Raw genomic sequence first — 71,889 nt, 5'->3', positions numbered from 1 at the left:
TTTGGATTACTGAGAAAGAACAGTGAGAAAAGGGAGAGAGCATGTCAAGTGACAAACAACACAGGTTCGTTTTCTTAAACTTAAAAAATAGTGATTGCAAGGTTGTGTACAAAGCATTTATTGCCAAGACTTGAGAGATTTCATAGAACGCATGCATTTGGCTACAATTGTAAAAATTTATTTTTACGAAACCTATTCAAAGCACTATATCAAAAAAATTAGAGATTGGATTTTTTGCAGAAGCTTGAACATTCTAAAATGTAGAGTGCTTCATATGGTATATCAATTATCGCATCAGCCTTAACATGTCACAGTAATAGAACATACCTCAAGCATGAGTTGACAGAATCCATTTGTATCCAGTGATCTAAGATCTGTACTTTCATTTTCGTGAAAAATGCTGATGAATGTGTCAATCAAGCCTTCCACGAGAATGCCAAGTGTTTTATCCAAGAGAGGTTTAGCACCAGCAAAAACCTATGACAACAGTTCACATCAGCTGGACTACAATTGAGCAAATATAGTGAAAAGAATTATTTTCTTAATTAGTGCTGATCAGATATTTCTTAAATTTATTTGAAGAGCTAAGTTTAGCAAGGATCTTCTTGTGATTAAAACACTCAAAATCAAAACATAACATTCAGGTTATTTCACTCAAAGATTTCTGCATATATGGCCTCAATACCAATGCGAACAGAAATATAATACCATTAACACAAGGCCCACAAAAAAAGTATATGAAGACGATAAAGCTAATCTGAATACAATATTCCTTCTTCAAAATCCATTTGACATATTCCGAAGTCAAACCCTTCGTCAGGACAGTAGCCCTGATGTGTATGTAGATTCACTAATCTATTTCAAACTAGGAGGAGCATGTTTTTCTACACGGAGCAGCATCTAGCTGTAACTAGAAGAAAGTTTTTGGTAAATCAAATAAAACTCAGGCAGTTAATCAACTTGGAGCATTTCCTTTTTAGTGTTTTCACAGGCCTTGTCCAGAGTAAGAAGCATAATAAGGCAGTGTCATCTGATGCTAGCTATGAATCACAGATACGGACACAGACACCGGACACGACACGCCGACACCACTAGTAATTTGAGAAAATCACGTAATTCGGTGTAATTATGTGTGTCGGTGTCAGACACAACACATGTCCGACACCGGCACACGCCTAATCCGAAGAGCATATGTGCTTCATAGGATGCTAGTCTTTCGGTATTCATGGTTGGAGAAGAATGTTCAGGCCTTTAACGCAAACATCCGATTACAAGATTTACTTTTGAGACGCCGGTATTTTCATGGCTTTGAGGAGTTCTGATCATGACGTATGGCTTAAAAAAAAATCTCATGGCAGATATAAAAAAAAGGGTCTTGTTAACGAGTGCCCTAAGGGCACTCTTTAAGGATTCCTAATAAAGAAATTATTTTTTAAAAAAAGTCAAAAACTTCAATTTCCAATGCATTGATTTCATAAACTTTGACAAAAATTTACTATTTAAAGTTACTAAGCAATGCCCTAAGGCACTTGTTAACATTTCCCTAAAAAAAATCCTTCGCTAGGTTTTGAAACATGTCTAAGATGATATCTTATCACCAAGTCTAATGCTTTATATATCTTCTTCCTTCAAATAAAACTTATTTTTTGCATCTTAAAAAAAATGTGGGATTTGAATCCCTTATCACATGCAATTATTACCTCTGCATGAACGGCTACCAATGTGTGCAGCAACTCTACTGCTGCATCGCGGACACCCTAAAAGAAACCACGATAAAATAGAATTTCATATTAAAACATGATTTTCCAAAATCAAAGCAAAAATCATTTTAATCGGAAACAAATATAAAAAGTCAAATTTACAATAAACATTATTGTTGCTAGGTCCTCACTTTAACTGCGGGTGCTGCACCCCATTGAATGCCAGAATTCAACAGATAACTCGTTGCAGCAGATCTGATCAAGGTTGCCTGATGAGAAACCAAGATAGTGTCAATGTATCAGTGAAGGTGAGACTACAGAGCAGTTTTTGAACAAGAAATGTATACTTATTACTAATTAACAACCATTGTCCTTTCTGCTTCATAATAAACCGTATTTTTTATTATGGAGCACTGTTAGTCTGAATTCAAATAGTTTATGGAGACTACTGGTAAAAATCCAAGACCAACATAGAATAGAGATAAGGCCTTGAATGAGTTTATAGAGTGGCACCCCTCACCTTACAGTTTGGTTTTTTAAGGATGAGTTAGACCCAATATAAAAACCTAATATGTATCAGAGAAGCTTGTGACTATTATCCATCACTGTACAAAACCTTACATTGTTTTCTGTAGAATAATGCAACGCCTTGGTATTTAAGAAGTAAAAGACAATACCTATTATTCCAACTGATTGTTTTTCTATATACTGGTCATGAGAATTGTTAACTATAGAAGTCATTCCATACAATTATGAAATGCTTCTTTCCGAAAAATCAATAATTACAACGGTATTAACAAACAAAAAAGTGATAAGATTCTCTTATAATAGCTTCTATATCATCTACTTCTTTCCCAGTTAAAAGTATGGGAACAACAACATTTTTCTCATTACCTTTGCAAAAGTATATTGTTCAAGGACCTTCTCTTCGAGCCCTGAGAAACAAATCACAAGATCTTGTACATCACTGTTTCCTTCATCCTTCCCCCTGAATTAAAGGTTCCCAAGAATCAGAATGTTCTAGTAAATATGTGTGTGTGTGTTAATTAAAATATTTTAGCCTACTTAGTAGGTTAAAATATTTTGAAGTCAGGCACATAGGCAACAATAGAAGAGGATAAATTTAATCAGTTAAAAAATTACTGTACTTGAATTATTTGGATTGCTCAAGAGAAACTCTCTCGGCAATATCAATTTAATAGAGATAAATCATACCTAAATATACAAAAGACTCAGCACTAACCCATATTTATGTTAACTCGGCTTCTCAAAATCAACTTGTAAGATGAGAATTGCCCAAGTCTTATAAGCCCTACATAGGACATATCACTATATACTAGTGGATGTGGAACACTCAACACATCCCCTAACACTAGACAATTGAAGCATGGACTAATGTAAATGGAATAACAAAGATTTCAATAAACACCCTCAGACAAAGGCCCGGACATCTATAGCTTGGACAAATGTGGGTGGAAGAACAGAGATCTTGGCCCTATAACGGATCAAGAATAGACTCTAGTGCCAATTTGAATTTGGAAAGATCTAAAATTGGTTCTAGATGACTTGAGAAATTTTATCTGAGTGTGTTTATTTATAATAAAATATGCACAACCAAATCCTTTGATGATAGGTGTTGTGAGTCCCATATTGGATAAATGATATTACTTAAATAGTGGGTTATGAGTGGGAACAAATCACAAGATCTTGTACATCACTGTTTCCTTCATCCTTCCCCCTGAATTAAAGGTTCCCAAGAATCAGAATGTTCTAGTAAATATGTGTGTGTGTGTTCATTAAAATATTTTAGCCTACTTAGTAGGTTAAAATATTTTGAAGTCAGGCACATAGGCAACAATAGAAGAGGATAAATTTAATCAGTAAAAAAATTACTGTACTTGAATTATTTGGATTATCAATTTTATAGAGATAAATCATACCTAAATATACAAAAGACTCAGCACTAACCCATATTTATGTTAACTCGGCTTCTCAAAATCAACTTGTAAGATGAGAATTGCCCAAGTCTTATAAGCCCTACATAGGACATATCACTATTCACTAGTGGATGTGGAACACTCAACACATCCCCTGACACTAGACAATTGAAGCATGGACTAATGTAAATGGAATAACAAAGATTTCAATAAACACCCTCAGACAAAGGCCCGGACATCTATAGCTTGGACAAATGTGGGTGGAAGAACAGAGGATCAAGAATAGACTAGTGCCAATTTGAATTTGGAAAGATCTAAAATTGGTTCTAGATGACTTGAGAAATTGTATCTGAGTGTGTTTATTTATAATAAAATATGCACAACCAAATCCTTTGATGATAGGTTTTGTGAGTCCCATATTGGATAAATGATATTACTTAAATAGTGGGTTATGAGTGGGAACAACTCTCATGCATGGGAGCTAGCTTTTGGGGCTGAGTTAGGCCCAAACGAAAATTAAAAATATGATATCACAACCCATCCAGATCCGTTAGGCCACCCTTATTGACCATTTAGTCACGTTCCAGATGTTCAGTCCTAGGCGAGAGGTGGTGTGTTGATACTCCGAGAGTCCCACATTGAATAGTGATATAGCCTGAAATAGTCGTTAAAAGTGTGAGGTAACCTCACGCCATTAGCTAGCTTTTAGAGTTGAGTTAGGCCCAAACCTAAATTCTAAGACAGTATCAGAGTCTATCTTAAATTTGTTGCCCACCCATTATTAAGCCACCTGAATAACACTCCATATCTCCAGTCATGGTCGTGAGGGATGTGTATTGAGTCTCGCATTGGATAGTCATATGGCATGAAAAGTGATTATAAACAAAGGGCAACCCCCGCCTCCATTAGCTAACCTTAGGGGTTGAGTTAGAACCAAATCCAAATTCTAAGAATAGAGATAATATTGGACTAAAATAAGCTTTATATCTATCACATTATTTGCAACAAAATATTTTAAATATCTCAACACAAATATACCCTTACAAAGGAAAATATAATATGGGCTCCACAACATAAACATATATTTTAACAGCATACCTGGAATGCTGCCAGATATGCCGGTATTTGTCATACAGCTCATAAGAAAGTTCATCTTTGCAATATCCAATATTGCTTAGTACAATCAATAACTGTTGATGGGGATCAGTAACGCCTCCTCCAAGATCAGAAGGTGCATTTTCTTCTACTTCAAGTGTATATCCATTAGGGAAATGGGAACCTTCTCTGTGTGAGCTATGTTGGCCAAGTTCAATTCCAATACGCTCTAAATTACCTGACAGTCAACCGAAGAAGCCAATTTTGTAACTAGAAATTCGAGTGCAACACTACTTTGTTCTTTCAGCATCTTGCTTTTATTTCACTTTATTTCTTTATCTAGAAAAATATGGATAGGATCAACGATAGAGCTAACAAATTCAACATACCAGCAAAATCCAGGAAACAGTTTAAAAATGCAAGTCTGACAGATTCTTGAATTTCTTGAAGTTGGATGAATGTATCTTCTGATTTTGTTGCCTCACTCCTTAAGGATCGAAGCATCCTGAAGGAATCATTGTTAAAATATTAATACTGATTTTAGATATATAACACATACCAAGACTAGTGTATTGCGGGGGGGGGGGGAGGGGGGATTTTTATTGTTTTTTTTTCCTATTAAACGCATTACGATCATGACTGATAGAGATTGTAAACATCACACTGACATATGGAGAAATTTTAAACTTCACAGCGAAGATAGTATAGGGACAATAAATATCAGACAGTAAGAGGTAAACTTCGAAGAAAATTTGAAGCATGCTGCCAAATATGTACTGAAAAGGATTTCTTAAAAATTAAACAGATTTGATGCGAACAACATTTATTGTATCTTTGGCATCAAGTTATTTCCTTGGAAGATCATTTTGCTAGAAATTTTCTTTTATGTTTTTTGATAGGCACATGTTAGTAGTTAGAAATGTTAGTTTCCGGGGATCAAACCCGAGACCTCCTCCTTTGAACTCCTAATGTGTTTCCTAAAACTAATTTCATAAAATCTTCACTGACATGAATGCTGCCAGGGATATAAAATCATTTTGGCAGGGTGGTCTTTGATATGGTGCCAAAACCTCCATGCAAAAGTAGTTGGGAGTTCTATTCTTGCCACCCGGATTCTTCATGATTTAGTCAACTTAAACATAGGGGGGCCTGTGAATGTTCATGTATTGGCCCACATCCTAAAGACTTGGCTTTTAGAAAATATGATCTTTTAATAAATCTAAATGACTAAATCCAAGATTCTTCTGCCCAAAATTGTAAATATCCAAAGTTTGAGGTCACAGGAACTCTATGGCTTTTTGTATTCCCCAAGTACAAACTGTAATAACTAATTAATGACCAGACATATGGAGCATTAACATATTAAGAGGTGACATGATCATGAGCCAGGTTTTGAATATGAATACATAATTGTTAATTATAAAATCCATTTAATTTTCATTGAGCAAAAATCATATCAAATCATATATGATAATATTTAAACTTACAAATTGATCTGATCCATTGCGGAAGATACAGCTGAGCGGAATGTTAAAGGCAGGTAAGAGATTGCATATGGGGATTTGTTCCTTTCAAGAATTGAAACAATAACCCATGACACATCCTTCGACACCTCTTCAACTGATGCTCGCATCCAAGAGCAAAGCCTTAGAACATAAATCCTTATAATCTCTGGTTGCAGTGTTCGTAAAGCAGCAACTAGAACAAAAAGAAAGACAAACACTCAGAATATTAACAGATCACAATAACTTTCAGATTCAGATAATTGATACCTGCAACCGGAGGAGCTGCTTCCTTCATTTCCAAAGCTGCACATGCTTTAGATATATCTTCAATGGCATCACTCATGTAGGACCGGAGGACATTTGATTCCTCTAGATCATGAAATATGTTAGTAACCTGCAAAAATGGCAGATTATCAGGATTTGTAGGCAAAACCATGAACTACTTTCTATTTGTCAAATCAATCATGTTGCACAAAATACTTTCCTAAATTACTCTATTAGGATTTGGCATATAGCAATGTATTCAAAACCAATAGGAAAAAGGAGAAAACCATATTCCTGTCTGTTTGAGGGGTCAATCATTTTGCAATAAACTAGGAGTGATAGGCTTCCAAATAGTCGCGTCGAGAAAAGAAAAGAAAAAAAATTGGATTAGGATTTGGCATATACCATGAAGGCATTCCCGTGACCTTGAGTTTATGAAAATAGGCTTCCAAATATAACAACTAGGAGTGATAGAGTGGGACCAGGAGGCAGGGAGATAATGCTGGAAAAACTAGTCTGAATAAACTAGTTATCTTGGTTAAATTTAGAAGACTAACACGACTGATAGCACTTACAAAAAAAAATTGTTAGGCTCTGGACAATATGTTTATGTAAAATTGCAATGTTTGTTTGATTTTAATGTCAAGTCAAATACATTAATTGCTTCAATAGTCAAGACTCAAGTTCAGATAGATTAAACACGAAACTCAACAAACAATTCTGGCCCAAAAATAATCTCCAAATTCATATGATATCTAAAAATAGTGTGCTTTTAGTCCTTTTGAATAACTAAACGTGAAATTAAACTTTTAAGAAATAAAAAATGTAGAAGTTTAAATTGGGGATATATACACACACACCTACACACACACAAAAGGCCAAAGTTTTGGGGACAAAATATATTTAACCTAAATTAAAAAGCCAAAATACAATGCTATAATATAAAAAATAAATAAAGAGCCATGGTGATCACTATAAAGAGACTGCAATGTCGGAAAAATATATTGGGTTAAATATGTTTTTGGTCCCTATAAATATCTCAAATCTTGGTTTTAGTCCAAGTACCCACTTTTTAGCCCTGAAAAATACAAAACTCAAATGCTTTTAGTCCATAAAGGGACTAAAAGTATTCTGTTTTGTAATTTGTATGGACTAAAAAGTGGGTACAGGGACTAAAAAATGAAATTTGAGATATTTATAGGAACCAAAAACATATTTAACCCAAACATATTTTTACACCGGTAAAAAGGGGCATGTAAACACAATTACCTTGACTCCATACAGTGATATTGTGCTGCATATCATTGCGGAAACTTCATCAAGGGAATGGCTTGAGTATTTAACATCTCCAGCTTTTTCTTCAACTTTATTTGCAGAACTATTCGAATTTGAATCTGTGGGAACTTGAGAAGACTGGACAAGAAAAAGAAAGAATGATAATACAGCAGATGTAATTATTATGAAAAATTCAAGAAAATAAACAATGTTGAAATAAGAAATATAGAATGGTAAAATACAAAACAAGATGCTAAATGTGTTTCCAGAAGAATCCAATTGAGTCAAGATAGCAGAGGATATTTTTTTTTTAAGGGAGAGGAGAAGTTGAAAACATTAAATCATGCCTTAAATCAGAATCAAAATAAAATGTTATAAATAACTAATGTGCATAGACATACACTGAATTAAAAGTTGTTTGCAATACCTTAGCAAACTTTCCACTGAAAACGGAGAGTGCAACCTTCCAGAAGGCTGGTATATGATGGATGATTACAGCGGTCAATCTACGGATATACCTTCCTCTTAGACCATCCACCTCTTCACCAGTTAGATCTACTGAATGAGACTGGACCGCAGGATAGGAGTTGTTGATATCTGACTGACAATAGTTATAGAAAGGATATTAAAAAGAAAAAATTAAACATTTTTCAATATAGCTTAAAACCATTTTGCACCTACAGATTCGCTCAATTCTTCTTGAATCTGCTTCCATCTGGCATCAGAAAGAGCCTTTTCATGCAACTCGTTACGCAAATTTTCCATTCTGGCCTCGTGGTCTAATGTACACTGCTCAAGTAAGCCACGTATTCTCTGATTCTGTGAAGAAAACAACAGCCAGTAGACTCAACAATTTGGCTATCCCATGGAATGCAAAAATGACACTCGAAAAATTTGATGCTTAAAGGGCAAGTAACTAAAAATTTAAGAAATAATTAATGGGGAGTTGTACCAAAAAATATAAAAATTACAGATTAAAAAGGAAGAAGGTACAAATCAACATGGTTCTTAGTCTTTACAAAGGTCTATAATAGTACCAACAGCAAATAACTAACAGTAAATGGCATTTTTTTCCTTACTCTGATACTTTTTGGTATACACTAGTCAAACAACTTTAACAGTAAATATGAAAGCAAAATTACAAGTACTTAAAAACATGACATGCATAGGATTTTCCAACCTGTATATTCAAATAATGCCATACTGGGTCCGACTCTGGCTCCAAATCCAATAATAACCTCACTGTATTCTCAAGCTACATGAAGAACAAAAAAGTATTAGATTAACCCTCGTGCAGAAAAACTCCAAGACCACTGCAATAAATCTTTAACTTGATCACCATATCATCAACATATAAAAAAATATCGCATGTCCATGTTGCTGTCAGTGTAAATTTTACATGTAACCATGCAAACAACAAGAATATAGAGATAGTGAAATTCACAAATTATCTCCTATGTTCTCCAGAACACCACAATGTCACATTACTATATTGATAAGAACCAATGTAATACATAGCTTTCAATATTGATTCATATGTAGATATTCACCCATGCCAAAGCAGAGTGAGGGGGATAAAACAGTGGCGTGTCCAGATCATCTACTTCAATGAACTGAATAAATTTCATGCTAAAACAGAACGAGGGGAATAAAAGGGTAAAGCTTCAAGCAAAAAACAACTTCAACCACATCACTTCCCTTCATTTATGCCTTTCTTTTCAACCCATCAAACAGAAAGAAAGAAAAAATCATTTAAAAGTATAACTGCTTACAGTTGAAGTGTCGGTTCTCATACATTATTATGCATTAGTACATAGTAGATACAGATCAAGATGGGAAACAGTCATAGTAGCATCACTGGTCCCAACAAGCAAAGATACAACATAATTCAAGTAATTCCTGTCCAACATGACTAGCAAACTTAAGAGATTGATAACTCACATTTGTTATATCTATGTTCGGATCTTCCATAGACATGAAAAGCATAGACTTGAACTCATTCATTACTTTTTCGACCTCTTCAAGAACACGTTTCAGGATACCTACCTGAATCTAAAGAAATACAACAAGAATTAATTTTAATAAGTAAAAGCATGTGACAGCAAATTGGTACAATAACCAGAGAAAATCCACAAATATTATGTACCCTAATATATGCTTAAATGGAATCATTCTTGGGTGAATCTTGAGAACAAAAATTCAGGAGCATGTATACTAGAATTTCAAGAAACCTCTAAGATAAACTTGTTTTAACAATGATACAATAGAAACCTACAGAAAGATCGAAATGAATACAATAGGTTTATACATGAGAGGGAAGAGCAATTGACTTGGCCTTCTTGTACTCCCTGACAGCCAAATCATATTCACCCTTGCTAATGCTGCCACGGATAGTACTTGGTAGGTTGAAAAGTGTACGGAACCTCTGTAGCATTCCTTGGACAGTCCTAATTTTTTCTGCTTGAGCCTACCAACTCATAAGAAGCCATGAATAAACAACATATTCCAAAATCTAGAATAAAAGTCACAAGAAAATCTAGACTTCAGAATTCACCCACCTGGCGTTCGAATAAAGGCTTCAAGGCACGATTAGCCTGCGAACTAACTCCTTGAATAATATTAAACAAATGGGAAGTCCCAGACCCTTCAGGGTCATCCTCAATTCGTCTTAACTTTGACTCAATATCTGTAAATTAAGAAAGAAGAGCTTCCCATTAAAATAAAGGAGGCGAAAGCACCGTCGATCTTGAATTGTTTGCCTAAATGCAGGGAAAACTAATGAGAAAGAGAGTGTGAACTTGGGTATGACACTTAACAACAGTCACCCAAGAATAAAAGACTACTTCTGTATGGTTAAACTAGGGTTTGAATGCATGCAAAAATCAAGTCCATACCGTCGATTGTGGTTTTACAAGAGACAAAACAGTCAAAGTTGTCCTTAACCAACTGCTTTCTCTGCTCAGTACGACTTTTATAATCGGTTTTCAAAGCCAGCGCACCAGCCTCCAGGTCAGCAGCACTTGTATTACAGTGTATCCGTGATAAGAACAATTTTGCATCAAAGTTCTCCGAAAAATAAAGCAATTTCTCTGTATGGTTGCACCAAAGAAACTGTCATATCATCATCAACACTTGGGTAGAAACACATACATGCAAACCAGAAGAGCTTAAATAATAATAACAATGATAAAGGTGACACTTGTTTTCCAACCAATCTAGGAAATACTAATAGTTATTTGCTGCATGAACCAATTTCCAACACACTGAAATAGAACTCTCTTGAACCAGCCAAGAGCAAAACACCAAAGAGAAACCATAAACAAAATCTTATCCCATGAAATTGTAATTAAGGAAAGGGGTTATTTAAATCTATTAATGGCCTTCAGTTTTGTGACCACTTCCTTAATTTATCCCAGATGTAGGCTTTTTTGCACACGTTTATTGTAGGTTGATTGTTAGATTGAGTTCTGAGTTGTGGACTCGTTAGCCCCCAAGTTCAGACCTATACTCTTATTTAAGTGACATAATCAGTAATTAAAGAATCAGATGTTAGAGACCCTAGTCGTCATATTTTTTTATTCCACTTTCAGCAATAAATAATGCCTGAACCTGAGAACCCTAGGTGAGAAGCCTATGGTGTTTTTCCTCCACTATCTCCGTCTTTTGAACTCCGATTTCAAATAATTAAACATCCTATTTAGAAAAAGACTCTATTTTGTACAGGTAAAGCCAGTTACCAATAAATTTTTCGCATTCTAATTCAATTCTAGCATAACTGTCTGCAGGTGCAGTTAACCTTCCAAAAACAGAACCTTCACTTAATTTCACAAATACTAAGGTACAAAGAATTTTCATTTATATTAAATGCAGAACAATACCTCATATCTGTCATAGTTGACTGTAAGAGTGCTTCCTAGGCATTTTTTTCTCTTAATCAAATCTTGTCACAAAATACATGATTTGCTGAAACTATATTATTGCATTGTAAAATACAAGTAGCTTGTAGTGTAATTTGATCCATGTAGCCGACCCCACTTAGTGGGATAAGGCTTGGTTGTTGTTGTTGTTGTAAAATACAAGCACCATAAAGAAACTGACTTCAAATGTAAATATGCTACATAATAATTAACAAAAAATAGTTACCACGTAGGTTGCTATCAGCATCCTTGTCAGTCTTGGGAGAACTGTCTGAAGACTCGGTGATCAACTTTAGTGTTCTGTTGTCAATGATCCTGTCAAATACCAATACCAATAAACCACCAGGATTAATCCCTCGGAAGTAAACTGAAGTAATGTGGAAATGATGCCAGCTATAAGCCAAAAGAAAAAAGAGGAACATGGCAAACGCAATGAAAGACAAGCATAGAAATGAACTTTACCCCAAACCTAGTGGATCAACGCATTCCATGCCACGAGGGAATGACTGTAAGTAGGTAAGCCCCTTTTTAGCCAATGCAGAACTTTTTTTTTCAAATTTTGGAGCTATAAATTTTTGAGCCACAGGTGCTGTCCTTGTTTCCCTCATCTCACGAACCCTACGAGCAAGCTGTCAAAGAAGCCCAACTACATTAAATTAAACAGAATTCGATAAGTACTTTCATTTAATATGCGTAATATTCTAACGGAAGAAAACCAATATGAATAAAGCACTGATATTTTTAATCCTTCAAGCAAAAGAACTCTTAAAAACAAGTACTAACAAAAACTATGTAAAGCATAAATAGCATGAGTTGAGATCCCACATCGACTAGAGATATGGCTAAAGTACTCCTTACATGGCTTTGGGCAATCCTCACCTCTTCGAGCTAGCTTTTAGGGTTGAATTAGACTTAACCAATTTTTAAGGTAGTATCTAGATGTGTTACCAGGCCTGTATTTGTCGACGCTATAAGTCCTAGGCATGAGGGGTGTTGTTATTGCCGCCCGCATTTGTCCATGCTCCAAATGTCTCTTGGGCATGAGAGAATGAGTTCAGATTCAACATTGACTATAGATATCGTCAAAGTAGTTCTCAAAATGCTTGGACAATCCTCACCTCTGGGTATAGCTTGGGGTTAAGAGTTGAGATAGGCCTGATCCAGATTTTAAGAGCATGCCTAATGTCGCATATGAAAAGGGGGATGCTCAAGATTCATTTCCATCCTAGATTCCAAGAGTGCTCATAGTATATTAAAAAATGGAAAAGAACAAGCAAGGACAAGAAGAAAAAGGAATGACAGACAGAAATGAAAAACCAAATATATTGCAGAAATATGAGATGCCAATAAATCGAAATGCTTTCCACTCAGCACAAGTAGACAGCCTTGTAGAACTTATTAGGTAAAATTTCATCCTAGTTGGGATGAGTATAGTATAAGGATCTAAGATGTTGCTAATTAGTCAGCCCAAGGTCATTGAATATTAATAGTACTTGTTGAATTGGGTCTAACTCATCCTTAAAAAACCGGCTTGTGAGGTGAGGACTACCCCCACTTGTAAACACTTGTTCAGGCCATCTCTCATCCAATATGGGACTCTTTAACAGTACTCAACAGGTTTTTCTTTTTCCCACAGGATTGTTATCAGTACAAAAATTAAAAACAATGAGTTATTATTTGAATGGATGGAAAATAGCAAAATGCAAAAAAAAAAAAATACAATATTAAAATAGTCGTTAAAGAACAAGAAAGAATGAAATTAATATAGACTAGTTCTTAATATTGAAACAGTAATACTTATTCTTTAATAAAACTAAAATACAATCTTAACCACTATTAACTGTTCATCAATTTAGTTTTAGAACTATGACATTATGGTTACTGGATGTCCAAGACTAAAAATCAATTAGCATTTCATGCATTTGGAATAATTTTCAAAAAAATATATTTAGATAAAAGTGAACGTTAATACTTCCAGAACATAGCATTACATCCTATTGAAATTATAGGGTTTGGGTTTGCATGGTATAAACATACTAAAGAATAATATAAGATTAGATTGATTTGGTATGCCTAAATTAAAAGCACTATCCATCATTTCTACTGAGATTTAGATCAATCATACTAGTACAAGCCCAAGCTCGCCGTCGCAGTGAGACCTTCTAAAAAATGATGCTATAAAGCTCCGGCTATGTTCAAGGGTTCATGGCAACATTATCTTAGGTTTGCAAAAGGCTTATTTCATGGTTCAAACCAGTAGTCCATGGTCACATCGTAACAATTTCAACTGCTGCAACAAGCCTTCCCTTCGTAATACAATAAGACTACTACTAATGTTAATCGAATAAGGAAACAAATATAGAAACATATAAAGTCTGGAAGCATGTCCAAAGGACCAAATGGTTCTAAATGATATTTTAAAATTAAAACATTAAAATATACTCTAAAATTTCCTCTCAAGCTAAAACTTCCTAAACTTTAAGCTCATTTGTTGAAGACTAATGGGGACTCCAAAACTACAGCTTGGAAACACTAGAAGCATGAATTGAACACTGCTAGAAAGATAACTCAGTCAAAAAACCCAAATAATGCACAACCAATGAGGAATTGACACTGCCAAAGAGGCAGAGTGGAAGATGCAAGCAATCATTCACAGCAACATCCAATCAATCAAAATTCATAGCAAAACAAACAACACTTGGAAACTACAATACAAGATAACTCTGCAGCACAGACACTTCTTATTGAAGGCGTGTCCGTGTCCAATATGTGTCAGCGTCTGACACCAACACATGTGATCACATTCAATCATGCTATTTTTACCAATTATTACTTGTGTCGGTGTTGTCAGTGTCCGACACCAACGCATGTGATCACATTCAATTATGCCATTTTCACAAATGATTACTGGTCTCAACGTGTATAGCTATGTAAATAACAAACTATATATTCTAAACATACATACTCAGCAAAGTATCGGTAAGATGAAAACCCCAAACTAAATATTATATACATAATACATCAATTAAACATTATATTCACTAACTATTTCAACAATTAAGCGAAGAAAACAAATAGGATAAAGAAATTGAAGCGTATATGATGAAGAAACCCTAATCAGTAGCAATAACAACACACCTCAGCTTCATCAACATGCTTCCAACGACTAGGCTCCTCACCATCCCAAGTCCGATCCTCCTCCCTCGCCGGCGTTCTTCCACTCCCTCGATTCTTCGACGATGTAACCTGATCTTTAACATTATCCTCATCACCGCTAGAAATACTAAGCATCTCCACTTCGGAATCATCGTCATCATCAACAACTCTCCCTTTCGATTGAGGTTTCGCGGTGGCCGGAGGCGCTGACCGTTTCGGTTGAGACGAAGGCGGTTGAACGTAGTTAGCGACGGGTTTTCGAGGATTGGAAGAGGATTTTCCGTAGTTGAGATCTCGTTGTGATTGCTCCTTTAACGCCATCTGGAGAAGCTCGTCTTCATCGCTGTCGCTCGACATTTCTGAAACTCTTCTCTGCTTCGCCGGTGAATGTGAACGGAATGGAAGAGAGAAGAGGTTTTGTTGATTTTAGATCTGAGTTTTACTGTGATGTTTTTTTCTTTTTCTTCCGGGAGGAAGAAAGAAAGAATGTTCAATGGAGAATCTTCCAATTTCAATTATTTTTTGCTATGCTAAAGTTTCTTTGTTTTTTTTTTTTTTTTTCATATCATTATTACATTTTTTTATTTTATTTTAGTGTCATGATTACATTTTTTTTATTGTTAATGGAGAGTTTTTTTTTTTAGTTTAATTTTAATGCATCAAAAAGTTTTTGAGTCCACCCATCAATAGTTACTTTTATAGTTACTTGTCAAAATATAGTTACTTTTATATTCCTTCCTTAAAAAAAATATATAGTTACTTTTATATTGAAAACAAAAATCATGAACGACATTATAAAATTTAAAAGAATTGAAAGAAAAAAGAATACAAATAGTTACTGGAAAAGATAATAGCATTTTAATAAAAAAAAATTACAAAAAAATGTTTAAATTTATTTTGTATTTTTAATAATTAAATTTATTTTCTGCTTTTTTTTTTCAATATTCCGTTATTCAATTCCAAAAAGTTTATGTGTGGTAAAATCAAATGACAATGGGGTAAAATAAGATTTTTCAATGGTTTGTAAAAGTGAAGTTATAAATATAAGAGTATAAGATATAATTTTCAAAATTTTATCGAGCAAAACCAAATATAAATTACTCAATAGCTAATAGAAAACTGACTAATTAAGCTAGTTTCCTTTTAAGATTGATAAGAAAATCGTATATTTTTTTGGTTGTTTGGTAAGAGTTAAAGTTGAGTAGAATGTATGTGAGGTGAAATAAATAAGTATATTTGATTTTTTTTTAAAATTATATGTATATTTGATAAATTACAAACGTTAAAATTGGATGTTATGAGATATCGATTGTTCAAAAATTATAGTTTGAAAACATCATACGCTTGAATACATCAAAAGGTTACCGTAATGCATTAGTACAATTTTGTTGACATACTCATGTACAACTCACAAGTCTTCCTAAACAAAAAAGAAACTCATGTACAAGTCAAACCAAAAGAAATTGTACTTTTGTAGATATAAACTATCCTACATTTAAACCTATTTCAATCTTTTGTAATTGTTTCATTCCGTACAAACATTGTGTTTTGATGAGTGTCTTTTATAAAGGACATCTTGCTGGACTCATAAGTATGAGTGTTGTATATAAACTTTTGTTAGCCTTGATTCCTATACAATAGTAGACTGAGGTATACATAAACCATAACAAAAAAGAAAAACCATTTTAATATTTGCAATTGTTGCTATAAGTTATAACCCTTTATGAGTAGCCTCGGAGTGAGTTGGGTAAGTTGTTAAAAATGAAGGAAAGCTCCCTTTCTTTCTCTCCCCACAATAATTTTCTGGCTTACTCAAGCGTATGAAAATTGAATTTTGATACTTTTGGAACGTAGTAGTTTCTGATAAGGTGACCCTATTTAGTAAACTGTTGAAAACCTCAGCTATTGCAGCCTTTTTTCTTTTCTTTTTTTTAAACAAGCTACCGTAGCTTCTGAGTTATGGATCAACTTCTAAAGTTACATAAATATTATTTTTTTATTATTTTTTTTTAATAATTTTTATGTTTCCTCAAAAAGTTTTATGAAATTGGTGGTTAATAATTTATAGTCCCATGTAAAAATAACCTGCATACTCCAATCTGCATATCTACAAATGCTTTTAGGAATTTTACTTGAACCATCAAAGCCAAGTAGAAATGTACCAGTAACAAGTCCAAAAGAATTTAAGCAAGTCATGGCTTTTCCCAAAAGACTCCACTCCATGTCCTTCAAGATATTCAAAATAAGTAGAATAATTTCAAAATGACCAATGGATCTCACAGTTAGATTGATAGATACAAAGCGGGAAATGGATACAAAGGGAATTTATAGAATTCATACAAGCTACCGGACCACCAAGCCGAAAATGTGCAAAGAGTTTTCCTTCTCTCCCTCCAAATAAACCATCCCCGTGACAGATACTTTATTTTTGTTACACCCTCATTTATGCCAAATGTCCCCCTCTCAAAGACCGACTCATTCCTAGTGATCCATAATGACCAAATTACAGCCAACCAAATGAGATGTCTCAACCTCTTCCGTCTTTTTCCTCTAGCAAGAATGTGATGATGACTGAGTAAAGTGATCTACACTGCTATTTGCATAAGCGCCTTTGAATTCCATCCAGCCGTAGATTGAAGTCTGCACATTGTAAGCGAAAGGGCGTGAAAAGAGAATATGATCACTACTTTCTTCTGCAGCATAGCAGAACACGCAGGGATTATCGACATTATATGCTTAGACACCCCTTGCTTTCAGAGCACCCATCGTCATGATTATGTCCTGCAATACTCTTCCATCTAAAAACCGTGAATTTCAATGGAACCAAACCGCTCCACAGAAACTTTGAAAGCCCTCAACAATTCTGCAGAAACAGAATTATGCTCACAGTATCTCTGCAACAGTATATATGCAGACTTTACCGTGTACCCAACCATAGAATCGTGTCTCCAAAGTCCAAACCCATTTGTCCGAAAAATCTGCACTCTACAATAAAAACCTCTAGCTCAAGAAATTGATCCCTCCCCATGAGAACAAAGGCCATCTCCATTCTCAGCTCCACTCCCATCTCCCACCTGTTCGCGCTACTACTTCCGACACAGTTCCAGATCTGTTTCTTGCAACAGAAAAATGTCTTAGGAACGTCTCTTGCAATATGGAACTTCCAGCCATCTTTGAGACCAAAGCAAGGTTGTTTTCACCATTACCGATCCTTCTAAAAATTGAATTAGAGAACCAATTTGTTCAGGTCGGATGTGCAGTGACAATCAACTCCGGATCACGCCACCAAATTAAATCCTATTACTTAACTGCCAAGAAAAGCCTTTGATAGGTCAAGTGACTCAATGTATATATCAGGCAATTGTAACATGGACAACAAAACATTTCCCAAAACCTCATATACGTGCTATATGAACATAGCACTACATTAGTTCTGTTTGAGGGGCTTAGACAAAATAAATGCTATGGCTTCCCCCAAAAATGTCAATTTATGAGTACTTTGTTTTATAAAACCATGCATCATACCTCTTTACAAAGAAGAATTTTTACAAGATCATTCAATCAAAATGGCAACACACGCCTTCCACACAAAATAATTTCACAGTAAAGTCGTAAGTTGCTGAACTTTCACAATTCAAATTAACATTCATCGCATCAAAATGTTAGCTACCGTACATAATGACTCACTTGAAAATAGAAAAGTAAGATAATATATACATATATATACATCCTGAAGCGAGCATTACAAAAAAAACAAACACACCATCTTGAAGTTTGAACATATTGAAATTGAAGCAATTCACAGTGTTGGTGTATTTAAGACTACTAATTCAACCTTTTCAAGGTTTCTTGGCTTCCTTTATATCTCTGCCTTCTAACCAGCCAACCTGTCATATACAAAATAAGATATATTCGAATTAGAAACTTAGAAAATACTTCTTAAAAAAAAAACTTAGAAAATATAATATCATTAAGAATTTGGTTTTTAATTTGCAGTTTGTAGGAATTGAATTTTAAATTTCAACACAAAATGGATATTTAGTATAAGTAATTATATGGTGGGATAATTTGCAAGCAAGATCCTTCATTACATGAAGCACATATTTAAAATGCAAATCAGGATGTTTGAGAAGTAGAAAACAAAAATAAGATAGACAGTGGATACATTAATGTAACAATTATATTTCAACTAAAGAAACTAAGGTATGGGTGGTTCTACCTTCGTATCTTTATTTCGAATAATGGCGGTGGGAGAAGAAATGTCGAACTCAAAAGAAGTTAGTTCGGCTCTGAGCTTTAAAGCATTTTTAACCTCCATAATCTGAGCCTCAATATCCTTAAGATTCTTGTCAAAAACTTCAAAACGCTCATTCAATGCTTCCTCCTCAAATATCTCATCAGAAAAATCCGGTTGGTCCTGGAGCTCCAAGACAGTCATGTACCAATCAATCAAGTATTTCTCTTTAAACTCTAGTCGCGAGACAGTTCCTTTGGCACCACGATACTTATCATTGTCGTGCTCATGCAAGAATTGTGAGAATTCTACCAATTTGTCCAACCATTCTCCCTTAAAATAGCCTTTGAGTTTTGCAATCCAAAAATCAAAGCGTAGTAGACAATCATTGTGAATAGAGACGGGATTCTGTCGACGTAAAAGGTCGAGCAAAGAGTAAAGAGACAAGTATGCTATGGAACGGCGCAGACGCTTTTGACTAGAATTCCATGCAAATCCATGACTCCGAATACGCCTATTTTTGTAGTCTAAGGCGATGAAGTTGAAAACGGTTTGTTTCTCTTCTTCTTCAAGAGAGAAATCATGTAACTTCATTCTATATTCATCTATCTGGAGTTGGAGATTAGGGCAGATATTCTTCCTCTCAACTTCATTTTTCCTACTACCAACCATTGAATTCACTTAATTTATTTGAAAGTGAAGGACGCGGGGCACAGATGAGAATAATATTGTTAGGGTTCGGGAGTGCACTTATACGATTAGCCTTTTGATTTTCAAAAAGGAATTATCTGTTACAAAATAATCTTAATTAATTAGTTATTTTCTCGCTCTTCTAAATAGGAATTTTTGTTAACAAAAAACTAGGATGAAACTTTATTTTTGTTGGTCATTAAGTTAGACTAGAAGTTACATCGACACGACACCCTTTAAGTGATACACCCACACACCACTTCTCGGTTGGTAAAAGAAATATTAAAAAAAGAGACCTAGTGGCATGGAAATGGGAAAGAAACATATAAGATCAAAAATATAATAAAAATAAGAGTTAAATAAGTGAATGATCCTCTTTTTTTTTTTTTTTTTTTAAGTGAATGATCCTCCTAAATATACAAATATTTGATTTTAATACCTTTAAAATATTTTTTAGACTTTTAGTCCCTATAAAAATTATCATCTGTAATTAGTTCCCGCCGTTAACTCCTCTTTAACGATCCTGATGTGGCAATGCCACATGTGCATACTAAATGATGTGGCAATGCTACGTGGATTTTTAATTGTTTTTTATGTTTTTTTTATCAATAAAAAATATTTTATTCCTTAATTATAAAAAAAAATCAGTTTTATCTACTAACAATATATAAAAATCGTACTCCAGCAAAATTTTATAATTGTCCTTTTTAAAAATCATTATCTTCTTAATTTCATGTGTTTAATGGTCTTTTTGCAAAATTTAAAACAATTTGTTTCCTCTTTCTACTTATGTATGACACTCTTTTATGAGTTGCATGTGTTGGTGATTTGATGATGCAATGCATGTATTTTAATAATTGTTGATGATAGAAATTTTTATATGACAGATAAAATCAATACAATGAACCAAAATAAACGATAAAGGGATGTCGATGTAAGTACACTTTATTGGATTACGATTAATTTTTTTGTTGTTGAATAAATATGATTAAAGTTTTGGTTTATGTCCTCTTCTCTCCTTTTGTTCTTTTATTTTTCATTTATATATTTTTAGAGTGTTGCGGTTGGTTCACCATCTACATCTCTTTTTGCTTAAAAAAATGTAATTGTTCGTCTCTTATATTTTTAATGCATAATCAATGTTTATATTTCAGGCACAAATAAGAAATTAGATGAGCTTGAAATTAACAAAGATTTGTCTGCTGCACATAAGAGCATAATTATGGAGTCATCGTTTCGATATCGATTGGACATAAAGACCCACATAAAAATGAATGTAAATGCGTTGAGGGAATTATTGCATAGGTGGGATGCAAGGAGCTTTGGTTTCTTAATGGTATAATTTTTCTGTTGTTAGGTTGATTCATTTAAAGACGACCAATTTTAAACGCATGAAAAAATAATGGTTACGCCTTTGCAAAATTGTGGTTACATTGTTCATTTCTTTAGTTATATGTATTTTTTGGTATAAACCATATCAATTTATTAGTGAAAAATTAAAGATTACTACATTTATGTACTTTAGAATCTTAATTGCATTAGTTTGTTGTTGTGAGGTTCTAAAGACTACCTATTTTGAATATAGGAAAAAATAATGGTTACGCTTTTCAAAAATTGTGGCTACTTTATTCATTTCTTTGGTTATATTTAATTTCCTTATGTAAACAATATCAATTCAAGTCAATCTATTAGTGAAACATAGAAGGTTAATTACCACCTTCCATGTACTTTGGAATCTTTTTTTTACAGGAAAATACTTATAACATTTTCATTAATTAATATGTGCTCAATGCATTATAATGATTCAACCAAAACTTGGAAACTAAATGATAATGTGGCTGCCTTAGCTAATTCATAAGCAGCCTCATTTACTTGTTTCCTCACAAACTCTACACTTGAGTTTACTTAGTAAGACCTAAACAAAGATCTACAAGCCTGGATGATATTACCAAATTCAGTAGCATCATGTTTAGTGGATAAAAAGCTACCAACTACCCTCTTTGTATCAAGCTCAAAATCGATTGGACCAATATTAAGAACATGGACCCATTCCAAAGTAGATAAAAAAAACCAAGAGCTTCTCCTACAATAACTTCTCTCAAGGGATTGATCCACTCAGTTTTAGCTAGCACAAAAGATCCAGTATCATCCCTAATATAAACGCCTATTCCAACACTATTCAGATGCTTGGAAAAAGATGCATCAATGTTGAATTTATACCGATCTTTCAATTGGTTTTTTCCAAGTTAGATTATCCAGATTACCTTGTAAATTAGAAGGCGGTTGAGCAAGCAATTTAGATTTTCCAAGTTAGATTATCCTGATTATCTTCGAATTTTCCAAAACAAACATACATCTATTACTCAATGGTTGACATGGTGAAACTCAATTCTTGGTGGTGGCTTAAGGTGTTTAGACGCAATGACCTTATCGATTTCTATGCTTGGAAGACTAACCCTTTTGTTTATTTTGGTACTCCAGCTTGTAATGATGGTGGTTGGGCTCTGATTTTTTTTTTTCCTTTTTGCTTTTTTCTTGTTGTACTCTGAACGTTCTTGAGTTCCTAAAGGCACATCTTGTGCTTTGCTAGGACTCTCCCATTTTTGTATCTTTTAGTCTTTATATATATTATCTTCTGGCTTCGTAAAAAAAATAAAATTAGAACATTTAATATTGTGAATCAATTTAGATTTTTCTTGAATCAATTAACAAAAAGAAGAATTTCAGAAACCCATTGGATCAGCTTGTGAATGCATTTTTTTTTTTGAGGTAATAAGTGAATGCATGCATTATCAATGAAAAAAAATCATTAAAACGTTGGTGCGTCATATTATGGAAGTCTATGTCCTTCCGCTGGCTATAGACCCAACCAGCTTAGTTAAAATTATAATTTATTTATTTTTTGACAAAAGTTAAAATTATAATTTATTAAAGTTCAACAAACGGCAGGTTATTTAGCTGACATTAATATGAATACATTCTTGTTTTCCAAGTTGAACTTGGCAAGCAAATTTAACTTCTAGGACGCACAAGTAAGAGACCTATAATAATTTATATTTTTTTCAGTCCAGCATTTAGGTTTACTGTAATAATCATTTTTATGTGGGAGGTTTACTGTAACATAAACATATCATATTTACGTGGGAGGTTTACTGTAATTTACCAGAATTTAGGTTTACAAGAGACCTGTAACTTTTTTTTTTGACAAAGAGACCTGTAACTTCTATAGCGTCCTTGATTTTATTTTTATTTTTGTAGTTTTCTCAGCCTAATAAATGTTTTAATGGAGGCAAAATAATCATAATTAAATTTGCACCTCTCCTTGTGTTATTTGGTGATGAAGGAATGTTTGTCAGATCTCATCATCTGTAAGTACAATGCATAGTTTTTGTTATATATATAATTAATTAATATTATTTTCAATGGAAAGGTCATGGCGTCAACAATATATAGAGGAATCATATACACATAAATATAAGAAGATGGTTCTTTTAATCAGATAAGAATTCATTATGGTTCATGAATGTCAGAGGTTAATCTACCTTATCCCAACATTGTGATCTAATTTGTCTACTTTTTGTTAACACAAGCATTGACAAGTAACAATCTTCTGATACTTTATTTTTTCTTAGTGTTTTATAACATGGTTTCCTCTTAAGTAGCAAGGACTAAATATAATTTTGTACATGTTTTATGCCACGTTGCCACGTTTATTGAGCTGGAAGGAGAGTGATGGATTTGTAATTAAATTAAATACAATGAATTTGGAAAGTTGTATAGGAATAATCCAGGGTGTGGTTTAATTAGATGAGGTGTGTGTTTGTGATGAAAGGTTGTTGTATAGAGAGGTTTTGTTTGGTGTATATGATGTGAGAAGAAGAATTCATCATGTGAATGCATGTGCATTGAGTTGGAGAACATGCTCAAAGTAACAAACAACACACTTAGGTACACCTGTCTCTCTCCCATTCCATTGGAAGCCTCCTTTTAAAGTGTGTATTGTGGTCCCCACCTTCTAATCTTATTGATTTATCCATTAATACATATTACTAGGTAACACCTTATATAAATGTTCTCTCTTGGTCTATCATTTTGCAATACCCCTTTGGAACTTGAATTTTGAAATATTATTCATTTTCAATATTTTCTTTAGTTATGGGAATTTATTCACAACCTTCTTATGAAGTAAACAACAATTCATCATATTTATGGAGCAAAGTTTTGGATGCACAAACCAAGAAGGTGAAGGTAACAAAGAAAAGGGTGAAGAGAAGAACTTTAATGAAGAGAAGAAGAGGTTCATATGGAATTCAGAGACGTGTGAGAACATTGAAGAGACTTATACCAAATAGTGATGAATCTATTGGGTTGGATGGACTTTTTAGAGAGACAGCTAATTACATACTGTCTTTGCAAAATAGAGTGAGTGTTATGAAGGTTATGGTTGATGTATTGACAGGGTCTGATGAGTGATTCATTCATTTGTAAAGACTAAACATGGTTTTATAGTTACACAAAATATTGGTTTTGGTTATGTTTATTTTCATGTCATCTAGAGTTATAAAATTAGTTTTATGATTATTTTGTTTGTGTCAAAGGAGAACCAATATTATTGGTTTATTATTACAATTCTTTGTAATCACTTTTATATGTACCTGTATTTATCATTAATCACTCACTTGGGTACTTTATTTTTACAATCATGCTTCTAATCTTCTTTACATATTTCCTATGAACCTTGTTAATATGCTCTTCAAGGTTCTCATTCTAAACATAAGAAATATGCAGATTCATGTGCTGCTGGTGCTGGAAGCCGCCACATAGTAAATTTAAACATTTGTGGATGTGTAAATACCATTTATGATTTATTTGTAGAGTGAAATTATTATACGCAATTGCGATATATCTTTGTAAAGTGATCATGTTATTTGCAGCGACAGCAAAGTGATATTACCCAAGTTGAAAAAATTAAAAAGCTCAAACATCTTTTCTATATAGTTACAGATTCACCTCTCCTAACAAAATTAGGTGAATATATAGTTGGGACCTCTACCTCAAAATAATAAAATAATACTTGAGCATTCTCTATTTATAATATAGTATTTTTTTAGTGCTAACTCTTCGGTTAAAAAAAAAAAACATTGATCATCGGAAGTTCGATTAAAAGGTAAGAAAAATTTAACCAAAAATTATTCCATTAAAAATTAAATTTGGGTTCTCTCAAAACACTCGTCATAATAAGAGCTCATTAAATACTTAAGATTAATTACTTTTTTTTTTTTGAAAAATAAAAAATGGATTATATAAACAGCGACAATGATTCCTCTTTAGTACAATGTGTATTCAAGAGGTCATCCCAAAATTACAAGCTATTAAAGTATATAAACAAATAACATAGGTCAATCGATCCCCAACTGTAACGGGTCCGACCATCATTTTTAAATACCAAAAACAAAAATGACATTATTAGCTTTAAGCCACCACATAGAATTAAATTTAACATTTTCCAAAAATTTTGAACGTTATTTACTTAGTTACTGTCTATTTATAATAAGTTAAATTGAATCACTTGCTCAAAAAAAAAAAAGTTAAATTGAATCACAAATTAATACTATAAAAATGTTGTATATGTACGTTCAATCGCATTTTATTGTGATGCATGTCATGGTATAATATTTTTTTTTTTTAAATTATTTCTTCAAATATGTAAATGATGGAATATAATAGTTGTTTATGTAAAAAAAAGTTACAGTGTCAATTTATACTAACTAAAAACTCATGAAATAAATTAAGAAAAAAAAATAAGGAGAGAAAAATATTTATTTGACGGAATATTACGAAGGATAACTTAATATTAATTTGATTTAATTGATATATGAACTCTAGAGAACAAACTTATATCATAAAAAATATTTTATAATAACAGTAAGTTGAAAGAAAGCAATTTATATGTTGGAAGTATTTTATATTTTCACAAATATTACAAATATATTATTATATTAAATTGAATAAGAATATTTATTAAAGAAATCGTGAAAAGTAAAAAAATAAGTTTAGTAAAGGTATGTTGATTGAATATTTTTTGATAGTCGAAAGTTCAACCAGAAGATAAGTAAAATTAACATACGCAGAAGATAAATTAAATTTCTATTGAAATCTTATATTTTTAATAAATAATTAAATATTAAATAAAATTAAACCAAAATAAAAAATAAAAAAACTCAAACATGATATTTCTACAAGAAAACAAAAAATATGCGTTTGCCGGGAGTCGAACCCAGGTCTATTGCTTGGAAGGCAATTATCCTAACCGTTGGACTACAAACGCATTACTGTCGTAAGAATTCCCATTCCAAGTAGAAGACAACTTTCATGACTATTTGCTAATACTTATGGAAATGGCGGAACATGACAGTCATCGAGGAAAATTTCTAGAAACCGAAGAATCACACAAGTATCATCCAAAAGTTTACTAGTAATATTGAAGATTGTACTCGTAATCATTTTTAAATGGATACTCGACAGACTAAAACAATTTATATATGGGGCATGCAAAGAGTATGGAGATCATTCGGGTTGTGGAGGCCTCCTTCGGGATGCTAACATTAGATGGATAATATATTTTGTCCGCAAGATTGACGTTTGTGATGCTCTTTATGCAGAGATGTCAGGTATGTACATGGGTCTAGAGTTGAGGGACGACATTTCTCAGTTGTTCGTTGAAAGTAATTCAAAGTTGCTTATTGGCATGGTAACAAATAATTGCAAAATAAATGGAACAACCCCAATGTTTATTCGGTCAAAATATTTTAAATCGTAATTGGCGCATTCAGGTTCATCACACTTGGAGAGAAGACAATATAAGTGTTGATTGACTTGCTAACTTCAGCCTTACCATATTGAAATCTTGAAATTTACTCTTTCTGAGACCCCTCCTAATGAGCTCAATAGTCTCCTCTTTGATGACATCAATTTGACCTGTATGCTTAAAACTGTTCGTTTAATTGTTTAGTTTTTTCTTTTGGGTTTCGACCCTCTCTTGTACAAAAATAAATAAATAATATACGTAAGAGATAGTTGTTGCAGGTTCGATCCTCGAATCCAAACGAAACAAACTAAAACATGATATTTCTCCAAAAAGAAAAATAATATACGTTTGTCGGAAATCGAACCTGGGTCTAATGCTTAGAAGGCAATTATCCTAACCATTGGACTACAAATGCATTGTGGTTATGAGGATTCCCATTCCATTTCTTAAGAATAAAATTCCCATTCATAATTAATTATTGTGGCTTTTTTCCTTTTATTAGCATTTAAACAAAAAAGTTTAATTACTTCTTTTAGATAAATCATATGTGATACATTAGTGAAATCACAAAATAACCAATTGATTAAACTCAAGTAGTTAATTAATCCATCAAATAACAAAAGAACCTGAGTTCGATGTTTCGATGGAACGATTCTAGATCAGAATTTATTTACTTCACAGACCGAACTCTTAAATATTAGGATCCAATTCCCCTAAAAACTGAAGGTTAACACACAGAAAAATCACAAAAACTAACCAACATATAAAAAAGTTAAAAAAAAAAAAAAGAACTTCTAACATTTTTACAATAAAAGAGATATATTATAACTACCAAAAATAAGAACTTGGTTATTTTATTTTATGAATCATCAATTCGTAAAATATTATATCACATTAATTCCAAAAATAAGAGCTATCATATATTCTATTATTGAAATATTTTATTTTATTTCCTTTGGTTAAATATTATATCACATTAATTCCAAAAATAAAAAATCAACAAAATAAAACTTCTACCATTTTTACAATAAAAAATGATAAAAATAAATATAATATAAATACCAAAAATAAGAACTTGGTTTAGAAATATTATATAATATTACATTAATTCCATTCTTCTTAACTTTTTTGACTCATATTCAAACATATATGTCCATTTTTATGTATATAATATTTCACAAATATTATTTACATATATAGAAATGATATATTTTAATAATAAATTATATTAGCAAAAAAAACTTAAAATGTAATCTTCATATTTATTTCATTCTATCATTAAAAATGTTATTATCTTAAATAAATTTATAGATGAAGATATTAATTATAGAAGGCTAGATCACCCCCACACACCTATAATGAAGTTGCTTCTCCACCAATAAATTCAGCCTCAAATTCCAATCCAAACAAGAATGATTGTTGTATTGACAATTGTTGCACAACACTCAAAAAAGTAAAATAATTGGTGGCATATAACAAACCAACAAAAAAACACAATCTTGTTTTGTTGAAGAGAGAAGAAAAGAGACATAAAAGTGTAAAGAAACAATCTTAAACATCTTTAGATCAAACCCAATTGAATTGAGATGCAGAAACATAATTTAGGATCATCAAAATCATCATCAAAATGCACTGCTGTGTTACCCTATCAAACACCAAGATTAAGGGATCATTACCTTCTTGGGAAGAAACTTGGACAAGGACAATTTGGGACAACATATCTATGCACACACAAATCCACAGGGAAACTCTATGCATGCAAATCAATCCCTAAGAGGAAGCTTTTGTGTAAGGAGGATTATGATGATGTGTGGAGAGAGATTCAGATCATGCACCATTTATCTGAACATCCAAATGTGGTTCAAATTCAAGGAACCTATGAGGATTCTGTGTTTGTGCATTTGGTGATGGAGTTGTGTGCTGGTGGTGAGCTTTTTGATAAGATCATTCAAAAGGGTCATTATAGTGAGAAAGAGGCTGCAAAGTTGATGAAGACAATTGTTGGTGTTGTTGAGACATGTCATTCTCTTGGTGTCATGCACAGAGATCTTAAGCCTGAAAATTTCTTGTTTGATACCCCTGGTGAAGATGCTGAAATGAAGGCAACAGATTTTGGTCTCTCTGTGTTCTACAAGCCAGGTTGATTTCTTGTTTCATTAAATAATGCTTTGTGATATATTTCATTTTAGTGCTTTTAGGATATTCAATCTTTGTTGTTATTGTTGATATCTATTATGAAATTATCGTGATTCTTTTATGTGTTAGCATTAAGGTTTTAAATCGTGGTCCCGATCCTTTTTCAAAAGCTTGGTTAGCATTGTTTTAAATTATGTAATTATTTTATGTGTTAACATAAGGTTTTAAATTGCGGTTACACTCTTTTTTTGAAACATTGGTTAGAATTGCTTTCAAAGTGGTGATTCTTTATTGATTTCACAACATTGATGCTTGTTTTTTGTGTCAATTTTGGGGTTTCAATAAAATGATGTTGTGTGATAACTGCTCCCCCAATATATGTTTCATTTTATTGTTTTCAAGAGATTCACTCTTCTTTGTAAGCAGTTGATGTTGAAATGAATGATGAAATTATTGTAATTCTGTTACACCTCGCCGTTTCTTTCAAAGGGACTATTCTTTCTTGATTTCATCACATTGATGTATTTTTTTTCTGTTGTCAAAAGCACAACATGTTATCTTCTCTATGTGCAATTTATTTCTGGATTTGTTTTTAAATCTTGAATTTTCTGAAGCTAGCAGCTAGCTGATGGATATGCAATTGGCTGTAAAAATTTGATTCCCAACAATAAACCACATACTTCTGTTTTTATGAGTTAAATTTTATTGAATTGTTGTGTTTTGGTCTGTGATATATCTTTAGTTCCATACAACATTACAAGTTTTTTTTATCTATTTTACTTCTTCATCAAATGCCATTCTATTCCCTCGGTTTAAGCATATATATTTTCCTTGGTTGTTTATCAGTATCTATCTAGTATGAATGTATCATTACATTCTCTTTAATTCTTTTCAGGACAAACCTTTCACGACGTAGTTGGAAGTCCCTACTATATTGCTCCTGAGCTACTGTGTAAGATATATGGACCGCAAGTTGATGTCTGGAGTGCTGGTGTGATCTTATACATCTTATTGAGCGGTGTTCCACCTTTTTGGGCTGGTAACCATTGTAGTTTCTGTTGTAATTATCTTGGATTTGTGTGTCTGTTATGCATTTCTTGTCAGTATATTATTTAGTGATCTACTTAATATATTTTTTATGCCTGAGCTACAATCACTTTTTCTATAACCTCCAGAAACCGAATCGGGAATTTTTAGACAGATTTTACATGGAGATCTTGATTTTGAATCGGAACCATGGCCAACGATCTCAGAAAGTGCTAAAGATTTGGTAAAAAAGATGTTGGAGAGGGACCCTAAGCAAAGAATCTCTGCTCATGAAGTCTTATGTGAGTTCCTTTAGTACTGATTGTTACTGCATTTTTATGTGCTAGGGCGTTATAATATCGCCGGTTCGTAGGATATCCAATGACAATGGAGTATATGTATTATCAGGTCATCCCTGGATTCTTGATGATACAGTTGCACCTGACCAGCCTTTGGATTCTGCTGTTTTGACACGCCTAAAACATTTCTCGGCGATGAATAAACTTAAGAAGATGGCATTACGCGTATGATTTTTAATGATGTGTATACTATCCATTTCTAGTTTTCATCTAACTCTTGCACTTATAAGTTTACATCTAAATATTATTTTCAGGTCATAGCGGAAAGACTATCAGAGGAAGAAATAGGCGGGTTAAAAGAGTTATTCAAAATGATTGACACCGACAACAGCGGGACAATAACTTATGAGGAACTCAAGGATGGTCTAAAACAAGTGGGCTCTAATCTCATGGAATCCGAGATTAAATCCCTTATGGAGTCGGTAAGTAGATTATCGTTATCATAAAATGTAACGGATATAAGGGGTTTTATGTTACTTCAAATTTTGGTTTCCTTCTTTTGCAGGCTGATATAGACAACAATGGAACAATAGACTATGGTGAATTTCTCGCGGCTACACTGCACTTGAATAAGATGGAAAGAGAGGAGAACTTGGTTGCAGCTTTTGCCTATTTTGACAAAGACGGTAGCGGTTACATCACCATTGACGAGCTTCAACAAGCTTGCAAAGACTTTGGCCTCGGTGAAGTACATCTGGATGACATGATCAAAGAGATTGATCAAGATAATGTAAGTTCGTTGGAGTTTATTTGCCGAATCACCAGCATGTGCTGATGATGTGATTGTTTTCGCTCTTTAATTCTACTAACAACTTCGTCGTTGAATCCATTTTTGGTTTTTTCAATATAGTTGATGATATCCCTTGATTTTATTATCTCTAAGATTATTGAAAGTTCAATATGTTTTTGCTTTCAGGATGGGAGAATTGATTATGGAGAGTTTGTGGCGATGATGAAAAAAGGCGATGACGATCAGGTTGGTAGGAGCAGAACCAAGAAAGGGAATATAAACTTCAATATTGCAGATGCATTTGGAGTGAAAGAAGAATCTTCTTGATATGCTAACTGAAACCTTCTGTACAGTTAGGAAGAAGGAATGGTAGAAGAAGAAATATTATAGTCTAATAACTTTCATAGCCCACATGATTATGATATGTTTTATTTTGGACTTTGTTTATGTTCTTGATCAATGTTTTAATTTAATTGATTTACATATTCTTCAGAATCTTTCACGGAAGTTTAATATATTCAGCACATATATATTGTGGTTGGCTTTGAATTTGATGGTTATGGTTATAAAAAAGGAAGCAACAGTAGGTGGATCGTGCATGCACTTTCAGCACTGACTTCATGCAAGTCTAAATATAGTATTGGTTTTAATTTGATAGTACATTTTGTAGAAATGTTTAGACTGAATTTGAACATATATGTCCGTCCATACACATATCAATATGATGTTGGGAGAATTTGAAACATAACTCACCTAAGAAAAGAACTTAAGTTCAATTCTTGAAGTCGCCTATTTGAGAGAAAGTCTAACATCATACAAAGAAATCAGATGACTCATTACACATTCGAGAATTAGATTTATAATGGACTCAAAGGGTCCACGCCTTGCGGATATCTTAGGGTGTGTAAGTTTTAAATTGAAGATCCTAATGTTATATATAAAAAAAAATCATACAAATATTGTCACATTAAATTAAGAAAAGTTTGAAACTAAATTTTAGATGTCATAGTTGCAACTAATTTGTGTTTTCCTCTCACTCTAATTTTTTTTATCAAAGAAAAATAACTAATTTGTGTTTTCATTATGAGTTTAATAACTACTGTCCAACACTAAATTAGACACTCTAATGGTCAGAATTTAAGTGTTAACATTGATTCGCTACACTGTGGCAGGAGTTTAGCTCCTTCTACCAGATTCAACTCCTCATAGAAACAAAGAAAAAACTCTTGTTGGTACATCAAAATCTATTTAAATGTCTAATCCCCCGGTTTGTATGGGTTATAATCTCTTGTAAGATTTCTGTGTTTTTATCTAGGCTAGTCTTGCAGCTTGCGTCGTTTTATACTCTTTTTGCTCCCTTTTAGATACATCTTGTGCGTCAAAGGGTGATTTTTAATATATTATTTTTGACCTCTTAAAAACAACATTTTTGTCACGGTTAAATGAAATATCTTTATGATCAAGTGCAATTGGATATCTTGGTAAAATTCTTACATTTTTAATGTCCAGGGATTAAGTTCTTTGAGTATTCAACCCAACAATTGGGTTTAAGTAGTTAATAAGTTTACGAATTGTTTAGGAGAACTTGGATTTAATTTTTGGTCAAACTTTACTTATTTTTCGGCCGAATTCCGAATCAACAAGTCTCTTTTCCTATTAGGAACCGGAGGTTAACACCAAAAAAAAAAGGTGTTCACCACATCTTATTAATAATCAAAAGTATCAATATATAAGGAGAAATGTAAAAAACAGGATTGGTAACTAGTTATGAACAATGCCACCTTAGCAAGTTTTTTTAGGGGAATCCCTAGCGATGTTATTAGCTACATGATTCACTTTTCTCCCAACAAAACATATTCTAAAGTTTGATTACTGCTAAATTGTCAGGTCTCATCGTGTTTAGTTAATCAATCATATTATTTTGTAAGTATGTATATTATTTTTGTTTTGGTAACTTTTTTTTTTGAATCGACAAAATATTATTAACCAACAAGTCTGTGCGAGAAGCACTAATAAGCTAAGGTGAAAAGAAAAAAAAAACTAAGAAGGGGAAATCGGTTGCGATACAAAACACTGACTCGAACAAAAACCCCTTCAAAAACCACCTTCAAACAAAGGTGCCGCCTAAAAAACGTAACACACAAAAAACACCAGGAAAGCACCCAAAACCAAACGAGACACCAAGCAATGAGGCTGAAGTATACTATCATGAAAGTAGCATACTCCCACCTCACTACCAGCCGAGCCAAAAGCCCTACAACAGCAGGTCCCCTACCCAAAAACAGAAGCGAAACCGTATGCCTGCACACCAGAAACCACTGCAAACAACTACTGTCAAACAACCGAGCCAAAACTCCCAAAAAACCATACGCACATCTGCTGTGAACAGCAAGCTATCAGACCTTCCAGCAGCTATAAAAACCTGCTTAATATACCATACCAGGTAGCAACAAAACAACCAGACACACCTACAAAACCGTCTGCCCATCTCAACCTCCAAGACAAAAGCGAGGATTCCAGCACCACTCGTAAAACAAACAAGACGCTATATTTAAACGCGCCAAACCCCACTTCCAAGACAACAACTTAATTCCATCAACCATCTCCAAAATGTCAATAATCTTATTATTAAAAATCCTATTATTACGGGTCTTCCAAACCACCGCATGCCAAATTAACCACACCCCTCGTCTAAGCTTCTTGTCCCTCACTTGTCTCGACCAACAAATAGTATGAATGAATAAGTTTGGGGGAGAAATAAAATTAAAATTCAACCAACCCATCACAACCCGCCACACTCTAGAAATCATATCACAATGAAGGAAAAGATGTACCGCCGTTTCGTTTTGATTCCCACAACAAACACACCGCCGAGACTCGTCCGGCCCCAAAAGCCTCCTATAAGCTAGATTCACCTTAGTCAGAATCCTATCAAGAAGCAAAGTCCACGAAAAAGCTACCACCTAGCCGGAGCTTTACTCTTCCAAATTTCCCAGAAAATAACTTCCTCCACTTGGGTCAAACCACCTACTACCGGCATTACATTTTGAAGAACCACATAACAAGTTTTCACGGAGAAAACACCATCCTTCTCCGGTTTCCAATCCCACCTATCAACATTGTCCCTAAGAACCACCCCATTCAAACGGCCTATAAGCAAAAGAAGACTCTCCTTTTCCCATTCAAACAACTCTCTCCGCCAACCTAACCTCCATCTCTTGATTTAACGAAAGAGAAAAAAGTCTTGGAAAAGCTTCCTTTAACGGTTCATTAGTCACCCACACATCCTTCCAAAAACGCGTATCCCCACCATTCCCCACCTTCCTCATAACCTCCCTTCCAAACCACCTAACCCCTCCAAACTCCTCTAAAGCTATTAGATCTTTCCACCACCTAGAAGCATGATTCGGCCAACCCTCTCCCACCACCATACTTCTATAACCCACATTTGGCCCATATTTATCATGAATCACATCCTTCCACAAAGAAGATTGATCCTCAATAAGCATCCATCTCCACTTAGCTAGAAGACTAATATTAACCAATTTAATGTCTCTCACGCCAAGCCCACCTTTACCTCTAGGTTGACACCCTTCCTCCAACTAACCCAACAAATCTTCCTTCTCACCCCCCCCCCCCCCAAAGAAATTTTCTTTGCATAGCTTCCACCTTTTTAATCACTTTAACCGGCATCTTCAAAAAAGAAAGATAAAAAATAGCCATCGAATTTAACACCGAGTTTAAGAGGACAATATGTCCACCTAAACTAATGTATTTATTCCCTCAAGAATTAAGTTTGGCACTAATACAATCCAACACCGGTTCCCAAGTAGACATACTCTTCGCCCTAGCACCCACCGGTAATCCCAAATACAAAAACGGGAGAGAACCAACACTACAATTAACATTAACACCCATAAGACAACTCTTGTGGAAATTCACTTTCAAGCCGGAGACCAATTCAAAACCTCTTAATAAAGCTTTAATGGTCCATAAATTCTCTATAGAGGCTTCACCAATACCCAAAGTATCATCCGCATATTGAAGATGAGAAATCACCGTTCCACCCCGTTTAATCTCAAAACCTTTAAATAAGTTACGATTCACCGTGTTCGTCATAAGACCACTAAAACCCTCTGCCACCAAAATAAATAGGAAAGGTGCCAAAGGATCCCCTTGTTTTAACCCTCTTTGAATATCAATTTCTTCGATACCATTCACAAGAACCGACATACTCCCACCACACACACATGCCTTCATCCAAACAATCCACTTCCCCACAAAACCCACCCTTTGAAGCATATACTCCAAGAAACTCCAATCCACCAAATCGTAAGCTTTCTCAAAATCAACCTTAAAGATAAGACATTCGCGGTTACTTAACCTCGCTTCCTCCACCACCTCATTCGCTATCATCACCCCATCCATCAAATGTCTACCTTTTAAAAAAGCCGATCGAGATTTGGAGATTACCGAATTCATCACCTTTGATAATCTTCCGGCCAACACCTTAGCAAGAAGCTTATACCAACTACCCAACAAAGAGATAGGTCGAAACTCATTAAGAGCCACGAGACTCTTCACCTTGGGAATAAGAGTGACAAAATAAGATAAAAGACATCTCGGAAACACATTATTACCATGAAATTGATCAAAATAAATCATCACCTCATGCTTAATAAGATACCAAAATTGCTTAATAAAAGCAAAATTAAATCCATCCAGGCCCGGACGCTTATTACCATCACTCTCCTTCACCACCATCTCAATTCCCACCAAATGTAGAAGGTTTTTTCTTGGAACTTGTGCATTCAATGTCTTAAAAGTTGCAAAAGTTATACTTTCAATATAAAATTTATTTTTAATTTCCATTTTAAACTCTTTAACTTAGGCACAAGTTAACAAGACCCTTAGAGAAATGATATTTGTACAACCATTTTGCGATAACTTTTGGACAACTTTCTCTCTCATATTCTCATTATGTTATTTTCCTCTCTCTTCCTTTTTCTCTCTCCATTCTTTTTGATCAATAAAAAACAGAAAAACAAGGTTGTCATCAAATTTGTCTTCAAATGGATGTACATATATCACTACTCATATTATTATAATTGTATTTTAAAAGTAATTGTCAAATACTCAATATTCAATTTTTATTAGACGTCGACACGTTGGTATAATGGTTTTTACGAAAGAATTTCTCATTTCATTTCATTCATAATAAGAGAGTGAATATAATAATAAGGTGGATAATAGAAAATATTGATACAATAAGCATGGAGTGAGCTTAGATAAGGTCTCCAAGGTTATCATGAAAAAAGATACCGACATCCAATTTACCTTCAGTTTCGAAAAGAGCACAGTTGAAGTTGCATTTGATCCATTTTGTCGGCGGTTTAGCCCAAGTTCGATCAACAGTCTGCACATAAACATTGAGACGGTGGCACCACATATAATATTGAACCGTATCTAAAGCTAAAACACAAGATGCTTTAGCGTTAACCAATTTTTGTTCCCATAAGCATGTATTATGAGCACACCAAATACTCCATAAAATAGCCATAAATCGTGAACGATCTTCCACATCAAGAGCTGCAAGAATGCTAAATATAATAGATGAAAAACTACCACTTGATGTCATGTGTGGTCTCTATTTTTAAGTAAACTCATATGTAGAATTCATATTATTGAATAAATTTTTGCAAAAAAGTTTAAAATATTATAAGAATCTTTATTAAAAAATATTAGAAATTTTTTAACGAAACATAAATTAAATATGAATTTTAATATTTTTGGTGGTTAAAAATTCATATTTAATTTATGTTTTGTTGAAAAATTTTAACTTATTTTGAAAGAGATTTTTATAATATTCTACACAATTTTATTAAAAAATAAAAATGGTACGACTTTAAAATAAGGACCAAAATTGATAATTGACAATTTTATACGAGTAAATGTCGAAAGAAATTTTTAGAGAAAATAAAATGAAAATTTGATATATTTATAAGGACCATAAACATATGAGTCATGTTAACCAGTGCCCCGGGACACTAGTTAGGAAAACTAAAAAAAGAAAGTTATAAAGTGAAAATAACACATTTTTATGTTTTTGAGGAATTGACAATGCAAATTTCAATGTAATACTTACTACTACCTCCGTCCCTAATTATAAGACCCTTTTGAGAATTTTTTTGGTCCCGTTTTATAAGATTCATTTGCTATTTCCAACTACATTAGTTATTTATTTACATACCTGCCCCTATTTATTATACATCTTTTTCTTCAATCAGCAAAAAATTGCATATGGAAAACATAAACTAACTCTCTTTCTTAAGGATAAAATTGTAAAAACAATAGTGTGCTCGTGATTTTCGGATATCAAACCATTAATTGATTTGAATCGTTAATCTTTGAACTCTCGATTTTTATTCGTGGGAAGGGAAAAAAATGAGTAAAAACCCTTAAGACTTTGGATTCGGGGGTTGGTTACGCGAAGGGAAGGTGCTAGCACCCTAGGCGTCTATGGTATTTCATAGGAACCTCTTACCTAAATTATCTTGTGCTAAATTGATTTGCTTATTTGAAAATTATTACCTAAAAAAATCTAAGTGAAAGAATGGAGGGAGAAGAAGTATATTTTTGGTTATTTTTATTTGATTTTGAAGGATTAACTCCTTTGCCTATATACCCTTAAAGAAAAGGGATCAAAACCAATGTAGTTCACCTAAAAAATTTCTTTTTGGTGGGTTGGATTGATTTTAACAATTTTGTAAAAAAAGATTTTAAGAAGAGATTAGAGGCCTCAAGGCATGAGAGAAAAATAAGATGAGGTTGGTCAAATTTTAATTACAAGAAAATCAAGTCTAATATGAATATTAAGTCAATTAAGCATTTGATTAAGAAAGTAAAAGGAAAAAAACACTTGGGTTACCAACCAAGGTTTATTAAGAAAATATTTCTGAAGTTTTGCATATTTGATTTTTTTAAACTAACGGTGAAAACTAACGTAACGGCGTAACGTAACAAGAAATAAATGTCAAGTGTCGGTGCATGTGTCGGTACATATTCTCATATGGATATTTACAAGGGACCTATATACATGCTAAAGCCTCAAGAGAAAATAAACGACAAAAACAAAAAAAAAAAATAAAGTGCACAAATTAAATTATATCAATTCCTAAATACATACTAAAAATTAATGACAAGAAATTAAAATATGCATGAAATGATTCTAAATAAAATGCAGATATAAAATAAAACCATAAAAAGAGTAAATAACAATTAAAAAAAATCACAATATTTTTTTTGGAAACTTTGAAGAAAATTTTTTAAACAAAAGAGGTGCAAAAAGTGAAAACAGTGGTGACAATAGGAAAACAATAGTGAATTTTAAAAACAGTGGGCTCAGACTGGACAAATCTAGACCGTCTGATTAATCAGAGGATCCAGATCCAATCACAGGAAAGACTCATCACAGTCACTGGATCAAAGATCCAAGGGTTAAAAAACAGCATAAAGTAGAGAAACAACACAAGAAGCACAGTGACTGTCAGATCAAAGATCTGACGGTTTAAACAGCAGGCACACAGTAGACCGCAGACAGACAAACACGGATGGAACACACAGTAGCCATCAGATTTTAGAACGATCCAGATCTGATGGTTCACAGCGCGAGGGATCACCATAGAACATATACGCGCGTGTAGGAAACAGAGGGAGTATATAAAGGGAGAGACAACAAGGAAACAACACAAAAACATTTATCATTCTAAACTTAGAGAGATTCTCTCTCACTTCTCTCTAAAAACTTTTTCTGGAAAACGGAAGGAGGAAGATGAATCTACATCTTCTCCGGCGAGCTTCGCCGCTCCGGCGCAGTGGTTTGCCGGCCCAACAGGGCGGCGCGCAACAACATGTTATAGATCTGTATTTGAAATCTCAAAAAAAAAAAATCATACTTTTTTCAAAAAAAAACGACGGATCTAGACATCCTTTTCTTTCTTGTTACCAATTTCAAATTTAGTTTTCGAAAATGAACAGCAAGCATGTCTAGATCTACATCTTTTATTTTTTTCAAAAAAAAAAAAAAAGAAACGAATGAAGAAAGAGAACGAAAGAGGAGAATCAGTTACCTCTTTGGATCGGTTAAGATCTGGAGATAAAAGTCTTCGGAAAACTTCAAGTGCCTTCTTCTTCTATTCCTTCACGTGAAGCTTACATTAGATCAAGATTCGTTGTGTTGTTGTAATACCAAAATTGTTGTCGTTTTGAAACGATTTGAGAATCGGTGATGTTGTTCTTGCTCGAAAAATGGTACGATCTTGGTGGTTATATGATGATTCGAGTTGGTTGTTGGGGAATCCGGTTCAAATCTATGGATTTTTGTGATTATTTGTGCTTGCTGGAAAAATCTAGGTTCATATGTTCATGATGATGTTCACGATGAACTTCATGATTTTTTGCAGTTTGATCTGGAAAAGAGAAGAAAGAGAAATTTTTGGTGTTTATAATTAATGCTGCTGAAATCTCTGACGCGTTTGACATTGTGCAGACTTTTTATTGTAAAAAACTAGGGTTTGAGACTGATACATACCAATGACGAAAATGCCCTCTACTGAAACTTGGGCAAAAAGAAACCCTCAGGACCAATAAGAACAGGACACATGGACTTAGACTTAAAGAAATAAAACTAATAAAATAAAAGCAAAATAAAATAAAAAGAAGAAGAAGAAAGTCACTCGTGACTCTTCTTTTTGGAAGGTTAACAAAATAAAAAAATAAAAAGAAATAATAATAAAATTGATAAAATAAAAAGATAAAAATAAAAATAAAAAACTGTTCCTTCGAAACTAAATATGGTACTTTAAAGTAACCTCCCTACCGAAATTTTGATCGAGACGACTAGAAAATACGGACCAACTTTTAGATGTTTATCGTACAAGCGGAAAAAGAAATTTAACTAAAACGGAAAAGGGGAAATTCATTTATATGCGAATACGCGCAAAAAGATTTTAATTACATACCGGTACGGATAAAACTTTAAATGCCTAAAAAACGAACAAAGTGGTTTTTAAACGTACAAAATGCGAACAAAACTTTTAACTACTCAAAAATACGAATAAGAGATTTTCACTACTTAAATCGTGACTAAAAAGGTTTTGACCACTGAAAATTACAAATTAATAACGATGAGCATATTTAACTGATTGAAAAAACGAATGAAAAATATTTTAACCAACCAAAATACGAATAACAACGTTAACTACTTAAAATATGAATAGAAATATTTTGATGAGCTAAGAATATGAATAGAAAGTTTACCTGACTAAAATACGAATGAAAACAAATTGACTATTTTAAAAAGCGGAAAAAATTAATTGGTAAAACTTTAGGGTATGACAAATAGTAATTACAAACAACATTAATACAAATACACACTTTCTTAATTCCCGTAGTTTTAGCAAAAGAGTCTTATTATATATAGGGACAAACGTAGTACATTTGATATCTTAACCAGTGCGCCCCGGGACACCGGTTAACATTTTTCCAAACATATTTAATCCAAATATATACTCCCTCCGTCCCGCATTAGATGACTCATTTGCAGATGTGTAATTTTGACCTAACTTATTTTGACCATATTTTTCTATTAATATACAAAGATAAATAATATCATATAAGATGTCGTTAGATTTGCCTCGATGAGTATTTTCAAAATATCAAATTTTTATAATTTTTTCTAATATATTATTCAAGATATTTAAACTCAAAATTATGCATTGATATGCGTAATAAGGTCAACTGTGTCAAGTATTAAGGGATACAAGGAGTATTTTGTATTATACTCTTCTTGTCTCATGTTAAGTGACACAGTTGACCTTGTCACACATACCAATACATAATTTTAATTTTAAATAACTTCACTAATCTTTTAGAAAAAATTATAAAAATTTGATATTTTAAAAATATTCATTAAGACGAATTCAATGATATCATATATATATATATATATATATATATATATATATATATATATATATATATATATATTCGGGGAGTGGTTATGGTGCATAAGGAAATCCTTATGCACCGTGCATAAATCCCAACATAATTGTTTCCTACACCCCCAAAGTGAGCCAAAACCATTTTTGTTCAAAATAAAAGAAATCTGATAGTTGTGATGTGTTTATGCACGGTGCATAAGGAAATAACTTATGCACCATAACTTTTGCCATATATTCGTACAAAAATACGGAGTTCAATAATACCCATCTTCAAATGGGTGTCATCGTAGGACGGAAGGAGTAATAAAAATGAATAAAATAATAATAAAATTGGGTTTGTAAGAGTAAATAAATGGATAGGATGAAGGAAGAACATAAAAGGATAGAGTTGAGAGAGAGAGAGAGGAAGTTCTCTCTTCTTCAAAATGGCTTCTGCAACTGCTTCTACACTTTCAACTCTCTGTTCTTCTTTCACAACCCATTGCTCAATAAAACCTCATTTCTCTATTTCTCATCAACCTTTCTCTTCTCGTTTTCCTTCTCACAACCTCTCTTTCCAATCCACTTTCTCACAACGCTTGCCTCTGTTACCCGCTCCCAAATCCACTGAATCTTCTGTCGCGCCTGTTGATTCTGATTCTCAAGTATCGGAGTCTGAATCCTCTCAAATTGTTCAGTCTCCTTCATGGGAGAAGGGTCTTTTTGCTGTTGTAATGGTGAGTTTTTAGAGGATTTTTTTTAATGTTGAGTGTGGATTGGGTGACCCTTTTGTTTCAATTGTTCAAAAGTTGCATGCTTTATGTATAATTTTTAATCTAGATTGCTCTATGGGTGAAGGCGACGCAATTGAGTTTGCATATTTTTGGCTCTATGACCATGGTTTTATCTATTTTATATGTTTAGTCATTCATCTGAAATTATTTGTGATTGAAGTATCGCACATTAAAGATTAGGAATGGTTAGTAAAGGACCCCTGGAGTTTGGCCGAATAGTAAGTCAAGTCTGGCCAATGATTGTTCCAACCTATATTTTTGAACTTGGGTTCTCCCGAATGATTCGTCCTTAATTGAATTTATTAATCATCTAAGCTCAATAAATTAGTTAATAAAAAAGTTAGTTTGGATGTTTAAACTGTTTTTTGTATTGTTGGACTACTTCCAGTTTGTTGGGTTGGTAAATAGGTATTTGCTGTTTATTGTTTTGGGGTCTCTGTCTCAAATTTTATGTTCTGTTCTTTTGCTTTTTAATATTTTCTTGTGTTGTTTTGTTTAGATTGGTGGGCGCCAATATATTGTTCATCCTGGCCGCTGGCTTGTTGTTCAGAGGCTCAAAGGTGCCAACGTTAACGACAAGGTATACAACTTGTTTGTTCTTAAATTCTGCCATTTGACATGTTCCACTTATTCATTTTTGGTCTTTTAGTTATGCAGTATTCGTTAAACTCATTATTTTGTTCTATATGTGATTGTTAACATCACCAACCTTTGTTAACATCACCAACCTATTATCACCATTTGCTTTGCACCCTAAACATTGCCTCTAAAATTGCTACCATTTATTAAGTAATGTTAGCTTGCTCATACAATATATTTAAAACTATGGTCGGCCTAGGTATGATGCGAGTGCTTCCTGCTCCCTTTCTGGTTTCGTGAAATTGACTATCATTAATGACCTGAACTATGGGTAGGACCTATAAATATAATATAAAAGGGTTCAATGCAAAAGTAAGTTATAAGAAACTAGGCCTAAAGAGGTATTTTAACCATATGATGTGAGAAATGAATGATTGAAATTATAACCATTGGTTTTCAAACCAATGATTATAATTTGTCACTTTTCCCTTTGAAGCGATTTCTTCCTTTTCCATTATCTGAACATCTGCTGTTATTTTCAAAGCGTTTTTTTATGCACTGTACATTAATTTTAACTCTTGGAATTGTAGATCGCCCTGCATAAGGTTTTACTGGTTGGAACAGATACATCCTGCTACATTGGCAAACCAGTGGTAACAAATGCTGTGGTATATGCGACAGTGGAAGAGCAGGTACTCTTCATTCTCTCTGCTTTTGTTCTCCTGTTAGGAAAAGCTAAAAGTAAAATACATCTCCTACCTTAACCATTTTGTTTTAATGCAGGGTTTAGACAACAAAGTAATTGTATTCAAATACAAAAGAAAGAAGAAGTATCGTAGAACTATTGGACACAGACAGGTATATTAGCTATCCTTTTACTTTGCAATCCAATTATTTATCAAAACTTTGCGCGATTGAAATGTCTATATGTGGCTTGGGAATTAATTCTTATGAGCGAATTATCTTACCCTTAAACTTTCTGAATGGAGCTTAGAAATATGGGAATCCATGTTGTATATATGATGAATGTATGCCTGTAGGCACATGAGGCTTCCATGTCATTTTTTATGAATATTTAGTTTACCAGAATTTGATGCTTGATTTGGTTTTCAACTTGTGACAGCCAAATACACGCATCCGGATAAATAGCATTATGGGCTATGAGGACTACCCAAAAGTTACCATGGACGATATAAATTTGGAATCATCATGAACATTTTGTGCGCTATGCGAGTATTGTATCTTCTTTCATCTATAATAACTATTAGCAATCAATTTGCCATGGTTAGTTTTGCTTTTATCATGGATGGAGTTGTTTGAATGTTTATGTAGCTATTGTATGTCATTGTAATCTTTTGTTTCCAAATACATTGCTATTTTCCAGTCTCCAATTATCACTCCAATTCCTACTATGAAGAGCCTGTTTACTTTGAATGTTACTTTTTCAGTTCTCTTTACCTTGCATAGAAAGATTTGTTGGAACAAATTTAATTTGAAAATGTTAATCATTTTTTATTGGTCCCTTTCATCTAATCGGAGGAGCAAGCATATCATATATTTTGAAGTATTTTGTTTTTTAAGTACACAAGCAAATTATAGTCACTCCTTGGACCGGATACCCGAGTTTCCAAAAAAAGAAGAGTACAAGCAATTACGTTTTCATCTTTAATTCTAAAATACGTTGAGATATTGAATTTACTTAAATCTAAGGTTAAGTATATTTTTATCTACTAAATGTTCACTGTCGTGAACATTTTTATTTAACATCTGATGTAGGAGAAATTCTTGTATAGTCACAAACCCAAATTGAAGTTATTTAGGCACACACTCATAAAATACATATCATTTAATTATTTTAAAAATACATATTATTTAATTATTTTCTCTTTCATACTTTTTAAATTCATGTGAGTGTGTCTAGATGAGTTTTATTTATGTTTGTGTCTAAGCAACAACTGATGTAGTGTCATGAACATTTTTGAAATGATGAAGACCTTGAAATGATGAACATCTAAAATGCGATCTGTTCAAAAACACTTATGACTTTATCTACTTACTACTACTTAGCCGGTAAATGAGTAATACTGGCCACTTAATAGTAGAGATATGTATTCTGCAATCAATGGTTTCTAACCAATACCAGCTCAAAGGCAGATTGCAATATTTGCTCACTTGGGCTGTTTTGGTTCGGAAAGAAAACCAAACCAAATTGAACTGAAAAAATAGTTTATTTGAACCAAATTGAACTACTTGTGTCCCGAACCAGGCCAAATTGTTTCATCCCAAACCGTTAAAAGACAACCCAACTGAATCGAACCATAAAAAATTGACCAATTGAGCAGGTTTTACCTTGAAAAGTATAAAAGAAAGTTCAATATTCAAGGCGTAGAATAACGATTAAACATTAAAGTTACACTAGAGGGAAAACGAAATGCCAACAACCAGTACTGGTAGTCTCATATCAAGACATGGAAATTAAACGTGACAAAGATTGGTGCTCTAGTAACTGTGATTGATGAAGGTTTTCGATCTTTGGTGGCCGAAGAACATGTTAATTATATCTGGCTATCATTCGGAAAAAAACTGGAATAAACGGCAGAGATTGAGCTAAAGGTGAAAATGTCTTCAAGAAAGAAAGAAAAAAGGGTAAAAGAAGTAACCATTTGTATGCCCAGAAGCAGAAAACTTTGTTTTGCTTTGCAGATACCGCAACTGCAAATTCGAGCACACGCTATTGAACAACTTTCATAATAAATTAATAACCCCTCGTGATTTTGTTTCTGCACTAAATAAACAAGACTTTGAAACAAAATGAAGCAAGAAGAGGCCGGGTTGAGGATCATTGAAGACTGGAGTAGAGCTTGAATCGAAGTGTAACAATTTATATTACCCACAGTTTGGTTCATAAAATTAGGTTTGGGATTTAAGTACACAGTTTGGTTCACAAACTGTTTTTTAAAACAGCAGTTTAGTTTACATTTTAATTCTTTGGTGCGGTTAAAAAATGGTTCAGTTCGATTCAGTCTTTCTGAACAGTCCTAGTACTCACAGCTGCATACAAAACACTGATTTGAGTTGTGTATGCATGCACTTTGCTAGCGTATAAAGTTGGACCATGTCATAATTTGATGTAACTACAGAGAGTAATGAATAATAGGAATTCTCTATTATATCTTGTAATTGATAAACAAGCAATAGTACAAGGTAAATAATGTATGTTTCTATGTGGTGGAATGCAGATACGCCAACCACATCAATAAACATTCACTACATCGTTCCTGATACAATCAAAGCTAGATTAGGTGTAATTTAAGCGCTCCACCGAAGCCTCGCGAGCCATGGCTGAGTATATTGATCATCTCTAGCTAAGTCTACCCTAACTCTCCACGCGATCAAAAAGGAAGAGAAAAAAGAGAGGCTCCACCATAGAAAATAAAAATGAGGCTACTGTTTCATTTGATAACAATTCTTCCTTTATCATGTTAACTATTATCCCCTTTGATCCACTGTAACGTGGCTTTACAAATGGATTAAGCAAGCTCAGGTGTGCCAGCATAACTTCATTCATATACTCGCTTCCTCTTCAAAACTGTCGGAAGTATAGATACAAAACCAATAAGGAAAAGCACTGATAATGTCTTAAAATCATATAGGTCCTTCACTGACTTAAGATCCCCAAGAGCAAGTCCAGCCTGGTTAAACAACAATAGAAGCATTAAGAGTACGATAAAAAGAAATATAGCTACCACAAAAGTTTGACAAACCACAATAGAAGATATTTAGCCTATTCATCCAAGAGTTTGGAATTATAAAAAAGGAAAATCGATTATGAATAAAAACCAAAATAAAACCACCAACCAAATGCTGCTGCACCAAGTCAGATGAGCTACAACAATACATAGATCAAACGATACCATACTATATTGTCATGTAGCATAACTTAAAGACCATTAAAATCTAGCTCTCTATTAATATTCTGGACTAAAATTTTCCTTGGTCTCCTTCTACCCCCCACCTTTGAACAATCCTCCATAAAACTTTACCCACATCACCGGCGAACAGTCCTTCATAAAATTTTACCCACATCACCGGTTTTATGGGTCTTATCCACACATGTCTAAATCATCAAAGACCCTCTACCGTTGTTTTACTACAATGGAGTTTATGCCAATGATTTCATTCTAATTCCATCTTATCTTGTACGTCCACAATCCTACTGTAATAATGTACTATATTAGCTCTATTGCATTGATCTTACTTTCTTGATGGCTTTATATTGCCAAGCATTGAGTTTTATTCGATGTTGCAAGTATTATATAATCAAGAAGGTAAGCTGTTATTTTATCCTTAATGGTACTTTTATACCACCCTACTTGGATGCTATGGTTGACATATATCTCCCCATCACACTATATTTTACTTCACCTTGTGCGAAAGTTGCATGCTTCCAAGGTTTGTCTCCAACCCATATCTCTTAGTTTCCTTTTTTTTTACTTCTCTCAACTTTCCAATTAAGACTAGACCATCTCCAAAACAGTATGCACTATGGCACCATCTTTTGAATATACTCAGTAAGCACAACTAGAACTAAGAAAAGATAAGGGCTTAAGGTGGACCTTTAGTGTAAACCATACTAGTATGGCAGCAGCAATGAAACCCTATTAAATCAAAACACATACAACGGATAAATGCGAACAACATACTAATATATGATAAACATCAATCAAGCAAAAAATGATCAAAGAAACAAAATACATGAGCAATAAACAATGGAACCATTCTTGTCACTTCAGTTGCCCAAATCACTTAAAGCAAAGAACAACATGAAGGACATTTTAAGCGGATGCCCCAAAAAAAAGGAAGCTTAGATGTTGTTCTCTCAAAGTAAAGTACTAAACTCTGCAATAGATACAAGAGAAATCCTTAACCAACATGGTAGTTCTCTTCATGACCCCGAGAACAATGCCTCCTCTAATGTATATTCCTACAACTTGACCTGTGTCTTTTCAGTTTAAATTTTACCAGCATAGTCATTCAAATCCCCAATATCGTTCAAGATCAATACTGCAATATTCTTGTGAAAATTGTTTGATGCCAAGGACAACCCCATATTCTCCTTGAGAACTCATAATTTCTATGATACTCAGTTATTGCTTAATTTAGTTAACTTCTACTTGGTCATAAGTAAATAAACACCTCACCTAAAATCTTACATACTTGAACAAAATTTACTTTAATATAAATAACATTGAACTGCTTCATTTTAGAAAAACAATCCAATAACAGATTGAGCTCAGAAATCCTGACATTAGGAGGTAAACTATCTTAATTCCTTTTTTTTAAAAAGCTAAACTAGCCCACTCAAATTGGCACCGGGGAGAATCGAACATGAGACCTTGAGGAGGAGCACACTCCAAGGACCCAAGCCAACACCATCAAGCCAACCCAAGATCAATGTTGCTCAACTTAAGTTGATGATCATTCAATTAATGTTCATAAAGACCTTTCATCCCTCTTCTCTTTATTGTCTCTCTTTAAACACAGAGACACTCATCTAAAAAAGTTCCAAATGTATAAGCAAATAAACGATAATAATTGAGGCCCATATAACATAATTAAGGCATGCAATAAGATAGAGATTAAAATGGGGTGAAAACCTAGAATAATAAAAGCATACAGCACAAACACTCGGACTGACAAATGTCAAGTTCTAGAAAATGGTAGAGTGAGAATATTGTAAAATAACTAAGATAGGCAGAAAAGCTTACTCTGACAGTAATATAAGAGGCTGGAATAAGGCCAATCAATGTTGCGAAAAAGAATATATGAAATGGTACATCAACAATTGGAGATGCCAAATTGATGAAAAGATTTGGCAATGTCGGGGTTATCCTCAGAAAAAGCATGTAATTCAACAGCTTATCCCTACGCTTTGCTATCTGAATCAACCCAAAAAAAAAAAAAAAAAAAAATGTCAGCATTCAAAAGAGTTAATGCCATAATTTCAAGAAAAGCATCAAAAAGTGGAGAAACACTCCCACATACACAGACCGCAGACACAAAATTGACACCTAGATGTGATTGAATATAATCACATGTGTTAGTGTCATATCGGACAATGACACATGTCAAACAATAACTTTTTCTTGATTTACGGTCCAAGGACTAACTAATCTGGGGGACCAATCCCAATGTCCCATTTAAAGTTAGAGTTTGTATGGATTATCCCACATGAATTGGCATCGGGACACATGTCAAACATTTGATACACCTTTAATATGTAGTGTCAGTGCTGCACACAAAAAGAAGGCACAAACCTCAGATTGGAAAAACCTCAACCTTTCCGGCCACAACCAAGTAACAATAGGTCTCCCAATTAACTTAGACAAAAAGAAACATGAAGAAGCTCCAGCAGTAGCATTGAAAACAACCAACATTATCCCTCTAACAACTCCAAAAAGTGCACCAGCTAACAATGACATGAAAATTGTTCCAGGAATCATAAATGTCTGCATAAAAATATACGTTGAACAATACCCAATAATAAACTGCACTGGATTCTCATTCGCATACGTCGAAAATTGATCCCTGCACAAATTCAACAAAAACACTGAATTTTAATACCCATGAAACAAAAACCTAAAAAATTGAATTTTTATATGAAAAATTCAAAAGGGGCAAAAGGGGAAAAGTACTTGAGAGTGCGAAGATCGGAGAGGGTACGAGGCAATTTGAGGTTAGCGGAGGTAGTTGCAGGCATGGTGAGGTAAATGCAGAAGAGAGCGGTGGAGAAGAGGAAGAAAACAGCGACGGCGACGGCGAATTCCCATGAATTGAGTGGGAATTTTTCCAATTTAGGTTTCTTGGAGCTGGGGGAATCGTCTTCAAGCTGCTCCATACTACCACCGCTTTCTTCGTCTTTCAACGCCGTGAAGCTCCTCGGCGCCGCCATCGTCGGCACGGTGGATCCGATCTGAATCAATCACCGCGATCCCATGAACTGAGTTGAGCTAAGATTTTTGATTTGATTTGGTTTTGGTGATAGAAGAAAGTGTTGTAAATGAATCAAATTTGAGGTGCAATGTGATTTGTAAGAGATAAAGTGTGAAAGGATTTTTGAGGTATGAAGAACGAACGTATAAAAGAATATTGATTCAGAATATTTATGGATACTTTCTTTCTATAACAGTATTTTCATTTCCTTAGAAATAGATAAAATTATTACTATCTTTTTATTTAATAAACACAATTATGTTTTTTTCTTTATTTCAACTCTTCTTTTGACCAGATGTCTTTATTTTTTATCTTTTGGACAAAGATGTCTTTTTCTTTATTCTACAAAAATTAAAAGATGTCTTTTTTATTAATAAAATATAAAATTTGTGCAGGTTGAAATTATGCAAAAATTAATTAAGTTTGACCACATGAAACCTATTTTGGCCGGTCTAATGATGTTAACTTAAGTTTCTGAAATATGTTCCCTCTTAAAGTTTTATTCGATTTCACCAAAAAAAAAAAAGTTTTATTTGATTTTTTCGATGTTAATTTCGGTGGATTACTTTATTTATTTTTTTAAAAAAAATCTGATTATTGAAGTTTGACTTTTAGATTAGATATCACAAAGGTAAAAATCTTGGCTAAAATAATTTTTTAATAAAAAATTAGGTCAAAGATATTAATAAAAAAAGGCTAAAGAATAAATAAGTGTTCTATTACGTTATAAACATTATTTAATTGAGACCTGTGATTGGCAAGAGCCTCAACAACTTGATTAGCTTTATATAAAATCTCAATGATCTAACAGACAATATGGTAATAGGTACATACATTACTATTGATCATGTTGATAGCCATAAAGATGAAATGCCTATTGATTTTTTTTCCAATGATCTCAACTCATGCCAGAAGAAGAAGTCATAGTGCAGTCAACTGTGGGTGGGAGGAGACCACGAGTTAATTAATACACGAAGACCAAAGAGTTGTGACATTTGAGCCATGAAAGCATAATTTTAGTCATTCAAAATTTCTTCAGCATGGTTTTGAATCCCCTTGACCTCATTTTTAATAGTAATAAGAGTATGATTAATGATGAAATTGTTTCTCCTTATACCACAAAAGCTTTTACCAAAATTTCTCGAATTGATTTCAAAGAAACATTTTCACCGACAGTTAATTGATTGGGGAGACGACCTAAATGGTTAAGTCACATATAAGAAGAACTCTTAATCCAATATTACATTCAAGAATGAAGCACATATATAACAATTGAATATCATTTTATGTGTCAACTAGTACAGAGTGGAAAATTACATGTATCTCACGTGCCACTTTCTAGAATATGATTTACTCACATTCTAGGAACAAATCCATACTTCATCTATGATCCGTTAGAGATTTTAAATGCTCCCATTAGAGGAATTGTTTTTCCTAAATCCCTGTTTGTGTATCTATAAATGGAGCGGAGTCCAATTATTAGGGGCATAATGGATAAGAATGCTAGTGACAGGAAAAGTACTTGTCATCTTTGAGGAAAAGTAATGACATTTAAACACCTATTTTACATCTTAGTATATATTTGTTTAAGCGGTGGATTTATATCACTTTAGCGACAGATAACCATGTTGGAGGAAAAACTTGATTTTGGAGCTTCCCTTGAATTATAGTGAGAGCATATGTAAACGTACTTTTGGTGATGCAAATTCCCAACCAAACACAGACTTAGATGAGACCATATTCTCACCATCTTATATCTAAAATTAAGTATTTTGATTTATTTTTCGCATAGATTATATTAGACTTTTCTTTTTGGGTATTCTCTTTGGGTAAATAGGCCAAACATCGTTATAGATTTATTTTTTATATAAATGATGATACACTTTTTTTTTAAAATTGTTATGGTAACACTCTTTTAGTAAGAAAATTTTATTTAATTAAGAGGGCTATGCTATCGGACAACTAGTTATAAAATAAATTATGATAATATATTTATTGACCTTAAAAAAAAACAGATAATATATTTATTGTTTTTATTATGGAATTTTTTGTGTAGTGTATAATTAAGACAACCTACTTACTTACCTTTCTTAATGTTTATGAGGTGCTCATATATACATTTCACATGAAACACCTTTGCAGGCAGGACATGCAACTTTAATAATTATAATGTTCTATCATGGAAAATGTTTTAGTGTACACTCTATATGGGTGTATACATTTTAGAATGAAGAGAGAAAAAAAGAGTTATGTGATAGATATGATAGGTTGATAATATGATAGAAAGAAAGAGATAGGGATAAAATGAAATGTGGAATGAATATAATGAAAAATAGGGTGTTTAAATATTAGATTCCTTTTATCGTATATTATGTTTGAGGCATTGAAGATGCTCCATCTTGAACTTGTTGAAAAAAAAAATGTTGTCAACCATACAGACATCATGGTTAGTGTGAAATTTGAAAGTGTACTTCAAAGCATAGAATTCATATAAAAAGAAAACATAGATCTAAAAATTTACTTCGGAACAAGAGATTTTAGAAAAAACCTTAATTTGATTTTTGGATGGAATGATTATTAATAGATTTTACTTACCATCAAGCTAAACTAGAGTGTTAAGAAAAAAAAAAGATTTTAGAGAGAAACAAATAACCCGAGATAAAGTGTACTAGAAAAAATAGACACCTGGCCATTTTCAAGACATTACACAATCAAAGAAAACGATTTAAAGTTTATTTTAACACCACAACCACCTAAAATGGTTTGAACTTGTATATTAACTTGAGAAATTATATGAGTATTTATACTTTGTAATTTAGCATTCAGATTGTTCACAGTTCACATGTATCACAATATTGGTGATTCTATGTCTGGTTGATCATGTTCGTTCAAAGTCAATGCCAGTGACACAATTAGCATTTTCTCTTTGTTTTCTTTCTCCACAACAGGTCACCAATCGATTTTGTGCATGGTGCGCTGAAGGATGTGGTCCTCAACCTCGTCTTCGATCGAGAATTTTGCCAAAATGACAACATTTTAGTGAAAAATGCTAAAAATATTTGCTAAGAAATCTAGATGAAATTTATATTGAGTGGTGTATTTAACACCTTAAAATTTTAAAAATTAACTTTTTTTAGATAAAACTTGCCATTATTTTATAAAAAAAAATATTTGAACAAACAAAATTGAATTATATTACCATAGACAACGTAACATTTTTTTCATATATCATCCATGTCTTTATGCTTCTCTATTTAATGAGCTAGATTTTCATTGTAAAAAAACTACTACGATATGAACATGTCGGAAATTCATACTTGCAACCATTATTGGCCTAATTAAGCGCACTAAAAATTTACCAAGCAAAGATTTAATAAAATTCTAGGTGGAATAATTATTGATCTGATTTTTTTTGAAGAAGCTAAACAATATATTAATAAAGAAACAGACAGCTCGACAAGCACAAGGTATGCTTACGAGCAGCTGATAAAAAGAATTACATCAATGTTAAAGCAGAAACAGACAAAAATAGACTAAAAAATTACAGTAAAGCTCGAATACAACATAAAGGATTTAACATCCAATAGGAATACCCAAAATCGAACAAAGCATAGTGCGATTTCAACCACCCGAATGTTTGGAGTTTCACCTTTTCTGCAAGAGTCTCAATCTGATCTGATTTGTTTTGGAAAATCCTATTATTACGGTCTTTCCAAACAACAAAAATCACCGAAATCCATAAAATAGTAAACACTGTCTTGGAATTTTTAGAAGAACCACCAAGACCACAAAACTGATGAGAGTGAGAATTATTGATCTGATTGCATTCATCTCACAATCAAACTTTGAATTCTTGACTAGATTATACTTATCTTGAGGTTTAATTCCTAATGAACATAGTCATCTTTTCTTAGAAACTAGAAGGCTACCATAATTTTTTTAATAAAACTATATATGCACCGTGTCTTGTAAAAAACAGTGTGAGATGATTGATATATGCAATTCTTTTAATTAACAAAGAAGATTTTATATAAATAGACTAATGGCCTGTTTGCCTAGCATGGTAGAATTGAGAAAAGCACGGCAGCAAATCACCGCAACGTTAAAGCTATAAAACCCAGTTTCACAATTTTGATGATTGGAGTGCATTGGGAAATGATATTTTAACAAGATGTGGTTTTAAAATCATATCCAAACACACACTAAAAGGGTACTCAAACTCATTAAACCGGAAAACGAAACGGAGAAGAGAGGAAAAACAAAGGAAGCTCAAGGGAACGCATGCCTACGCCCTACCAATGCAAAATACAGGATCAATACACCACTCATAGAAGAGACAATGACCTCTCTTGGTCTTTGTTAAAGCCTATTTCCAATTGGGTTGATATATACATGAATCTCCGACATGCTCATATTATAAAGAGTCACAATATATATGTTGATACTTGATACCAAATAACAAACTTGATAACACTCACAGAATTAATATAATGATGTAAAATAGCTTAAAGTAAAATAAAGCCACACTATGCATGCAAAAAAAGAGAATGTACATTTATGAGTTACATAGCCAAGGACACAGTACAAAGTTAAACTTATAATTGGTAATCCAAAAGAAAGAAAGAAAATTATGAACTCTAAACAAATTATGGAGCTAGGTCACTCTTCAAGTGAATCTCCATTATCACTTAAAAAATGTATATAATATCAGAAAATTCTAAATTAGCTTTGTAGTAAGATGAAATGGAAAACTAAGATATAATGAATCCATATCATCTTACTTATTGGCTATAATATATGAATATATATATTGTCACACTCAAGTTATGAATCAGGAAAGCAACCTAAGATATGATTAGCTTGATTTTGATGAGATTGTAGCTCATGTTGACTATGAGGTATCATCAATGGCATGCTATTTTGATTTGAAAAGTAATTAGCTGTATCTGTAAATTGATTTGTTGAAGTGAACAAATTGTCCAAGCTTTTCCAATCAATTACTTGTCCATTGTTATTATTAATATTATTGCTCCTTTCTTCACTGCAATATTCTTCAATTGTGAGTCCATTGTGATGAGTATTTTCTTTGATTGCAAAACTTGTTGTTGGACTATCTAACTGTGGAAGTTCAATGAGTTGTTTGTTGTCCATAACAAGAGTATTTTGGTTTGATAGAAACTGTTGATCATTGCTAAAGGGGTGACTAAAACTTGTACCTTCAGCTGCAGGATTTTGAAGGAGTAAACGATTTTCATGCAAAATATCTGTAATTGATAAAGGTCTTGTTGTTGCATAGTTTTGATCATCTCTGAAATACTGTGGTTGTTGTTGATTACTATACCATGGTTCATAACCTGGCCTGTGACTTGGACTTGGCTTTTTAAATGCCCTGCACACAACCCATCCTTCTTCCTGCAGTAATTAATAATTTCAAATTAAATTATTAACATTCAAAGTAATTAATTAAGGTTAAATAGTAGAAGTATGAAAGAAGATTTGAATTAATGCAAAAATAATTAACTTGCCTGTGGAGGACCATGTTCAGAGGTTTGATGTCTATATTCATGCATGATCCAATCAGTTTTCCTTCCATTTGGGGCACGTCCCTTGTAAAAGACAAGTGTCTTCCTCATTCCTATTATTCTGTTTTTGGAAGTCACAGCTTTATCTCTTCCAGTAGCTTTCCAGAATCCAGCAGCAGTGGCTCTATTAGTTCTTGTTCCTGTAGGATACTTCTTATCTTTGTGGCTGAAAAAGTACCACTCATTCTGTTGCTCATATCCTAGCTTGCATCTATCTGCATTTTTTTTCAACAAACAAATCATTAGTAATTAACTAACTATATTATAATAATGACATGACATCATGCTCCATAAGGATATTAAATATACCTTGTATGTCCCATGGTTCAATTTTGTAGAGATCAACTTCAACAATAACATCTAGATCAATTTTCAGTGAGTTAATCTTCCTGTTGAGGTAATACCCTACAAGTTCTTCTTCTGTTGGATGAAATCTAAACCCTGGAGGTACACATGATTCCATATCCATTGATGGTGATCTCTCCTGAAATTAGAAACAAAACAAAATGATTCATTCATTATGTAGGATCAATTTTACCATATATGATTTGGTTTTGTAATTTACATAAGATAAAAAATATCAAATATATATTTCTTTTTTAGCCAAGGCCTAATGGTAATTAAGACAGCATTAAAAGATAAATGTATCAAGCTATTTATTTGTCATGATAGTTTGTACAACCTCATAGTTCTAAAAAATTACACTAGCTAGCTAGGGCTAAGATATATAGCCATAATAATGATGATGATGATGATGATGATGCAACTTTAATTTTGGACCCAACAATTGTGCAGCATGTGCAATTCCAAAATTGGCAGACCATGTGTGGATCCCACCATTAATAATATAATATATAAAACAACTAACAGACAAGATATATATATAGGTGTAATATATTTTTAATTAACCCTAAGAAAAGTTGTTTTTTATGGGTTTAGTTGCATAAAATGAATTTGACTCAAAAAGTAAATTGAACAGAAAAGTTGGCCGAAAAGATTGACTTTGCTGTCACAATTACAATATATCTTTGAGTGCAGTGCACTCTCTCAACACTTAAGTTGGTGGTGGAGAAAGACCTTCCTGTGGAAAACAATCGTTGATCACACAACACATAGCATAGCAATTAGCATGGCATGCTAGATAAAGTTCCACTCATAACTATAAGCATAAGGTTGTTTTCACACTAATTTTCCAAGGACATAAATTATCACTACACTACTCGTGCTTCTTATATTAATTTCTTTAATCCATATTACTGATTTCAGTAATAGTTTGAAGATTTTCATTCATGATTTGAAGATTTTCAAATATTGAATATCATTTCACAGTATTTTTTTCTACTGTTGAGGAGATCATGATATACCAAATGATAATAAACAAAACATTTCCATCAGACTCCATTTTTATTTAGAAAACTAAGAAATTTGAAAGAAAATTAAGAAACTATATATGAGTTCATATAACATTTCAAACTAAAAAAAATAATAATAGACATGGATACAATATATATAGCAAATCAAAAGCTTGATCAGTTCTCTTGAACCAACCAAATGATTTTTTCTCATCAAATGGTATCAAGTGATGTGTATAAGATAAGACTAAGACTTCCTTTAACAGACTCATTTGAGAAGAAGATAGTTTGTGAATAAAAGTAAATAATAGTTACACTACACTAAGGATGTATACTATATATGAATGTACATGTATAAATATATGAATGAATACTCACAGTAATTTGATTTGATGTCATATTCTTCTTGAGGATGCTACAAGTACTGGAAGAGAATAGAAGAGTGTGTGTGTATGAGAGAGAGAGGAAGAGAGATGTGTTATGAGAGTAATAAGGTGGTGAATGTTTGTTTAAAGAGAGGATATAGTGCTATATATATATATATGTATATGTATTAGCAAAAGCATGAGAATGTTGTACAGAAAAGAAGCAGGAGAAATAATATATAGATATACAAAAAATTAAACATATAAATATAAGTTGTTGATGGATGATTGCGCGTGGGGTGGCAGATAGATAGATGGAAAGTGTTTGTAATTTGTTTGGACGGCGTGACACCGAGCTTTCACGCCACCCCCCCTCTTAGTTACACCTCTATATTCTACCCTAAGTTTTTTAACATTTATAAACACTGCTACTACTGTTTATGCTGTCTTTATTTTTAACCAACTTAACTACTAATATGCATTATTAATTTAGTTTTAATTACTTGCATTACATTCTATAGGCTATATATAGCTAATTAATTTATATGAATCAACACGCTAAATAACACAATATAGGAACATGCATTATGTCACATTTTGTTTAAGGAGTTGGGGGAGCGCCGGAAGCAACTAGAGTTTAGTGTGAATTTTTCACATCCTATATTTGCACAACCGTTAACACGAACAAATCGAACACGCCTCCTAACTGAATTACGGCTCTGATACCACTCAATTAATTATTCTCGTGTTTGGTTTCTTTTGGTAGTTATATAACTCATTTTGTTAAAAAGTTCTATATTGGATGAGATATGGTCTTATATGTAATGTGTTAATAAGTGGGAGGAACTCATCACTTATAAGTCGGTTTTGTGAGGATGAGCAAGTCTCAGTATTGAAGTTGTTTGGAGTCTGACATTGCTCAAATTTCTAAGTTATTGGATGTATAAATGTGTTTGGACATCCTCACCCTTTGAGCTGACTTTTGGGATAATCCAAACCGATTTAACGTGGTATCAAAACCGAGTTAAGTATTGCAATGTGGGAACCGGACTCAGGCTCATGCTAGCTGTGAGACGGATCCCACATTACTCAGATTTTATGATTGTTGAATGTATAACTGGACTCTCTCTCACCATTTGAGCTAGTATTTGAGATGAGATCCAAATCCATTTAACACATTTGTCATTGAAAACAAATTCATTATTCCAGCTAATTCCTCAATGGAGGTTAATTTCACAATATAATTGTCTGTTTGGTGCGCTGTCCCATTTGGCACCATTGCATTTGTTTACACCTGGAACCTATGAAACCTGTCCACATCAAACTGTTTATGATCATCATTTGCATTAGTTATACTGTTTTCATATGCTTACCACCTTAGTTAATTTTATCCTGTTTGTTTGTTTATGTGGTTCTTGTTTGATTTAGCATTCTAGCACAAGAGCTCCACTATAGTTCATCTTCTAATTGTCATCAGTTGCTTTCAGAATCATACCATCGAATAATATAATATAATATCAAATCCATATATTAATGTAATGTCGTAATTAAGGCTTCATCAGTATTGTAGTCTATGTCAGCCTAACATTTTTGTCAGAATGTGTGACCTTTTAATATAAGTATATGTTAAATACTATACCAAGTATATGAACATTTTTGGTGGTGTTACCTTACCCTTAATTTGGCTAAAATTCACTGTCTATATACACAACAATATATGAAAGAAATTGGACAGTTGGAGCGGTTACTAGAGCACCTGCTTCTGTTAACAAAGTTCCAGCTACATGACTTGATTATTGAGAAAGAATGCACATTTTCATATATTATCCTTTGCTAAAGTAATTGTATAGTATAACTCTGATGCAGGTTTCTTTGAGAACAATGCACCCCTTTCTTATAATATTATATTACTATATTATAAAAAAGACTACTCAAGAATAGACAGACATAGGAGAAGTATATTATACTTGGATCAAAAAGGCCATTTTGGGATTTGTGTGAAGTGGGTGTATATATAAATACACAAAGGATATTGAAGTTAATTTGTATTTATATGCGTCACATTAAGCCTAGATTAGATATGTTAGATTACCAACTATATTGTACTTTTCAATGGTTTGTTGTCTTATTCAGATTGGGTTCTTTAATTTAATGCAAAAATTAGCTGCAAATCTAGTACATAACTCATATTTTTATCTTAAAAAAAAAAAAAAAAAAAAAACTCTTTATTTCTTGTAAATAATCCCTTATTTTTATTTATTACAAGAAGAGTACTGATCGATAGCCGAAAGCTTACTATATACATGTATCTGAGTGTAACATACCAAAATACCATATTATATACACCCCCAAAGTACCTTTTACTCCTACTGAATACAACCTTCTAATAATGACTCTTTTTCTTATAATCATGTTATTTATTGTTACAAATTATCTACTAATTTTGTCTATGATTAATCTACCATAGAGAATTCAAATAATCACTTTTAGTGACTATCAACTACGTACGTTTTTCTTTATACACAATGCTTGAATACAAAACCTTTTACTTAATCTAATTCCGATTTCCCTTAAACCAATACAATGTTGGTACTTTTTTAGGGCTCTATGGATAACCACTGATTAAGTGATTAACTTATTACTTATGCCATTCATAAAATAAATAAAAATTAACTTAGTACTGAGTTTTAAATACTGACGATGACGTTATTTTGTCTCAACACTTGCTTTGTTTTGTTGTGGATTTCTTGTGACTAGTGACGTCAATCTATCTGTTTTTAAGTTAGCTAGGGCCTAGGGCGTGTATTAAATTAAATTAGATGAATTTAAAGAGAGTAAATATCGCTTGTATATTTAGCTTGTCTTTTTTTATTTGCAGTGGTGTTTGGTGTCTGGCAACTAGCTATTAGCTATTATTCCAAATCGATTTAGCATGTTTTGTAACCCAAATAAATATATTTTCAACAATTCCATGTCCTATTAAAAAAACTAAATAAATAAATAAAAAAAATCCTTGTTTTAAGTGTTCAAGACAAGGTTTTGGAAGTATTAATTACAACCTAAATTGTTGTGAGGTAAGTGTGATTTAGAAGTCTCACGTTAGATAGAAAAGTGAATATGTAATATATAAGTGAGATGATTTATATAGCTAATATATTAAGATGGATGGGATGTTACTATTTTTTTTCCTTCTTATATAAGTCTACATTATTTATTTTTGGAGAATGCTAACTATTGCTCTTGGGGCATTGGATAAGGGGATAAAAATAGAAATATAGTATTAAAAAATGGTGAAAAGTGATAAATTTAACTTTTTAAAAATTAAAATGTTGTTGAAACCAATACAAACATACTACTTTTGGCTTCCTTAACCATTACCCTCAAGGCAATAGTTAGCAAGACCTTCATTTTATTATATGGTTATGATTATAAACACTCTACTACTAAGTTCATGAAAGAAAAAAACAACCACTCTACTACCAAAAAAAAAAAGTTTGGAATTATACTACTCACAGTAACAGAATAATTACCATTATATAATTAACTACAATAATGAAATGGCAATCATTTTTAGTCATCAACAAAAGAAGAAGTTTGCTTTGTTTTATGTGCTAAAAAAAATTGATTGTTTTATTATAGTGGGGGGACAAAATTTACTGGTATACATCAGTAGTAATAATATTTATATACTAGCCTTTAAATATATAAAAACTAAAGTATCAAATTATTCAAAACGCCTTATATAAAATTAAATAATTAAACTTAAATGATTAATAAGTTTTACGAAATGACGAATCATTCGAAAGAACTTAAATTTAATTTTTATATGGAACAAATTTTTACTAGACTTTGTTTACCTCCCGATCGAACTTCATATTATTAAAACTTTTCTTTTCATAGGAATTGAAGTGAAGTGTGAAGGTTTATTCTAATAAGAATAGGATTTGAAATTACAGAAGCCACCGAAATATAAGTGTGTTTATCCGTCTATAATATAATTTTTTTAGCGGTTCAATCATTGTTCTTGATAGGTTAATGTTATTTTACTTTGACCTAGTCTTAGGAAAATAATGTTACAATATTAGACCAAATTATTGTGTCTAAACTCTAATGTAATTTATTTAGTGTCAATGTTTTATATTAGGACTACAATATTAGCACTGCAATAGACTTTGGTGATATTATTATTGTATGTATAGGACTCCCATTTGAGGAAAAGGAAATTTGAAATTTTATTTGGAGGAAATTTGAAATTTAATTTAGAGTATGTGAAAGAAATATTTAAATATATTTATGCGCCAATAAATGAATCATAGGTTAAATGAATATGGAAAGTATTCTTTGCTTCTAAATATCTCTCATGTATATTTTATTTTGTGGTGTTGAATAGGTTGCTTGTGTATAAGCCCTGAAATTTTGTGAATTGGTTTATTAGCTTACAAACAACTGCAAAAGACACAAATTAAAGCTTTAAAGCCTGGAATCAAAGGGTACGGATAGTTCATTCTAGAATCAATGTTTCTTATTTTGTTTCCATTACATCCTTTGTTTATTTTAAGAAGATGAAATGTATAAAATATATAGAATTCATGATTGTTTTGGTCCCACTTGTGAACTTTTTGAGGGCCTACATTGGGGCCCAATTAATTCCTATTTCTAACCCCACCTGCAACCAATGATCAATTTGATGAAGACGAAAGAAGGTATGGAACAAAGATGATATAGTTAGGGTTGGAAAGTTTTCCAATGTAGTATCATAGAGTGCTTCTTAAGGTTTTCATAATTTATCTTGATTTTTTCTTTATACTTTAAGTTTTTAATTATGTATGATGTCAGAGTTTTTTCAACTTTTTAAATTTTATTTTTCACGTAATATCAAAATAGAGTGTTTTGGATTTTGTTTTTAACGGCAAAATGAATATTATTGAGAAATGAGAGAAGTACAAATAGTTCAAATCATTCAAAGGGGAGAAGTACCAAGGGTACTCGATCCACCAAACTGTAATGTACAAATTTTAAATTTAATTTAATTCTTTAATCAATCTTAACAAATTAAATATAAATTAATTATAATTTCATTTTAAGTTATAAAATAGAAATAACAATATTAAATGATAGAGTTGTATTCAAATGTTCAAGCTTATTTATTTCCGTTATGATTAAGATCAACTATGTTCTTCAATTTAGAAAAGGAGACATACAACTACTCGGTCTTCAAGCTAGTTGTTTGTAATCTCTAAAGTTGTCTGGTGGCCATATAGGTTGGTTGAGAGGTGTTGGTTTGGGACTTTAGAGTGTGCTTCTCTCTATGGTTTAAGGTTCGATTCTCCCATGTATCAATTTGGTTAGGTTAGTTTAACTTCTTCAACTACATATACATTCAATTGTCTGAAAACCTTGACAATGTGATCGTATGGTGCAACTTCGACACCTACCATCATGTCTAGTGTGAGTTCTGAGTTCAATCTCTTGAGTTTAATCTCTTTAATTACATCTTTAATCCAACTCTGATTACTTATCAAATTAAATGAGATTAAATCTCACTTTCAAAAACTAGCTCAAATAATGATAGTGACCAAACACACATAAGTCTTCAATATAAATTCAATAGTTTTGATATTGTCACATGGCTTAGTTATAAGACTTTTATTTTCCTGTTAATTATTTTCAAAAAAGTCATTCATTTGCTAAACATGACGTAAACATTATGTTAATCAACAATGAAAACAAAGCTAAAGATATGTGAATCATACAAAGACAAAATTACATAAAATAGAATGAAAGCTATGGCCATAAAATAACTCTGAGTTCCATAATTGTCAAATCAGTATCTTCAAAATGTGATTGTCTTTTTTCTTTTTAAGATATTAACCTATCCAATCCTTCTTATGTACTAGTCGGTGCACAACACTAAATTTTTTCAACGGAAACATACAAAAGCATAACTTGATTTTGATGTTCACAAAGCTTAATTTTATTACCTTAACAACCTTTTACTACTTTTTACTATAAAGATGAAACATTTCTTTAACTACCTAGCACGTAGTATTTCCTTAGTTAATTCAATCTTACCAAATTAAGTAGAAGAAAAATATCTAATCAAAGATAAAAGAAAAGTGGGTCCCATGTCAAAATTTTCATAGGTCACAAAAAAATCATGAATCCAATCTAATAAAATCATCACAATAGATATGATCAACCGACTTTACATTATGAATGATATTTTAATGCTTTAATTATTGGGTAATATAGATTTTCCACTTCTGATTGGTTATAGTTCACTATCATTTGCGTCTACCAAATTGGATTAAGAAATGCTAAATTGGTTTGAAATTCTAATTTTGTCTTTAATTATTTCAGATAGGCTATCATAGAACCAATTATCAGTATTTAATGTAACAATTAATAATTAAGAAGAAAACAAGTGTCATTATTATTATGGGCGCATGACCAATTGAGTTTAATATTTAGAGATCTTATGCTAGATACTGTTGTTGTTGAACTCAAACTTTATGAAAGTGACTATAGTCCTTCTTCACATTGATCACACACACCATAGCAATTGCTTCAATTAGAGAGTGTAGAATACTACTCCGTATGTAAACATTTCAACTTCTATATGAAGCTTGTTACACAAACCTTTCTCAAATACCATAATGCTGACACTGCATGTGCTACACTATAATGTTATATATGTACAATACACATGCATGTATAATTATATTCAAGTCCAATGCAAAGATTGATTAAATTTGTGGAATTAAATGAAAATTCACATCTAGCAATAATTAATTAATGTTTTGTATAGTTTTGTGCTTTGTCATATTTTGAAGATCAAAGTTTAGGCTAGATTTGTCTATATAAGTATAATGCAGGACCTTTTTTTGTAATTTTCGAAATCACTTTATTTATCTTTTTGGTGATTGTAGTTTCATATGAAAGTCTATTTTGCAAAACCATTATTAGGAACTTGGACCACACCACTAGATATTTCGTTGATGAGTACTGCTATAATTTCACAAAAATAAAAAATAAAATCAAGAATCTAGGTTTCAGTGCAAGCTTGTGTGTGAACAAGATACACAATTCATTGGCTGAAAGAAAAAAAGAGCCATTATTATTTTAGCATGCAATATAAGGAACAAAGGATGATCATTGCCATATATATATATATATATATATCTTGTTCCTTTGTTTTTATTCGGTATAATGTAACAACAGAAAAAGGGTCATACATTTTATCTTTTGTTATTTCTTTTTCTTGTCTTTCTTCAGCTTTTGGATACACTCTCAATTAATTCACACATTATAGCATATAACATTGTAACTACCATTCACACTATTTTGAAGTAACTAGCTAGATTTTAAGTAGTTGAGACATCATCAAATCAAATTTTTGTATAATCTTAGTAAGCATTAAATTATTATAACCTCCATTCAAATAGGTTGAACAATTGAAAATACATTGTGTGTTCAAATGTAGTCAACTTAAGATAGTGAAGAATTGAAATTGAAGTCAAAATCAGTAGCAAGTGAGATTGATCATCAAATTGTCATTATTATGGCCGGTAACCAACTTGTGTCAATGGTGACCTGACGGCACCAGGATCCAGTGATATTCCACCAGAGTGGTCTTAATAGGAACTTGCAATATAATCCTGCCTTCAACTCCATTTGACTTCCATGCTTAATTAGAATTGCTTATTTCGGCTAAAAATATATCATTTTGGTAATTATTTTTGGTATGACTTTAATCACTATATCCCTCTAATGTGGAGCTAGCATTAAATAGCACAAACAAACATAAATAAATTGTTAAGACAAAATCAGTAGGGAAGAGACCATCCATCTTGCATTGCATGACGGGTTTCACTCGATAGACAAAGATTAATCTCTATTAACAATGGTGCGTATCATATCACATGTGTAACGAAAAAAGTTACAATTTCTTAACATTAAAGATATGAGTAAGATCCTCCTTGTATTGCCTCTCTTATTTAAGTTGATTTAGCTGCTTAATGAAGTCGTTTTTCCATTAGAAGAAATGTTGTTGTCATTTTCTCAAGAAATCGATAGTTCTTATTATCATAATTTTTTGGGAAAGCACATATTTCAAAACTTACGACATAATTAAACTTTTTTTGACAAGAAACCATTTCTCAATTTGTGTGTGTCATCCTTGCGCAATGCAGAGGCCATGCTAAATAATGAGATTTTTATGCACCCAAAATTATATCAATAAATTTTTTTTAGAAACAGAGATAATCTCTACTCTAGTTAAAAACTTACATCTACTTGTCAACTTTTGTATGATTGAAATATAAGATTTGAAATTTATAAGATTTAGGTGACCCTGACATATAAAGCTAAAAAACTTCCACCAAATTTCTTAGTAAAAGACAAATATAAACCTAAGAAGCCAACACTTTTTCTCATGTCCTTTTAAACAGAACAAAGAGAATCTCTCACTTTATCTTATTCTCTAGTTTTAGAATAGTATGTGAGGAACCAAACCTTTGTAGACAACTATATGAAGTCTCTTTCATTGAAGCTGAACAAAGGGAATGGATAACCAATAGATTGTTAGGAAAGCAGCCGCAGAAAAGAAACTATTGGAAGGTGAATTGTGGGCCCCACATTATTAGAATGCATTTTTCTCATCATTTTGATAAGGGGGGTGTGGTGGGGTTGCTTCATCAAACAAAGAAATAGTGCATATCAAGCAAGTTGTGGCATTTGGGGCGGTTTGTGGGACTGCAAGAGGTTGGGCTAATGAGTCCCACGTAAAACATTATGTGTATTTATAAAGCATAGTACATTTTCAACTCTCCTCATTATATATGTCATATATTATCTATGGATAAGAAATGGTAGTAACAAAACATTTTGTTACACTTTTTTAATGCATCTTTTGTATTTATTTGGTGAATTTTATGTGAATCTTGTTAAGTTATTGATTTGGATTCATTTTTTTTATTCATAGGTAACACATATATGGGATTTGACCATCAATAAAAGTGTGTAAAAAAGAATAATTTAATACTTTTCTAAATGGATATTATTATCTGTTAAAGGAAAAAAAAAAAAAAAAAAAGTGCATTACGTGCATATTTTAACATAATAGTTTCTAGAAAGAAAATTTAAGCTAAACCCAACTTTGATAATGACATGCCTTGTGTTGCAACCCATCTTGTCTCCCTTTTAAAATTTATCCTAAGAATGTGTGTGTCATAGATGAATTGATGATTAGTAGTGGTGATTATTCCTTTTGTCTGTTATTGTTCCTATCTATAGCTAGCTATATATTATATTATTATTCAATCGTCAAAATAAAAAAATTATGTCACTCTAGAATACTATAGTTCACCAGCTTGGGACAAATATTATTTTTGTAAAGATATGATACGTAGACACAAGTTTGTCCATCAAAGCTATATAACTATACGGATTTATATTTTCTTAACCATTTCTCTCTATCCCGAACAAATTAACACTTATAATAAATGTAATTTTTTAGCAAGACATAACTAATTCATTTTATTAAATAATAACAGGTACAAATGTAGATGGTACTTCATGAAAAATATTAGGTTAGGGTGAGATAAGGTAACTCTAGCTATGTTATAAGCTACCCTATTTGTTTGCCTCCTGACATAGCTCACAATAAAATTATTGCGAGATGACAATAGATTCTTACATCTAGAAATAATATCTCCAAACTCATTGTTTGGAGTAGAGTTGGAGTTAATAGTATCAACAAATAACTTACGGTCAGACTCAAAGATAACAGATGGTATGTGACAATTAATAGCAATGTTTATAGCCGTAAATAAGTCTAGCACTTCAGCTTCTAGAGGAGTAGAATTGAAATAGGAATACTTTGAAAAGCCTAACAACAACGCCCTTGAGGAGTCTTTAAAGCACATGTCAAGACCCGTAGTAGTGTTGTTGTTAAAGAGTGCACAATCCACATTACATTTTACAATGAGAGGTGGAGGTTTTTCCCATAAAATTTGTTGATGTGTACCTTAACTCGGTTGCCTTGCATTTTGCATATACATCCATTCTTGAAGAGAATTTTTAGCACGCTGCGCAATAGATTCGGAAGGTGTGTATGTGCCTTCCCATAATAAATGTATTTTATTCTTTCAAAAAAAATTATATGATGTCTTTAAACGATATTTAGATTTTGCCTCTCAAAAATTAAAAAAATTGTGTAAAAATATTGGTAAGTGCCAAATTTATCTAATTTATAATAAGTTTGTAGACACTAATTACTTGGTTTGATAGAAAACAATTTACTTTTTCCAATTATTGTATATATTTAATAATTAGGTTTTGAGACATAAGAATAGTTTTTCTTTTTAGGGAAGATATAAGAATAGTTGATTTTTGCATTTTTTTGTGTTTTGATAGGTAATGATCAAAGAGGAGGAGTTATCTTGATCATTGAGTTTAGAAATGAAGAAACCATGGCTGAGTCAACTCGCTAAAGAAGTTGACATTAAGAGTAAAACAGGGTAAAATTCACAAAGCAGAATTTAGAGAACCAAGTTGGTTTAGTGAGTTTTGAGTACAACTAGGAATTACTTCAAGGTGAAGAAAGAGCAACTTGCTAAGCGAACTACAATTTCACTTGGCAAAATCACTTACTGTTCCATTATACAGTGAAAATAGAGAGGGAACGTAGCAAGAGTATAAGTGTTCAGTGACCGATTTGTTTCGATTTCGAGTGAACATGTTGCCTAAATCGATCCAAAGTGTGCAGTTTGGTTTGGATGGGATTTGCACATTTTTGAAATAAGGCTCAAACCAAATCAAATTGATAAACAACGAGTTGGGAAATAATCTGAGAATTTTTTTTTTTTTTTTTGTGGTGGTCGGGATTCAAAATCCGAACCTTACATATTTTATGTATTGTCCCTACCAACTGAGCTAAGCTCAGCGAGGACGAAAATGTATATGTTATTTGTCATAGAATGTTTAAGTATGATTAGAGGCCACCTTATGGGTTAGTAGGAATCCACACACCCATATTGTTTTATATTTCATATGATAAGGATGCTAGCGGGTCAGTGATTTGAGTACTAAATCATTAGAAAAATCAATTTCATGTAATCCCCTATAAATTGTATCTTGTCCATGTATTTTTTAGGGCAAGTTTTTTATTACCCTTGAACTTTGACTAAACAAAAATTCAGTTATATCATTTATAACACTCTAAATGATATTCTAAAAAATCTATTTTGCAAAGAGAGAACACAATTTTTAAGTATTATTTTGGAAGTTTTTAATACATTAGTTGTGTATTGAGGTACAATTGATATTCGGAAAATTTTAACTTGAACACAACCCCAAATTAATTTAATTTAGACACACACTTACAAATGAAAAAATTTAAAAGAGCATGGATTTAAATGATATGACTAAATAATTTTTTACATTTGTGTGACCAAATAAATTTGATTTAGGTTTGTTTCTATGTAAGAATTGTTCTTGATATTCACCGTGGATAAAGCGTTGGATACAAACACAATACTTTTACCAGCTACGTGACCTCACAATTACTATTTATTAAACATATGATGACTTTTTTTTTATTTTTAAAGAATTAAACATATGACTATTTACGTATCCATCAACCTATACGACGATTCACACAAGTTCCATAAACATATCTGACAGTTTACCTCAATTTTATAACCAAGAATAATTGAACGGTTGAACTGTCATTCTGTCAATTACCTTTTCATGTATATGCCAGAAACCAGTTTATTTTACATATAAAATCATTTAATAGTGACATGGCAAACTAAACAGCTTAATGTTGTCAATTGCAATTGCAATTTCTTGTACCTGTCAAAACAAGTTCATTGAAATTGTTTTACAAGTTCATACTGGATAACCATAACTGTATAATAGTGTGGTTTGCACAGCTCTCATTAAATTAAATTAAACATTATGACTGACTTGTAAATTGTCCATATTTTATCAAATGCAGCCACATCAACAATTTATGTTGAGTTTGGAAAACGGATTATATTAGTAAAACAGTGAAAAACGTGAGGTGGAGAATCTAATACTTGGAACCATATGCAGTGTAGTGTAGTATATAAGTGATATTTTTTAAGACCAACGATGACAGTAAAACCACACAGCCAGTTAATCAAATATATACTTTACACCAGACGCATACTATCTTCACTATTTTTCTAGCTATAACCACGTGCGACAAACATAAATACTACACATAAACATGCTTCAAAGATATACATCTGTATATTAATGAAAATTGTACTCGAGCCAATTGCAGAATCAGAACTCTACATTGCATTTGAAGCACGTGATTGTATACAGCACCTACTCATACATGTGTCAAAAAGGGAATCAGCCTCTGATAGAATTAATCCAGAATATAAAATAAAAATAATATGCATGATGAATGAGACTGAGAGAAACTGACCATCTGGAAAATGAATAATCCAATCTCCAAGAAGCTTGTTGGACATATCTTTGACCAGACAAAGTGATTGACAGATGACATGCAAACTGACTCTTGATCGAATCAAAGGAAGTTCCTTTGAAAGTTTCCAGAATTAAACCTTGAAGATAATCCCTCAGACATGCCTTCTGCATCAAGTTTTACTTTCATCCTCCCAGCTCCCAGATCCTTTTCACGGTCCCATGGCTTCCATGGATGTTGACCCACCCATTCTCCCTTATCTGTCTGTTGGTTGGACTTTTTCTTGGATTTGCTAGCAACCTCTTCTCGATGTTTTTGCACCAACGTTTTTGATCGTTTTGCTTTGTTATATTTGTCCACCAAATCTGCATCCGTACTAGCCCTTTTCTTTTCTTCTTCGTTTGAGGCTAGTGCAGTGGCCTGATTGTATGCTTCCAAATAACTGCAGTGTAAAAATCATTTGTTTCCATAAAGCTATTGTAATCATGAAGTGGATTATACAGTTTGAAAGAAAGGAAAAACCATCAACCAAATCACATTCTAGATGGAAGAAGATACATACTTCATCTTTGCTTTCTGAGCTCTGTCAGTCGGGGTGTCTGTCCAAATACTAGTGTCTCCTCTACCTTCCTTTGTGCCCCGGCTAAATTGGGTCGATTGCATGCTCACACCACCAGGCTGAAGTGCATAAATACATGAACCAGTTATTTACCAAAATATCCAGAGTTATTTAAAAAACCATATTTCTATCCAACTCACTAATCTCTAGATCTTTCTTAATGGTCTCTCTTGTAATTTTTCTAGGTCTTCCTCTACCTCTAGTGATTTGACTACTATCCATCTAGTCTACTCTACTTACTACATAATCTACAAGTCTTCTCTCTACATGGCCAAACCACCTAAGCCTAGTTTCCACCATCTTTTCTACTATAGGTGTTACCCCAACTCTCTCTCTAATGTGGTCATTTCTAATCCTATCCTGTCTAGTCTTCCCCCACACATCCAACGCAACATCCTTATTTTCATGTTGGTTCTTGATAACCCAACACTCTGTCCTATACAACATCGCCTATCTTACAGTTGTCCAATAAAACTTTTCCTTCAACTTGAGTCATACTTTCGTATCATATATAATATCTGGGACCCTCCTTCATTTCAACCATTCAGCTTGAATTCAATAGTTTACATCCCCTGTTTCTGTCATTTTGCACTATGGCTCCAAGATATTTAAACCGCGTAACTTATGGTATAATATTTAAATCGTTTCTGTTAAAATTTGGGGCCTAACTCATCCTTACAAAACTGGCTTGTAAGGTGAGGAGTGCCTCCTCTTTATAAACTCTTCTCAAGAGTGTTATCTATCCGATGTGGGAATAAATCCACCCCCTCAAAGCCAACACAATGAAGGTGTTGGAGGCTGCAATTTAGGCGACTAGGGGCGGACAACAATAAAGGCGGAATTTCCAACAGTTTCATACATATGATAAGCGACTCAAATGAAAATAAATAAATTATATTACAGGAACTAAAACAAGAAAAAAAGTACAGTACAAGGACTAAAACAAATATCAAAGACTAAAATGAAAAATATATTATATGGATCATTTCAAGGGAAACATTATATGGACTAAAGCAAAAAAATTAGTATATTACACGAACAAAAAACATATTAAAGGCTATTCCTTTCAAAGATTTAGCAACATAACACTAGTAGAAGCTAAAACCCAAAAAGAAAACGCAAGATAAATACTAAGACCCAATATGAACCCAAGCTAGATTACAACTTTTAACTGGTACATACAAACTACAAAGTCAACCAGAATTTGTCAAGACCAATTCTATAGAAAGCTAAGCTAAACTGACCCAGAAAATTCCAAAATTCAATATGACCCACCATTCACTAAATATTATATAACTCTATTGTATTATAATTTCTTACTTAAACTACATTTTGACACTACTCTATTATATATCATATACAAGGGTTGTGTTTTCTCAAACTTCTTGTCTCCTACTGTACTTATAAAGCTTGCATAACAGCCAAAAGTAATTGACAGTACTTACTTTCCTCTCCGGAGGCAGTGTTGTCATCCATTCATCTCTTTTGGGATCCACTTTAACCTCTGTCTGTGCCAGAAGCTCATCATCGCCCTCCATGGATATACCTGTCATAGATTCCTAGAAATCAGATAGCAAAGTACACACGTAACAGCACCCAATAACACGTCCCTCCTTTTTTTTTAAGAAATCATTAATCCATATGCTAAAAGGGCATGTTATGTCATGCCAGACCACTTAGCAACCTTGTATAGTCACAAGACAAGACAATTACTCGGCACCAGAAGGGAAATGAGCATGCCAATATCATTCCAAACACGACAAATTAAACACTATCATTACTAAATTATCAGGAATATTTCTATTTATTAATTAATTAATTAATTGACATGTGATAATATAGTAAAGTACCGTCTCCCATCGGTAAAAGGTTAGATCATCACAATAGGCAACAAAGAAAGAATAAAAGAAGGCTTCTAATATGTGTGATTAACCTCTATTAACGACTATAATGAGGTAGATGTATTATTTAAAACAAATAGAAAAACTTCTCCACTGATTCACTCGTTACAACCTCTAAATATGTTTTTTACAACCTCCAAATAATATTAATATTTGTATTTTGAGATTAAACATGTTTTTTTCATAAAAAAAATGGAGAACTGTTGTGTTAGAAAATGTAATCTTCAACATTAACTGTCAATTATAACATCTCCTAACAGCAGGTTGCCCTTATAAGTTAGAACATCTATTGGAAAAACCAAGCCCCGCATAGATAAGGTCAGATAAAGTTTATAGAGAGTGGCCCCCTCACCTTACAAGTTGGTTTTGTAAGGATGAGTTAAAACCAAAAAAACAATATACTCCATTTACATCCACACAGCCAAGCCC

General features: G+C 32.7%; 6 protein-coding genes and 1 non-coding gene across 9 annotated transcripts in view; 2 read left to right on the top strand and 5 right to left on the bottom strand.

Moving 5' to 3' along the window:
- The window catches only part of LOC25484976 (exocyst complex component SEC5A), a 17,226-nt gene extending 1,862 nt beyond the window's left edge, over window positions 1-15,364 (bottom strand). Inside the window, exons 1-19 of one of the 3 annotated variants that reach the window (XM_013614074.3) lie at window positions 14,832-15,364; window positions 12,156-12,322; window positions 11,920-12,008; window positions 10,671-10,865; window positions 10,335-10,462; window positions 10,085-10,243; window positions 9,718-9,828; window positions 8,957-9,031; window positions 8,458-8,595; window positions 8,204-8,377; window positions 7,771-7,914; window positions 6,505-6,631; window positions 6,220-6,430; window positions 5,122-5,237; window positions 4,736-4,970; window positions 2,595-2,688; window positions 1,892-1,969; window positions 1,701-1,757; window positions 328-477 (exon numbers count right to left, since the gene is read on the bottom strand). In XM_013614074.3, the coding sequence (XP_013469528.1) occupies window positions 328-477; window positions 1,701-1,757; window positions 1,892-1,969; window positions 2,595-2,688; window positions 4,736-4,970; window positions 5,122-5,237; window positions 6,220-6,430; window positions 6,505-6,631; window positions 7,771-7,914; window positions 8,204-8,377; window positions 8,458-8,595; window positions 8,957-9,031; window positions 9,718-9,828; window positions 10,085-10,243; window positions 10,335-10,462; window positions 10,671-10,865; window positions 11,920-12,008; window positions 12,156-12,322; window positions 14,832-15,206 (2,823 nt within the window). In that variant the 5' untranslated portion in view covers window positions 15,207-15,364. Of the gene's footprint in view, window positions 1-327; window positions 478-1,700; window positions 1,758-1,891; window positions 1,970-2,594; window positions 2,689-4,735; window positions 4,971-5,121; window positions 5,238-6,219; window positions 6,431-6,504; window positions 6,632-7,770; window positions 7,915-8,203; window positions 8,378-8,457; window positions 8,596-8,956; window positions 9,032-9,717; window positions 9,829-10,084; window positions 10,244-10,334; window positions 10,463-10,670; window positions 10,888-11,919; window positions 12,009-12,155; window positions 12,340-14,831 lie in introns of those variants that run through there. The other 2 variants (XM_013614072.3, XM_024785730.2) reach the window with 2 other exon arrangements.
- Window positions 15,365-26,029: 10,665 nt separating this feature from the next.
- On the bottom strand, window positions 26,030-26,101 carry TRNAG-UCC (transfer RNA glycine (anticodon UCC)). The gene has a single exon. It is a non-coding gene; the product is annotated as a tRNA-Gly (tRNA).
- A 1,822-nt stretch (window positions 26,102-27,923) lies between these two features.
- On the top strand, window positions 27,924-31,381 carry LOC25484972 (calcium-dependent protein kinase 11). The gene is made up of 7 exons (XM_013614070.3): window positions 27,924-28,720; window positions 29,613-29,756; window positions 29,893-30,045; window positions 30,152-30,267; window positions 30,357-30,524; window positions 30,608-30,832; window positions 31,019-31,381. The coding sequence occupies exons 1-7, from the start codon at window positions 28,168-28,170 to the stop codon at window positions 31,157-31,159; spliced, it is 1,500 nt and encodes a 499-aa protein (XP_013469524.1). The 5' UTR covers window positions 27,924-28,167; the 3' UTR covers window positions 31,160-31,381.
- Window positions 31,382-41,194: 9,813 nt separating this feature from the next.
- LOC25484971 (50S ribosomal protein L21, chloroplastic) lies at window positions 41,195-43,619 on the top strand. Its single transcript, XM_013614069.3, has 5 exons — window positions 41,195-41,549; window positions 42,106-42,186; window positions 42,776-42,877; window positions 42,969-43,043; window positions 43,309-43,619. The coding sequence occupies exons 1-5, from the start codon at window positions 41,259-41,261 to the stop codon at window positions 43,396-43,398; spliced, it is 639 nt and encodes a 212-aa protein (XP_013469523.1). The 5' UTR covers window positions 41,195-41,258; the 3' UTR covers window positions 43,399-43,619.
- Window positions 43,620-45,329: 1,710 nt separating this feature from the next.
- On the bottom strand, window positions 45,330-49,359 carry LOC25484970 (uncharacterized membrane protein At4g09580). The gene is made up of 4 exons (XM_013614068.3): window positions 48,881-49,359; window positions 48,503-48,773; window positions 47,954-48,124; window positions 45,330-45,877 (listed from the first exon to the last, which is right to left on the bottom strand). Exons 1-4 carry the CDS (start codon window positions 49,135-49,137, stop codon window positions 45,746-45,748), a joined length of 831 nt encoding a protein of 276 aa, XP_013469522.1. The 5' UTR covers window positions 49,138-49,359; the 3' UTR covers window positions 45,330-45,745.
- A 4,346-nt stretch (window positions 49,360-53,705) lies between these two features.
- LOC25484969 (NAC domain-containing protein 30) lies at window positions 53,706-56,654 on the bottom strand. The gene is made up of 4 exons (XM_024785705.2): window positions 56,491-56,654; window positions 55,070-55,244; window positions 54,704-54,975; window positions 53,706-54,590 (listed from the first exon to the last, which is right to left on the bottom strand). Exons 1-4 carry the CDS (start codon window positions 56,509-56,511, stop codon window positions 54,003-54,005), a joined length of 1,056 nt encoding a protein of 351 aa, XP_024641473.1. The 5' UTR covers window positions 56,512-56,654; the 3' UTR covers window positions 53,706-54,002.
- Window positions 56,655-68,540: 11,886 nt separating this feature from the next.
- LOC25484968 (uncharacterized) overlaps window positions 68,541-71,889 on the bottom strand; it is an 8,444-nt gene continuing 5,095 nt past the window's right edge. Inside the window, exons 9-12 of the mRNA XM_039829893.1 lie at window positions 71,005-71,105; window positions 69,503-69,618; window positions 68,941-69,382; window positions 68,541-68,837 (exon numbers count right to left, since the gene is read on the bottom strand). Of these exons, the coding sequence (XP_039685827.1) occupies window positions 69,043-69,382; window positions 69,503-69,618; window positions 71,005-71,105 (557 nt within the window). The 3' untranslated portion in view covers window positions 68,541-68,837; window positions 68,941-69,042. The remainder of the gene's footprint in view (window positions 68,838-68,940; window positions 69,383-69,502; window positions 69,619-71,004; window positions 71,106-71,889) is intronic.

Source organism: Medicago truncatula, chromosome 1 (genome assembly GCF_003473485.1).
Source record: "Medicago truncatula cultivar Jemalong A17 chromosome 1, MtrunA17r5.0-ANR, whole genome shotgun sequence".
Lineage (NCBI taxonomy): Eukaryota > Viridiplantae > Streptophyta > Magnoliopsida > Fabales > Fabaceae > Medicago > Medicago truncatula.
This window is presented reverse-complemented; position numbering and strand designations above follow the sequence as displayed.

Excerpts from the sequence above, each read along its gene's own strand:
- LOC25484972 (XM_013614070.3), top strand. The coding sequence starts at position 28,168 with ATGCAGAAACATAATTTAGGATCATCAAAATCATCATCAAAATGCACT. Across the intron at positions 30,046-30,151 it reads CTCTGCTCATGAAGTCTTAT|GTCATCCCTGGATTCTTGAT; the intron begins GTGAGTTCCTTT and ends ATGTATTATCAG. Across the intron at positions 30,525-30,607 it reads TTAAATCCCTTATGGAGTCG|GCTGATATAGACAACAATGG; the intron begins GTAAGTAGATTA and ends CTTCTTTTGCAG.
- LOC25484971 (XM_013614069.3), top strand. The coding sequence starts at position 41,259 with ATGGCTTCTGCAACTGCTTCTACACTTTCAACTCTCTGTTCTTCTTTC. Across the intron at positions 41,550-42,105 it reads GTCTTTTTGCTGTTGTAATG|ATTGGTGGGCGCCAATATAT; the intron begins GTGAGTTTTTAG and ends TGTTTTGTTTAG. Across the intron at positions 42,187-42,775 it reads GTGCCAACGTTAACGACAAG|ATCGCCCTGCATAAGGTTTT; the intron begins GTATACAACTTG and ends TTGGAATTGTAG.
- LOC25484970 (XM_013614068.3), bottom strand. The coding sequence starts at position 49,137 with ATGGCGGCGCCGAGGAGCTTCACGGCGTTGAAAGACGAAGAAAGCGGT. Across the intron at positions 48,125-48,502 it reads TGAGGTTTTTCCAATCTGAG|ATAGCAAAGCGTAGGGATAA; the intron begins GTTTGTGCCTTC and ends GGGTTGATTCAG. Across the intron at positions 45,878-47,953 it reads CCTCTTATATTACTGTCAGA|GCTGGACTTGCTCTTGGGGA; the intron begins GTAAGCTTTTCT and ends TTGTTTAACCAG.
- LOC25484969 (XM_024785705.2), bottom strand. The coding sequence starts at position 56,511 with ATGACATCAAATCAAATTACT. Across the intron at positions 55,245-56,490 it reads TGACATCAAATCAAATTACT|GAGAGATCACCATCAATGGA; the intron begins GTGAGTATTCAT and ends TTCTAATTTCAG. Across the intron at positions 54,591-54,703 it reads CTGAACATGGTCCTCCACAG|GAAGAAGGATGGGTTGTGTG; the intron begins GCAAGTTAATTA and ends TAATTACTGCAG.